Source organism: Vulpes vulpes, chromosome 16 (genome assembly GCF_048418805.1).
Source record: "Vulpes vulpes isolate BD-2025 chromosome 16, VulVul3, whole genome shotgun sequence".
In the NCBI taxonomy this organism is placed as follows: Eukaryota; Metazoa; Chordata; class Mammalia; order Carnivora; family Canidae; genus Vulpes; species Vulpes vulpes.
Window position 1 is genome coordinate 32146595 of NC_132795.1, and position 71194 is coordinate 32217788.

Sequence of the window (71194 nt, forward strand, 5' to 3'; positions counted from 1 at the left end):
GCCATACGAGAGAAGCTAGCTGAACGCCTTGTCCAAAAGCAACTTACTTCGGAGAGTTGAGCTAACCCTCAGTCCCTCGCAGTTGCACACTGCCTGCAGAAAGATTTTCCAACATCTGCATCACAGCCGTTTGTCAGAGTCTTGTGAGACGCAGGTGGAATAAGCAGAGCTGGAGGGTGTCTCCAGCTGCAGTGGAGGGGTATTCTGGGTACCTCCTGGCTTAGAGTACTGCGACGTTCTCAGTGCCCTAAGAACGCAGCTAGTTGAAAGCTTGCTTGGAGGCATGCTTCGTTCTGCGAGCTGATGTCAGGGCAGGACCCACCCGCATCCTGACTGCCCGTAGACATAGGACCTAGCATCCTTATGTTTGGTGCTGGAAGAGGTTTTGTGCATAGCATGTGGAAGTGACAGGATTCTCCTCAAGTGTATCTGATCTCAATACAGACATTGCAAACGTCCTTGTTCAATGGGAGTGTAGCTCCGTCCTAGCTCCCATCAAAGTGTCTAGCAGACATCTGCCTGCAAAGCATACACACTTCCGAGAGTTGAGCTTATGGACTGTCCCTCCCTCATCCTGCCTGCAGTTACACCACGCTCCTAAGAGGCCTAGCCCCGATGCGAGCCTGAGTGTTGTGAGAGCTAAGTGGAAAGTCCCGGCCCACGAGACTAGTGCATCCAAGCTCAATCCAGCGATTTCCTAGTATTCCCTGTATGAACCAGGTGCTACATCCTAAGTGCCATACGAGAGAAGCTAGCTGAACGCCTAGTCCAAAAGCAACATACTTCGGAGAGTTGAGCTAACCCTCAGTCCCTCGCAGTTGCACACTACCTGCAGAAAGATTTTCCAACATCTGCATCTGAGCCGTTTGTCAGAGGCTTGTGAGACGCAAGTGGAATAAGCAGACCTGGAGGGTGTCTCCAGCTGCAGTGGAGTTGTATTCTAGGTACCTCCTGGCTTAGAACACTGTTACGTTCTCAGTGCCCGAGGAACGCAGCTAGTTGAAAGCTGGCTTTTAGGCGAGCTTACTTGTGCGAGCTGAGATCAGGGCAGGACCCGCCCCCATCCTGACTGCCCGTAGATGTAGGTCCCAGCATCCTTATTTTAGGTCCCGAAGAGGTTGTGTGAAAATCTTGTGGAAGTGACAGGATTCTCCTCAAGTGTATCTGATCTCAATACAGACATTGCAAACGTCCTTGTTCAATGAGAGTGTAGCTCGGTCCAAGCTCCCATCAAAGTGTCTAGCAGACATCTGCTACAAACCATACAGACGTCTCAGAGTTGAGCTTATGGACTGTCCCTCTCACATCCTGCCTGCAGGAACACCGCGCTCCTAACAGGCCTAGCCCCGATGCGTGCCTGAAGTGTTGTGAGAGTTAAGTGGAAATTCACGGCCCACAAGACTAGTGCATCCAAGCTCAAACCAGCGATTTCCTAGTATTCCCTGTATGAACCACGTGCTACATCCTAAGTGCCATACGAGAGAAGCTAGCTGAACGCCTTGTCCAAAAGCAACTTACTTCGGAGAGTTGAGCTAACCCTCAGTCCCTCGCAGTTGCACACTGCCTGCAGAAAGATTTTCCAACATCTGCATCACAGCCATTTGTCAGAGTCTTGTGAGACGCAGGTGGAATAAGCAGAGCTAGAGGGTGTCTCTAGCTGCAGTGGAGGGGTATTCTGGGTACCTCCTGGCTTAGAGTACTGCGACGTTCTCAGTGCCCTAAGAACGCAGCTAGTTGAAAGCTTGCTTGGAGGCATGCTTCGTTCTGCGAGCTGATGTCAGGGCAGGACCCACCCGCATCCTGACTGCCCGTAGACATAGGACCTAGCATCCTTATGTTTGGTGCTGGAAGAGGTTTTGTGCATAGCATGTGGAAGTGACAGGATTCTCCTCAAGTGTATCTGATCTCAATACAGACATTGCAAACGTCCTTGTTCAATGGGAGTGTAGCTCCGTCCTAGCTCCCATCAAAGTGTCTAGCAGACATCTGCATGGAAAGCATACACACTTCCGAGAGTTGAGCTTATGGACTGTCCCTCCCTCATCCTGCCTGCAGTTACACCACGCTCCTAACAGGCCTAGCCCCGATGCGTGCCTGAGTGTTGTGAGAGCTAAGTGGAAAGTCCCGGCCCACAAGTCTAGTGCATCCAAGCTCAATCCACCGATTTCCTAGTATTCCCTGTATGAACCAGGTGCTACATCCTAAGTGCCATACGAGAGAAGCTAGCTGAACGCCTAGTCCAAAAGCAACATACTTCGGAGAGTTGAGCTAACACTCAGTCCCTCGCAGTTGCACACTACCTGCAGAAAGATTTTCCAACATCTGCATCTGAGCCGTTTGTCAGAGGCTTGTGAGACGCAAGTGGAATAAGCAGACCTGGAGGGTGTCTCCAGCTGCAGTGGAGTTGTATTCTAGGTACCTCCTGGCTTAGAACACTGTTACGTTCTCAGTGCCCGAGGAACGCAGCTAGTTGAAAGCTGGCTTTTAGGCGAGCTTACTTGTGCGAGCTGAGATCAGGGCAGGAACCGCCCCCATCCTGACTGCCCGTAGATGTAGGTCCCAGCATCCTTATTTTAGGTCCCGAAGAGGTTGTGTGAAAATCTTGTGGAAGTGACAGGATTCTCCTCAAGTGTATCTGATCTCAATACAGACATTGCAAACGTCCTTGTTCAATGAGAGTGTAGCTCGGTCCTAGCTCCCATCAAAGTGTCTAGCAGACATCTGCCTGCAAACCATACAGACGTCTCAGAGTTGAGCTTATGGACTGTCCCTCTCACATCCTGCCTGCAGGTACACCGCGCACCTAACAGGCCTAGCTCCGATGCGTGCCTGAAGTGTTGTGAGAGATAAGTGGAAATTCCCGGCCCACAAGACTAGTGCATCCAAGCTCAACAAGCGTTTTCCTAGTATTCCCTGTATGAACCAGTTGCTACATCCTAACCGCCATTGGAGAGAAGCTAGCTGAACGCCTTGTCCAAAATCAACTTTGTTCCGAGAGTGGAGATCACCCTCAGTCCCTCACAGTTGCACACTGCCTGCAGAAAGAGTTTCCATTATCTGACCCAGAGCCGTTTGTCAGAGGCTTGTGAGACGCAAGTGGAATAAGCAGACCTGGAGGGTGTCTCCAGCTGCCTTGCAGTTGTATTCTGGGTACCTCCTGGCTTAGAACACTGTTACGTTCTCAGTGCCCGAGGAACGCAGCTACTTGAAAGCTGGCTTGTAGGCGAGCTTCCTTCTGCGAGCTGAGATAAGGGCAGGACCCTCCCGCATCATGACTGCCCGTGGACGTAGTTCCCAGCATCCTTATGTTAGGTGCCGAAGAGGTTGTGTGAAAAGCTTGTGGAAGTGACAGGATTCTCCTCAAGTGTATCTGATCTCAATACAGACATTGCAAACGTCCTTGTTCAATGAGAGTGTAGCTCGGTCCTAGCTCCCATCAAAGTGTCTAGCAGACATCTGCCTGCAAAGCATACACACTTCCGAGAGTTGAGCTTATGGACTGTCCCTCCCACATCCTGCCTGGAGATACACCGCGTTCCTAACAGGCCTAGCCCTGATGCGTGCCTGAAGTGTTGTGAAAGCTAAGTGGAAAGTCCCGGCCCACAAGACTAGGCATCCAAGCTCAATCCATCGATTTTCTAGTGTTCCCTGCATGAGCCAGGTGCTACATCCTAAGTGCCATACGAGAGAAGCTAGCTGAACGCCTTGTCCAAAAGCAACTTACTTCGGAGAGTTGAGCTAACCCTCAGTCCCTCGCAGTTGCACACTGCCTGCAGAAAGATTTTCCAACATCTGCATCACAGCCGTTTGTCAGAGTCTTGTGAGACGCAGGTGGAATAAGCAGAGCTGGAGGGTGTCTCCAGCTGCAGTGGAGTTGTATTCTAGGTACCTCCTGGCTTAGAACACTGTTACGTTCTCAGTGCCCGAGGAACGCAGCTAGTTGAAAGCTGGCTTTTAGGCGAGCTTACTTGTGCGAGCTGAGATCAGGGCAGGACCCGCCCCCATCCTGACTGCCCGTAGATGTAGGTCCCAGCATCCTTATTTTAGGTCCCGAAGAGGTTGTGTGAAAGTCTTGTGGAAGTGACAGGATTCTCCTCAAGTGTATCTGATCTCAATACAGACATTGCAAACGTCCTTGTTCAATGAGAGTGTAGCTCGGTCCAAGCTCCCATCAAAGTGTCTAGCAGACATCTGCTACAAACCATACAGACGTCTCAGAGTTGAGCTTATGGACTGTCCCTCTCACATCCTGCCTGCAGGAACACCGCGCTCCTAACAGGCCTAGCCCCGATGCGTGCCTGAAGTGTTGTGAGAGTTAAGTGGAAATTCACGGCCCACAAGACTAGTGCATCCAAGCTCAAACCAGCGATTTCCTAGTATTCCCTGTATGAACCACGTGCTAAATCCTAAGTGCCATACGAGAGAAGCTAGCTGAACGCCTTGTCCAAAAGCAACTTACTTCGGAGAGTTGAGCTAACCGTCAGTCCCTCGCAGTTGCACACTGCCTGCAGAAAGATTTTCCAACATCTGCATCACAGCCATTTGTCAGAGTCTTGTGAGACGCAGGTGGAATAAGCAGAGCTGGAGGGTGTCTCTAGCTGCAGTGGAGGGGTATTCTGGGTACCTCCTGGCTTAGAGTACTGCGACGTTCTCAGTGCCCTAAGAACGCAGCTAGTTGAAAGCTTGCTTGGAGGCATGCTTCGTTCTGCGAGCTGATGTCAGGGCAGGACCCACCCGCATCCTGACTGCCCGTAGACATAGGACCTAGCATCCTTATGTTTGGTGCTGGAAGAGGTTTTGTGCATAGCATGTGGAAGTGACAGGATTCTCCTCAAGTGTATCTGATCTCAATACAGACATTGCAAACGTCCTTGTTCAATGGGAGTGTAGCTCCGTCCTAGCTCCCATCAAAGTGTCTAGCAGACATCTGCATGGAAAGCATACACACTTCCGAGAGTTGAGCTTATGGACTGTCCCTCCCTCATCCTGCCTGCAGTTACACCACGCTCCTAACAGGCCTAGCCCCGATGCGTGCCTGAGTGTTGTGAGAGCTAAGTGGAAAGTCCCGGCCCACAAGTCTAGTGCATCCAAGCTCAATCCACCGATTTCCTAGTATTCCCTGTATGAACCAGGTGCTACATCCTAAGTGCCATACGAGAGAAGCTAGCTGAACGCCTAGTCTAAAAGCAACATACTTCGGAGAGTTGAGCTAACCCTCAGTCCCTCGCAGTTGCACACTACCTGCAGAAAGATTTTCCAACATCTGCATCTGAGCCGTTTGTCAGAGGCTTGTGAGACGCAAGTGGAATAAGCAGACCTGGAGGGTGTCTCCAGCTGCAGTGGAGTTGTATTCTAGGTACCTCCTGGCTTAGAACACTGTTACCTTCTCAGTGCCCGAGGAACGCAGCTAGTTGAAAGCTGGCTTTTAGGCGAGCTTACTTGTGCGAGCTGAGATGAGGGCAGGACCCTCCCCCATCCTGACTGCCCGTAGATGTAGGTCCCAGCATCCTTATTTTAGGTCCCGAAGAGGTTGTGTGAAAATCTTGTGGAAGTGACAGGATTCTCCTCAAGTGTATCTGATCTCAATACACACATTGCAAACGTCCTTGTTCAATGAGAGTGTAGCTCGGTCCTAGCTCCCATCAAAGTGTCTAGCAGACATCTGTTACAAACCATACAGACGTCTCAGAGTTGAGCTTATGGACTGTCCCTTTCACATCCTGCCTGCAGGAACACCGCGCTCCTAACAGGCCTAGCCCCGATGCGTGCCTGAAGTGTTGTGAGAGGTAAGTGGAAATTCACGGCCCACAAGACTAGTGCATCCAAGCTCAAACCAGCGATTTCCTAGTATTCCCTGTATGAACCACGTGCTACATCCTAAGTGCCATACGAGAGAAGCTAGCTGAACGCCTTGTCCAAAATCAACGTACTTTGGAGAGTTGAGCTAACCCTCAGTCCCTCACAGTTGCACACTGCCCGCAGACAGTTTCCAACATCTGCACCACAGCCGTTTGTCAGAGTCTGGTGAGACGCAGGTGGAATAAGCAGACCTGGAGGGTGTCTCCAGCTGCAGTGGAGTTGTATTCTAGGTACCTCCTGGCTTAGAACACTGTTACGTTCCCAGTGCCCGAGGAACGCAGCTAGTTGAAAGCTGGATTTTAGGCGAGCTTACTTGTGCGAGGTGAGATCAGGGCAGGACGCGCCCCCATCCTGACTGCCCGTAGATGTAGGTCCCAGCATCCTTATTTTAGGTCCCGAAGAGGTTGTGTGAAAACCTTGTGGAAGTGACAGGATTCTCCTCAAGTGTATCTGATCTCAATACAGACATTGCAAACGTCCTTGTTCAATGAGAGTGTAGCTCGGTCCTAGCTCCCATCAAAGTGTCTAGCAGACATCTACAAACCATACAGACGTCTCAGAGTTGAACTTATGGACTGTCCCTCTCACATCCTGCCTGCAGGAACACCACGCTCCTAACAGGCCTAGCCCCGATGCGTGCCTGAAGTGTTGTCAGAGCTAAGTGGAAAGTCCCGGCCCACAAGACTAGTGCATCCAAGCTCAATGCAGCGATTTCCAGGTATTCCCTGCATGAGCCAGGTGCTACATCCTAAGTGCCATACGAGAGAAGCTAGCTGAACGCCTTGTCCAAAAGCAACTTACTTCGGAGAGTTGAGCTAACCCTCAGTCCCTCGCAGTTGCACACTGCCTGCAGAAAGATTTTCCAACATCTGCATCACAGCCGTTTGTCAGAGTCTTGTGAGACGCAGGTGGAATAAGCAGAGCTGGAGGGTGTCTCCAGCTGCAGTGGAGGGGTATTCTGGGTACCTCCTGGCTTAGAGTACTGCGACGTTCTCAGTGCCCTAAGAACGCAGCTAGTTGAAAGCTTGCTTGGAGGCATGCTTCGTTCTGCGAGCTGATGTCAGGGCAGGACCCACCCGCATCCTGACTGCCCGTAGACATAGGACCTAGCATCCTTATGTTTGGTGCTGGAAGAGGTTTTGTGCATAGCATGTGGAAGTGACAGGATTCTCCTCAAGTGTATCTGATCTCAATACAGACATTGCAAACGTCCTTGTTCAATGGGAGTGTAGCTCCGTCCTAGCTCCCATCAAAGTGTCTAGCAGACATCTGCATGGAAAGCATACACACTTCCGAGAGTTGAGCTTATGGACTGTCCCTCCCTCATCCTGCCTGCAGTTACACCACGCTCCTAACAGGCCTAGCCCCGATGCGAGCCTGAGTGTTGTGAGAGCTAAGTGGAAAGTCCCGGCCCACGAGACTAGTGCATCCAAGCTCAATCCAGCGATTTCCTAGTATTCCCTGTATGAACCAGGTGCTACATCCTAAGTGCCATACGAGAGAAGCTAGCTGAACGCCTAGTCCAAAAGCAACATACTTCGGAGAGTTGAGCTAACACTCAGTCCCTCGCAGTTGCACACTACCTGCAGAATGATTTTCCAACATCTGCATCTGAGCCGTTTGTCAGAGGCTTGTGAGACGCAAGTGGAATAAGCAGACCTGGAGGGTGTCTCCAGCTGCAGTGGAGTTGTATTCTAGGTACCTCCTGGCTTAGAACACTGTTACGTTCTCAGTGCCCGAGGAACGCAGCTAGTTGAAAGCTGGCTTTTAGGCGAGCTTACTTGTGCGAGCTGAGATCAGGGCAGGAACCGCCCCCATCCTGACTGCCCGTAGATGTAGGTCCCAGCATCCTTATTTTAGGTCCCGAAGAGGTTGTGTGAAAATCTTGTGGAAGTGACAGGATTCTCCTCAAGTGTATCTGATCTCAATACAGACATTGCAAACGTCCTTGTTCAATGAGAGTGTAGCTCGGTCCTAGCTCCCATCAAAGTGTCTAGCAGACATCTGCCTGCAAACCATACAGACGTCTCAGAGTTGAGCTTATGGACTGTCCCTCTCACATCCTGCCTGCAGGTACACCGCGCACCTAACAGGCCTAGCTCCGATGCGTGCCTGAAGTGTTGTGAGAGATAAGTGGAAATTCCCGGCCCACAAGACTAGTGCATCCAAGCTCAACAAGCGTTTTCCTAGTATTCCCTGTATGAACCAGTTGCTACATCCTAACCGCCATTCGAGAGAAGCTAGCTGAACGCCTTGTCCAAAATCAACTTTGTTCCGAGAGTGGAGATCACCCTCAGTCCCTCACAGTTGCACACTGCCTGCAGAAAGAGTTTCCATTATCTGACCCAGAGCCGTTTGTCAGAGGCTTGTGAGACGCAAGTGGAATAAGCAGACCTGGAGGGTGTCTCCAGCTGCCTTGGAGTTGTATTCTGGGTACCTCCTGGCTTAGAACACTGTTACGTTCTCAGTGCCCGAGGAACGCAGCTACTTGAAAGCTGGCTTGTAGGCGAGCTTCCTTCTGCGAGCTGAGATAAGGGCAGGACCCTCCCGCATCATGACTGCCCGTGGACGTAGTTCCCAGCATCCTTATGTTAGGTGCCGAAGAGGTTGTGTGAAAAGCTTGTGGAAGTGACAGGATTCTCCTCAAGTGTATCTGATCTCAATACAGACATTGCAAACGTCCTTGTTCAATGAGAGTGTAGCTCGGTCCTAGCTCCCATCAAAGTGTCTAGCAGACATCTGCCTGCAAAGCATACACACTTCCGAGAGTTGAGCTTATGGACTGTCCCTCCCACATCCTGCCTGGAGATACACCGCGTTCCTAACAGGCCTAGCCCTGATGCGTGCCTGAAGTGTTGTGAAAGCTAAGTGGAAAGTCCCGGCCCACAAGACTAGGCATCAAAGCTCAATCCATCGATTTTCTAGTGTTCCCTGCATGAGCCAGGTGCTCCATCCTAAGTGCCATACGAGAGAAGCTAGCTGAACGCCTTGTCCAAAAGCAACTTATTTCGGAGAGTTGAGCTAACCCTCAGTCCCTCGCAGTTGCACACTGCCTGCAGAAAGATTTTCCAACATCTGCATCACAGCCGTTTGTCAGAGTCTTGTGAGACGCAGGTGGAATAAGCAGAGCTGGAGGGTGTCTCCAGCTGCAGTGGAGGGGTATTCTGGGTACCTCCTGGCTTAGAGTACTGCGACGTTCTCAGTGCCCTAAGAACGCAGCTAGTTGAAAGCTTGCTTGTAGGCATGCTTCGTTCTGCGAGCTGATGTCAGGGCAGGACCCACCCGCATCCTGACTGCCCGTAGACATAGGACCTAGCATCCTTATGTTTGGTGCTGGAAGAGGTTTTGTGCATAGCATGTGGAAGTGACAGGATTCTCCTCAAGTGTATCTGATCTCAATACAGACATTGCAAACGTCCTTGTTCAATGGGAGTGTAGCTCCGTCCTAGCTCCCATCAAAGTGTCTAGCAGACATCTGCCTGCAAAGCATACACACTTCCGAGAGTTGAGCTTATGGACTGTCCCTCCCTCATCCTGCCTGCAGTTACACCACGCTCCTAAGAGGCCTAGCCCCGATGCGAGCCTGAGTGTTGTGAGAGCTAAGTGGAAAGTCCCGGCCCACGAGACTAGTGCATCCAAGCTCAATCCAGCGATTTCCTAGTATTCCCTGTATGAACCAGGTGCTACATCCTAAGTGCCATACGAGAGAAGCTAGCTGAACGCCTAGTCCAAAAGCAACATACTTCGGAGAGTTGAGCTAACACTCAGTCCCTCGCAGTTGCACACTACCTGCAGAAAGATTTTCCAACATCTGCATCACAGCCGTTTGTCAGAGGCTTGTGAGACGCAAGTGGAATAAGCAGACCTGGAGGGTGTCTCCAGCTGCAGTGGAGTTGTATTCTAGGTACCTCCTGGCTTAGAACACTGTTACGTTCTCAGTGCCCGAGGAACGCAGCTAGTTGAAAGCTGGCTTTTAGGCGAGCTTACTTGTGCGAGCTGAGATCAGGGCAGGACCCGCCCCCATCCTGACTGCCCGTAGATGTAGGTCCCAGCATCCTTATTTTAGGTCCCGAAGAGGTTGTGTGAAAATCTTGTGGAAGTGACAGGATTCTCCTCAAGTGTATCTGATCTCAATACAGACATTGCAAACGTCCTTGTTCAATGAGAGTGTAGCTCGGTCCAAGCTCCCATCAAAGTGTCTAGCAGACATCTGCTACAAACCATACAGACGTCTCAGAGTTGAGCTTATGGACTGTCCCTCTCACATCCTGCCTGCAGGAACACCGCTCCTAACAGGCCTAGCCCCGATGCGTGCCTGAAGTGTTGTGAGAGTTAAGTGGAAATTCACGGCCCACAAGACTAGTGCATCCAAGCTCAAACCAGCGATTTCCTAGTATTCCCTGTATGAACCACGTGCTAAATCCTAAGTGCCATACGAGAGAAGCTAGCTGAACGCCTTGTCCAAAAGCAACTTACTTCGGAGAGTTGAGCTAACCCTCAGTCCCTCGCAGTTGCACACTGCCTGCAGAAAGATTTTCCAACATCTGCATCACAGCCATTTGTCAGAGTCTTGTGAGACGCAGGTGGAATAAGCAGAGCTGGAGGGTGTCTCTAGCTGCAGTGGAGGGGTATTCTGGGTACCTCCTGGCTTAGAGTACTGCGACGTTCTCAGTGCCCTAAGAACGCAGCTAGTTGAAAGCTTGCTTGGAGGCATGCTTCGTTCTGCGAGCTGATGTCAGGGCAGGACCCACCCGCATCCTGACTGCCCGTAGACATAGGACCTAGCATCCTTATGTTTGGTGCTGGAAGAGGTTTTGTGCATAGCATGTGGAAGTGACAGGATTCTCCTCAAGTGTATCTGATCTCAATACAGACATTGCAAACGTCCTTGTTCAATGGGAGTGTAGCTCCGTCCTAGCTCCCATCAAAGTGTCTAGCAGACATCTGCATGGAAAGCATACACACTTCCGAGAGTTGAGCTTATGGACTGTCCCTCCCTCATCCTGCCTGCAGTTACACCACGCTCCTAACAGGCCTAGCCCCGATGCGTGCCTGAGTGTTGTGAGAGCTAAGTGGAAAGTCCCGGCCCACAAGTCTAGTGCATCCAAGCTCAATCCACCGATTTCCTAGTATTCCCTGTATGAACCAGGTGCTACATCCTAAGTGCCATACGAGAGAAGCTAGCTGAACGCCTAGTCCAAAAGCAACATACTTCGGAGAGTTGAGCTAACAGTCCCTCGCAGTTGCACACTACCTGCAGAAAGATTTTCCAACATCTGCATCTGAGCCGTTTGTCAGAGGCTTGTGAGACGCAAGTGGAATAAGCAGACCTGGAGGGTGTCTCCAGCTGCAGTGGAGTTGTATTCTAGGTACCTCCTGGCTTAGAACACTGTTACGTTCTCAGTGCCCGTTGAACGCAGCTAGTTGAAAGCTGGCTTTTAGGCGAGCTTACTTGTGCGAGCTGAGATCAGGGCAGGAACCGCCCCCATCCTGACTGCCCGTAGATGTAGGTCCCAGCATCCTTATTTTAGGTCCCGAAGAGGTTGTGTGAAAATCTTGTGGAAGTGACAGGATTCTCCTCAAGTGTATCTGATCTCAATACAGACATTGCAAACGTCCTTGTTCAATGAGAGTGTAGCTCGGTCCTAGCTCCCATCAAAGTGTCTAGCAGACATCTGCCTGCAAACCATACAGACGTCTCAGAGTTGAGCTTATGGACTGTCCCTCTCACATCCTGCCTGCAGGTACACCGCGCACCTAACAGGCCTAGCTCCGATGCGTGCCTGAAGTGTTGTGAGAGATAAGTGGAAATTCCCGGCCCACAAGACTAGTGCATCCAAGCTCAACAAGCGTTTTCCTAGTATTCCCTGTATGAACCAGTTGCTACATCCTAACCGCCATTGGAGAGAAGCTAGCTGAACGCCTTGTCCAAAATCAACTTTGTTCCGAGAGTGGAGATCACCCTCAGTCCCTCACAGTTGCACACTGCCTGCAGAAAGAGTTTCCATTATCTGACCCAGAGCCGTTTGTCAGAGGCTTGTGAGACGCAAGTGGAATAAGCAGACCTGGAGGGTGTCTCCAGCTGCCTTGGAGTTGTATTCTGGGTACCTCCTGGCTTAGAACACTGTTACGTTCTCAGTGCCCGAGGAACGCAGCTACTTGAAAGCTGGCTTGTAGGCGAGCTTCCTTCTGCGAGCTGAGATAAGGGCAGGACCCTCCCGCATCATGACTGCCCGTGGACGTAGTTCCCAGCATCCTTATGTTAGGTGCCGAAGAGGTTGTGTGAAAAGCTTGTGGAAGTGACAGGATTCTCCTCAAGTGTATCTGATCTCAATACAGACATTGCAAACGTCCTTGTTCAATGAGAGTGTAGCTCGGTCCTAGCTCCCATCAAAGTGTCTAGCAGACATCTGCCTGCAAAGCATACACACTTCCGAGAGTTGAGCTTATGGACTGTCCCTCCCACATCCTGCCTGGAGATACACCGCGTTCCTAACAGGCCTAGCCCTGATGCGTGCCTGAAGTGTTGTGAAAGCTAAGTGGAAAGTCCCGGCCCACAAGACTAGGCATCCAAGCTCAATCCATCGATTTTCTAGTGTTCCCTGCATGAGCCAGGTGCTCCATCCTAAGTGCCATACGAGAGAAGCTAGCTGAACGCCTTGTCCAAAAGCAACTTACTTCGGAGAGTTGAGCTAACCCTCAGTCCCTCGCAGTTGCACACTGCCTGCAGAAAGATTTTCCAACATCTGCATCACAGCCGTTTGTCAGAGTCTTGTGAGACGCAGGTGGAATAAGCAGAGCTGGAGGGTGTCTCCAGCTGCAGTGGAGGGGTATTCTGGGTACCTCCTGGCTTAGAGTACTGCGACGTTCTCAGTGCCCTAAGAACGCAGCTAGTTGAAAGCTTGCTTGGAGGCATGCTTCGTTCTGCGAGCTGATGTCAGGGCAGGACCCACCCGCATCCTGACTGCCCGTAGACATAGGACCTAGCATCCTTATGTTTGGTGCTGGAAGAGGTTTTGTGCATAGCATGTGGAAGTGACAGGATTCTCCTCAAGTGTATCTGATCTCAATACAGACATTGCAAACGTCCTTGTTCAATGGGAGTGTAGCTCCGTCCTAGCTCCCATCAAAGTGTCTAGCAGACATCTGCCTGCAAAGCATACACACTTCCGAGAGTTGAGCTTATGGACTGTCCCTCCCTCATCCTGCCTGCAGTTACACCACGCTCCTAAGAGGCCTAGCCCCGATGCGAGCCTGAGTGTTGTGAGAGCTAAGTGGAAAGTCCCGGCCCACGAGACTAGTGCATCCAAGCTCAATCCAGCGATTTCCTAGTATTCCCTGTATGAACCAGGTGCTACATCCTAAGTGCCATACGAGAGAAGCTAGCTGAACGCCTAGTCCAAAAGCAACATACTTCGGAGAGTTGAGCTAACACTCAGTCCCTCGCAGTTGCACACTACCTGCAGAAAGATTTTCCAACATCTGCATCTGAGCCGTTTGTCAGAGGCTTGTGAGACGCAAGTGGAATAAGCAGACCTGGAGGGTGTCTCCAGCTGCAGTGGAGTTGTATTCTAGGTACCTCCTGGCTTAGAACACTGTTACGTTCTCAGTGCCCGAGGAACGCAGCTAGTTGAAAGCTGGCTTTTAGGCGAGCTTACTTGTGCGAGCTGAGATGAGGGCAGGACCCGCCCCCATCCTGACTGCCCGTAGATGTAGGTCCCAGCATCCTTATTTTAGGTCCCGAAGAGGTTGTGTGAAAATCTTGTGGAAGTGACAGGATTCTCCTCAAGTGTATCTGATCTCAATACAGACATTGCAAACGTCCTTGTTCAATGAGAGTGTAGCTCGGTCCAAGCTCCCATCAAAGTGTCTAGCAGACATCTGCTACAAACCATACAGACGTCTCAGAGTTGAGCTTATGGACTGTCCCTCTCACATCCTGCCTGCAGGAACACCGCGCTCCTAACAGGCCTAGCCCCGATGCGTGCCTGAAGTGTTGTGAGAGTTAAGTGGAAATTCACGGCCCACAAGACTAGTGCATCCAAGCTCAAACCAGCGATTTCCTAGTATTCCCTGTATGAACCACGTGCTAAATCCTAAGTGCCATACGAGAGAAGCTAGCTGAACGCCTTGTCCAAAAGCAACTTACTTCGGAGAGTTGAGCTAACCCTCAGTCCCTCGCAGTTGCACACTGCCTGCAGAAAGATTTTCCAACATCTGCATCACAGCCATTTGTCAGAGTCTTGTGAGACGCAGGTGGAATAAGCAGAGCTGGAGGGTGTCTCTAGCTGCAGTGGAGGGGTATTCTGGGTACCTCCTGGCTTAGAGTACTGCGACGTTCTCAGTGCCCTAAGAACGCAGCTAGTTGAAAGCTTGCTTGGAGGCATGCTTCGTTCTGCGAGCTGATGTCAGGGCAGGACCCACCCGCATCCTGACTGCCCGTAGACATAGGACCTAGCATCCTTATGTTTGGTGCTGGAAGAGGTTTTGTGCATAGCATGTGGAAGTGACAGGATTCTCCTCAAGTGTATCTGATCTCAATACAGACATTGCAAACGTCCTTGTTCAATGAGAGTGTAGCTCGGTCCAAGCTCCCATCAAAGTGTCTAGCAGACATCTGCTACAAACCATACAGACGTCTCAGAGTTGAGCTTATGGACTGTCCCTCTCACATCCTGCCTGCAGGAACACCGCGCTCCTAACAGGCCTAGCCCCGATGCGTGCCTGAAGTGTTGTGAGAGTTAAGTGGAAATTCACGGCCCACAAGACTAGTGCATCCAAGCTCAAACCAGCGATTTCCTAGTATTCCCTGTATGAACCACGTGCTACATCCTAAGTGCCATACGAGAGAAGCTAGCTGAACGCCTTGTCCAAAAGCAACTTACTTCGGAGAGTTGAGCTAACCCTCAGTCCCTCGCAGTTGCACACTGCCTGCAGAAAGATTTTCCAACATCTGCATCACAGCCATTTGTCAGAGTCTTGTGAGACGCAGGTGGAATAAGCAGAGCTGGAGGGTGTCTCTAGCTGCAGTGGAGGGGTATTCTGGGTACCTCCTGGCTTAGAGTACTGCGACGTTCTCAGTGCCCTAAGAACGCAGCTAGTTGAAAGCTTGCTTGGAGGCATGCTTCGTTCTGCGAGCTGATGTCAGGGCAGGACCCACCCGCATCCTGACTGCCCGTAGACATAGGACCTAGCATCCTTATGTTTGGTGCTGGAAGAGGTTTTGTGCATAGCATGTGGAAGTGACAGGATTCTCCTCAAGTGTATCTGATCTCAATACAGACATTGCAAACGTCCTTGTTCAATGGGAGTGTAGCTCCGTCCTAGCTCCCATCAAAGTGTCTAGCAGACATCTGCATGGAAAGCATACACACTTCCGAGAGTTGAGCTTATGGACTGTCCCTCCCTCATCCTGCCTGCAGTTACACCACGCTCCTAAGAGGCCTAGCCCCGATGCGAGCCTGAGTGTTGTGAGAGCTAAGTGGAAAGTCCCGGCCCACGAGACTAGTGCATCCAAGCTCAATCCAGCGATTTCCTAGTATTCCCTGTATGAACCAGGTGCTACATCCTAAGTGCCATACGAGAGAAGCTAGCTGAACGCCTAGTCCAAAAGCAACATACTTCGGAGAGTTGAGCTAACACTCAGTCCCTCGCAGTTGCACACTACCTGCAGAAAGATTTTCCAACATCTGCATCTGAGCCGTTTGTCAGAGGCTTGTGAGACGCAAGTGGAATAAGCAGACCTGGAGGGTGTCTCCAGCTGCAGTGGAGTTGTATTCTAGGTACCTCCTGGCTTAGAACACTGTTACGTTCTCAGTGCCCGAGGAACGCAGCTAGTTGAAAGCTGGCTTTTAGGCGAGCTTACTTGTGCGAGCTGAGATCAGGGCAGGACCCGCCCCCATCCTGACTGCCCGTAGATGTAGGTCCCAGCATCCTTATTTTAGGTCCCGAAGAGGTTGTGTGAAAATCTTGTGGAAGTGACAGGATTCTCCTCAAGTGTATCTGATCTCAATACAGACATTGCAAACGTCCTTGTTCAATGAGAGTGTAGCTCGGTCCAAGCTCCCATCAAAGTGTCTAGCAGACATCTGCTACAAACCATACAGACGTCTCAGAGTTGAGCTTATGGACTGTCCCTCTCACATCCTGCCTGCAGGAACACCGCTCCTAACAGGCCTAGCCCCGATGCGTGCCTGAAGTGTTGTGAGAGTTAAGTGGAAATTCACGGCCCACAAGACTAGTGCATCCAAGCTCAAACCAGCGATTTCCTAGTATTCCCTGTATGAACCACGTGCTAAATCCTAAGTGCCATACGAGAGAAGCTAGCTGAACGCCTTGTCCAAAAGCAACTTACTTCGGAGAGTTGAGCTAACCCTCAGTCCCTCGCAGTTGCACACTGCCTGCAGAAAGATTTTCCAACATCTGCATCACAGCCATTTGTCAGAGTCTTGTGAGACGCAGGTGGAATAAGCAGAGCTGGAGGGTGTCTCTAGCTGCAGTGGAGGGGTATTCTGGGTACCTCCTGGCTTAGAGTACTGCGACGTTCTCAGTGCCCTAAGAACGCAGCTAGTTGAAAGCTTGCTTGGAGGCATGCTTCGTTCTGCGAGCTGATGTCAGGGCAGGACCCACCCGCATCCTGACTGCCCGTAGACATAGGACCTAGCATCCTTATGTTTGGTGCTGGAAGAGGTTTTGTGCATAGCATGTGGAAGTGACAGGATTCTCCTCAAGTGTATCTGATCTCAATACAGACATTGCAAACGTCCTTGTTCAATGAGAGTGTAGCTCGGTCCAAGCTCCCATCAAAGTGTCTAGCAGACATCTGCTACAAACCATACAGACGTCTCAGAGTTGAGCTTATGGACTGTCCCTCTCACATCCTGCCTGCAGGAACACCGCGCTCCTAACAGGCCTAGCCCCGATGCGTGCCTGAAGTGTTGTGAGCGTTAAGTGGAAATTCACGGCCCACAAGACTAGTGCATCCAAGCTCAAACCAGCGATTTCCTAGTATTCCCTGTATGAACCACGTGCTACATCCTAAGTGCCATACGAGAGAAGCTAGCTGAACGCCTTGTCCAAAAGCAACTTACTTCGGAGAGTTGAGCTAACCCTCAGTCCCTCGCAGTTGCACACTGCCTGCAGAAAGATTTTCCAACATCTGCATCACAGCCATTTGTCAGAGTCTTGTGAGACGCAGGTGGAATAAGCAGAGCTGGAGGGTGTCTCTAGCTGCAGTGGAGGGGTATTCTGGGTACCTCCTGGCTTAGAGTACTGCGACGTTCTCAGTGCCCTAAGAACGCAGCTAGTTGAAAGCTTGCTTGGAGGCATGCTTCGTTCTGCGAGCTGATGTCAGGGCAGGACCCACCCGCATCCTGACTGCCCGTAGACATAGGACCTAGCATCCTTATGTTTGGTGCTGGAAGAGGTTTTGTGCATAGCATGCGGAAGTGACAGGATTCTCCTCAAGTGTATCTGATCTCAATACAGACATTGCAAACGTCCTTGTTCAATGGGAGTGTAGCTCCGTCCTAGCTCCCATCAAAGTGTCTAGCAGACATCTGCATGGAAAGCATACACACTTCCGAGAGTTGAGCTTATGGACTGTCCCTCCCTCATCCTGCCTGCAGTTACACCACGCTCCTAACAGGCCTAGCCCCGATGCGTGCCTGAGTGTTGTGAGAGCTAAGTGGAAAGTCCCGGCCCACAAGTCTAGTGCATCCAAGCTCAATCCACTGATTTCCTAGTATTCCCTGTATGAACCAGGTGCTACATCCTAAGTGCCATACGAGAGAAGCTAGCTGAACGCCTAGTCCAAAAGCAACATACTTCGGAGAGTTGAGCTAACAGTCCCTCGCAGTTGCACACTACCTGCAGAAAGATTTTCCAACATCTGCATCTGAGCCGTTTGTCAGAGGCTTGTGAGACGCAAGTGGAATAAGCAGACCTGGAGGGTGTCTCCAGCTGCAGTGGAGTTGTATTCTAGGTACCTCCTGGCTTAGAACACTGTTACGTTCTCAGTGCCCGTTGAACGCAGCTAGTTGAAAGCTGGCTTTTAGGCGAGCTTACTTGTGCGAGCTGAGATCAGGGCAGGAACCGCCCCCATCCTGACTGCCCGTAGATGTAGGTCCCAGCATCCTTATTTTAGGTCCCGAAGAGGTTGTGTGAAAATCTTGTGGAAGTGACAGGATTCTCCTCAAGTGTATCTGATCTCAATACAGACATTGCAAACGTCCTTGTTCAATGAGAGTGTAGCTCGGTCCTAGCTCCCATCAAAGTGTCTAGCAGACATCTGCCTGCAAACCATACAGACGTCTCAGAGTTGAGCTTATGGACTGTCCCTCTCACATCCTGCCTGCAGGTACACCGCGCACCTAACAGGCCTAGCTCCGATGCGTGCCTGAAGTGTTGTGAGAGATAAGTGGAAATTCCCGGCCCACAAGACTAGTGCATCCAAGCTCAACAAGCGTTTTCCTAGTATTCCCTGTATGAACCAGTTGCTACATCCTAACCGCCATTGGAGAGAAGCTAGCTGAACGCCTTGTCCAAAATCAACTTTGTTCCGAGAGTGGAGATCACCCTCAGTCCCTCACAGTTGCACACTGCCTGCAGAAAGAGTTTCCATTATCTGACCCAGAGCCGTTTGTCAGAGGCTTGTGAGACGCAAGTGGAATAAGCAGACCTGGAGGGTGTCTCCAGCTGCCTTGGAGTTGTATTCTGGGTACCTCCTGGCTTAGAACACTGTTACGTTCTCAGTGCCCGAGGAACGCAGCTACTTGAAAGCTGGCTTGTAGGCGAGCTTCCTTCTGCGAGCTGAGATAAGGGCAGGACCCTCCCGCATCATGACTGCCCGTGGACGTAGTTCCCAGCATCCTTATGTTAGGTGCCGAAGAGGTTGTGTGAAAAGCTTGTGGAAGTGACAGGATTCTCCTCAAGTGTATCTGATCTCAATACAGACATTGCAAACGTCCTTGTTCAATGAGAGTGTAGCTCGGTCCTAGCTCCCATCAAAGTGTCTAGCAGACATCTGCCTGCAAAGCATACACACTTCCGAGAGTTGAGCTTATGGACTGTCCCTCCCACATCCTGCCTGGAGATACACCGCGTTCCTAACAGGCCTAGCCCTGATGCGTGCCTGAAGTGTTGTGAAAGCTAAGTGGAAAGTCCCGGCCCACAAGACTAGGCATCCAAGCTCAATCCATCGATTTTCTAGTGTTCCCTGCATGAGCCAGGTGCTCCATCCTAAGTGCCATACGAGAGAAGCTAGCTGAACGCCTTGTCCAAAAGCAACTTACTTCGGAGAGTTGAGCTAACCCTCAGTCCCTCGCAGTTGCACACTGCCTGCAGAAAGATTTTCCAACATCTGCATCACAGCCGTTTGTCAGAGTCTTGTGAGACGCAGGTGGAATAAGCAGAGCTGGAGGGTGTCTCCAGCTGCAGTGGAGGGGTATTCTGGGTACCTCCTGGCTTAGAGTACTGCGACGTTCTCAGTGCCCTAAGAACGCAGCTAGTTGAAAGCTTGCTTGGAGGCATGCTTCGTTCTGCGAGCTGATGTCAGGGCAGGACCCACCCGCATCCTGACTGCCCGTAGACATAGGACCTAGCATCCTTATGTTTGGTGCTGGAAGAGGTTTTGTGCATAGCATGTGGAAGTGACAGGATTCTCCTCAAGTGTATCTGATCTCAATACAGACATTGCAAACGTCCTTGTTCAATGGGAGTGTAGCTCCGTCCTAGCTCCCATCAAAGTGTCTAGCAGACATCTGCCTGCAAAGCATACACACTTCCGAGAGTTGAGCTTATGGACTGTCCCTCCCTCATCCTGCCTGCAGTTACACCACGCTCCTAAGAGGCCTAGCCCCGATGCGAGCCTGAGTGTTGTGAGAGCTAAGTGGAAAGTCCCGGCCCACGAGACTAGTGCATCCAAGCTCAATCCAGCGATTTCCTAGTATTCCCTGTATGAACCAGGTGCTACATCCTAAGTGCCATACGAGAGAAGCTAGCTGAACGCCTAGTCCAAAAGCAACATACTTCGGAGAGTTGAGCTAACACTCAGTCCCTCGCAGTTGCACACTACCTGCAGAAAGATTTTCCAACATCTGCATCTGAGCCGTTTGTCAGAGGCTTGTGAGACGCAAGTGGAATAAGCAGACCTGGAGGGTGTCTCCAGCTGCAGTGGAGTTGTATTCTAGGTACCGCCTGGCTTAGAACACTGTTACGTTCTCAGTGCCCGAGGAACGCAGCTAGTTGAAAGCTGGCTTTTAGGCGAGCTTACTTGTGCGAGCTGAGATGAGGGCAGGACCCGCCCCCATCCTGACTGCCCGTAGATGTAGGTCCCAGCATCCTTATTTTAGGTCCCGAAGAGGTTGTGTGAAAATCTTGTGGAAGTGACAGGATTCTCCTCAAGTGTATCTGATCTCAATACAGACATTGCAAACGTCCTTGTTCAATGAGAGTGTAGCTCGGTCCAAGCTCCCATCAAAGTGTCTAGCAGACATCTGCTACAAACCATACAGACGTCTCAGAGTTGAGCTTATGGACTGTCCCTCTCACATCCTGCCTGCAGGAACACCGCGCTCCTAACAGGCCTAGCCCCGATGCGTGCCTGAAGTGTTGTGAGAGTTAAGTGGAAATTCACGGCCCACAAGACTAGTGCATCCAAGCTCAAACCAGCGATTTCCTAGTATTCCCTGTATGAACCACGTGCTAAATCCTAAGTGCCATACGAGAGAAGCTAGCTGAACGCCTTGTCCAAAAGCAACTTACTTCGGAGAGTTGAGCTAACCCTCAGTCCCTCGCAGTTGCACACTGCCTGCAGAAAGATTTTCCAACATCTGCATCACAGCCATTTGTCAGAGTCTTGTGAGACGCAGGTGGAATAAGCAGAGCTGGAGGGTGTCTCTAGCTGCAGTGGAGGGGTATTCTGGGTACCTCCTGGCTTAGAGTACTGCGACGTTCTCAGTGCCCTAAGAACGCAGCTAGTTGAAAGCTTGCTTGGAGGCATGCTTCGTTCTGCGAGCTGATGTCAGGGCAGGACCCACCCGCATCCTGACTGCCCGTAGACATAGGACCTAGCATCCTTATGTTTGGTGCTGGAAGAGGTTTTGTGCATAGCATGTGGAAGTGACAGGATTCTCCTCAAGTGTATCTGATCTCAATACAGACATTGCAAACGTCCTTGTTCAATGAGAGTGTAGCTCGGTCCAAGCTCCCATCAAAGTGTCTAGCAGACATCTGCTACAAACCATACAGACGTCTCAGAGTTGAGCTTATGGACTGTCCCTCTCACATCCTGCCTGCAGGAACACCGCGCTCCTAACAGGCCTAGCCCCGATGCGTGCCTGAAGTGTTGTGAGAGTTAAGTGGAAATTCACGGCCCACAAGACTAGTGCATCCAAGCTCAAACCAGCGATTTCCTAGTATTCCCTGTATGAACCACGTGCTACATCCTAAGTGCCATACGAGAGAAGCTAGCTGAACGCCTTGTCCAAAAGCAACTTACTTCGGAGAGTTGAGCTAACCCTCAGTCCCTCGCAGTTGCACACTGCCTGCAGAAAGATTTTCCAACATCTGCATCACAGCCATTTGTCAGAGTCTTGTGAGACGCAGGTGGAATAAGCAGAGCTGGAGGGTGTCTCTAGCTGCAGTGGAGGGGTATTCTGGGTACCTCCTGGCTTAGAGTACTGCGACGTTCTCAGTGCCCTAAGAACGCAGCTAGTTGAAAGCTTGCTTGGAGGCATGCTTCGTTCTGCGAGCTGATGTCAGGGCAGGACCCACCCGCATCCTGACTGCCCGTAGACATAGGACCTAGCATCCTTATGTTTGGTGCTGGAAGAGGTTTTGTGCATAGCATGTGGAAGTGACAGGATTCTCCTCAAGTGTATCTGATCTCAATACAGACATTGCAAACGTCCTTGTTCAATGGGAGTGTAGCTCCGTCCTAGCTCCCATCAAAGTGTCTAGCAGACATCTGCATGGAAAGCATACACACTTCCGAGAGTTGAGCTTATGGACTGTCCCTCCCTCATCCTGCCTGCAGTTACACCACGCTCCTAACAGGCCTAGCCCCGATGCGTGCCTGAGTGTTGTGAGAGCTAAGTGGAAAGTCCCGGCCCACAAGTCTAGTGCATCCAAGCTCAATCCACCGATTTCCTAGTATTCCCTGTATGAACCAGGTGCTACATCCTAAGTGCCATACGAGAGAAGCTAGCTGAACGCCTAGTCCAAAAGCAACATACTTCGGAGAGTTGAGCTAACAGTCCCTCGCAGTTGCACACTACCTGCAGAAAGATTTTCCAACATCTGCATCTGAGCCGTTTGTCAGAGGCTTGTGAGACGCAAGTGGAATAAGCAGACCTGGAGGGTGTCTCCAGCTGCAGTGGAGTTGTATTCTAGGTACCTCCTGGCTTAGAACACTGTTACGTTCTCAGTGCCCGTTGAACGCAGCTAGTTGAAAGCTGGCTTTTAGGCGAGCTTACTTGTGCGAGCTGAGATCAGGGCAGGAACCGCCCCCATCCTGACTGCCCGTAGATGTAGGTCCCAGCATCCTTATTTTAGGTCCCGAAGAGGTTGTGTGAAAATCTTGTGGAAGTGACAGGATTCTCCTCAAGTGTATCTGATCTCAATACAGACATTGCAAACGTCCTTGTTCAATGAGAGTGTAGCTCGGTCCTAGCTCCCATCAAAGTGTCTAGCAGACATCTGCCTGCAAACCATACAGACGTCTCAGAGTTGAGCTTATGGACTGTCCCTCTCACATCCTGCCTGCAGGTACACCGCGCACCTAACAGGCCTAGCTCCGATGCGTGCCTGAAGTGTTGTGAGAGATAAGTGGAAATTCCCGGCCCACAAGACTAGTGCATCCAAGCTCAACAAGCGTTTTCCTAGTATTCCCTGTATGAACCAGTTGCTACATCCTAACCGCCATTGGAGAGAAGCTAGCTGAACGCCTTGTCCAAAATCAACTTTGTTCCGAGAGTGGAGATCACCCTCAGTCCCTCACAGTTGCACACTGCCTGCAGAAAGAGTTTCCATTATCTGACCCAGAGCCGTTTGTCAGAGGCTTGTGAGACGCAAGTGGAATAAGCAGACCTGGAGGGTGTCTCCAGCTGCCTTGGAGTTGTATTCTGGGTACCTCCTGGCTTAGAACACTGTTACGTTCTCAGTGCCCGAGGAACGCAGCTACTTGAAAGCTGGCTTGTAGGCGAGCTTCCTTCTGCGAGCTGAGATAAGGGCAGGACCCTCCCGCATCATGACTGCCCGTGGACGTAGTTCCCAGCATCCTTATGTTAGGTGCCGAAGAGGTTGTGTGAAAAGCTTGTGGAAGTGACAGGATTCTCCTCAAGTGTATCTGATCTCAATACAGACATTGCAAACGTCCTTGTTCAATGAGAGTGTAGCTCGGTCCTAGCTCCCATCAAAGTGTCTAGCAGACATCTGCCTGCAAAGCATACACACTTCCGAGAGTTGAGCTTATGGACTGTCCCTCCCACATCCTGCCTGGAGATACACCGCGTTCCTAACAGGCCTAGCCCTGATGCGTGCCTGAAGTGTTGTGAAAGCTAAGTGGAAAGTCCCGGCCCACAAGACTAGGCATCCAAGCTCAATCCATCGATTTTCTAGTGTTCCCTGCATGAGCCAGGTGCTCCATCCTAAGTGCCATACGAGAGAAGCTAGCTGAACGCCTTGTCCAAAAGCAACTTACTTCGGAGAGTTGAGCTAACCCTCAGTCCCTCGCAGTTGCACACTGCCTGCAGAAAGATTTTCCAACATCTGCATCACAGCCGTTTGTCAGAGTCTTGTGAGACGCAGGTGGAATAAGCAGAGCTGGAGGGTGTCTCCAGCTGCAGTGGAGGGGTATTCTGGGTACCTCCTGGCTTAGAGTACTGCGACGTTCTCAGTGCCCTAAGAACGCAGCTAGTTGAAAGCTTGCTTGGAGGCATGCTTCGTTCTGCGAGCTGATGTCAGGGCAGGACCCACCCGCATCCTGACTGCCCGTAGACATAGGACCTAGCATCCTTATGTTTGGTGCTGGAAGAGGTTTTGTGCATAGCATGTGGAAGTGACAGGATTCTCCTCAAGTGTATCTGATCTCAATACAGACATTGCAAACGTCCTTGTTCAATGGGAGTGTAGCTCCGTCCTAGCTCCCATCAAAGTGTCTAGCAGACATCTGCCTGCAAAGCATACACACTTCCGAGAGTTGAGCTTATGGACTGTCCCTCCCTCATCCTGCCTGCAGTTACACCACGCTCCTAAGAGGCCTAGCCCCGATGCGAGCCTGAGTGTTGTGAGAGCTAAGTGGAAAGTCCCGGCCCACGAGACTAGTGCATCCAAGCTCAATCCAGCGATTTCCTAGTATTCCCTGTATGAACCAGGTGCTACATCCTAAGTGCCATACGAGAGAAGCTAGCTGAACGCCTAGTCCAAAAGCAACATACTTCGGAGAGTTGAGCTAACACTCAGTCCCTCGCAGTTGCACACTACCTGCAGAAAGATTTTCCAACATCTGCATCTGAGCCGTTTGTCAGAGGCTTGTGAGACGCAAGTGGAATAAGCAGACCTGGAGGGTGTCTCCAGCTGCAGTGGAGTTGTATTCTAGGTACCTCCTGGCTTAGAACACTGTTACGTTCTCAGTGCCCGAGGAACGCAGCTAGTTGAAAGCTGGCTTTTAGGCGAGCTTACTTGTGCGAGCTGAGATGAGGGCAGGACCCGCCCCCATCCTGACTGCCCGTAGATGTAGGTCCCAGCATCCTTATTTTAGGTCCCGAAGAGGTTGTGTGAAAATCTTGTGGAAGTGACAGGATTCTCCTCAAGTGTATCTGATCTCAATACAGACATTGCAAACGTCCTTGTTCAATGAGAGTGTAGCTCGGTCCAAGCTCCCATCAAAGTGTCTAGCAGACATCTGCTACAAACCATACAGACGTCTCAGAGTTGAGCTTATGGACTGTCCCTCTCACATCCTGCCTGCAGGAACACCGCGCTCCTAACAGGCCTAGCCCCGATGCGTGCCTGAAGTGTTGTGAGAGTTAAGTGGAAATTCACGGCCCACAAGACTAGTGCATCCAAGCTCAAACCAGCGATTTCCTAGTATTCCCTGTATGAACCACGTGCTAAATCCTAAGTGCCATACGAGAGAAGCTAGCTGAACGCCTTGTCCAAAAGCAACTTACTTCGGAGAGTTGAGCTAACCCTCAGTCCCTCGCAGTTGCACACTGCCTGCAGAAAGATTTTCCAACATCTGCATCACAGCCATTTGTCAGAGTCTTGTGAGACGCAGGTGGAATAAGCAGAGCTGGAGGGTGTCTCTAGCTGCAGTGGAGGGGTATTCTGGGTACCTCCTGGCTTAGAGTACTGCGACGTTCTCAGTGCCCTAAGAACGCAGCTAGTTGAAAGCTTGCTTGGAGGCATGCTTCGTTCTGCGAGCTGATGTCAGGGCAGGACCCACCCGCATCCTGACTGCCCGTAGACATAGGACCTAGCATCCTTATGTTTGGTGCTGGAAGAGGTTTTGTGCATAGCATGTGGAAGTGACAGGATTCTCCTCAAGTGTATCTGATCTCAATACAGACATTGCAAACGTCCTTGTTCAATGAGAGTGTAGCTCGGTCCAAGCTCCCATCAAAGTGTCTAGCAGACATCTGCTACAAACCATACAGACGTCTCAGAGTTGAGCTTATGGACTGTCCCTCTCACATCCTGCCTGCAGGAACACCGCGCTCCTAACAGGCCTAGCCCCGATGCGTGCCTGAAGTGTTGTGAGAGTTAAGTGGAAATTCACGGCCCACAAGACTAGTGCATCCAAGCTCAAACCAGCGATTTCCTAGTATTCCCTGTATGAACCACGTGCTACATCCTAAGTGCCATACGAGAGAAGCTAGCTGAACGCCTTGTCCAAAAGCAACTTACTTCGGAGAGTTGAGCTAACCCTCAGTCCCTCGCAGTTGCACACTGCCTGCAGAAAGATTTTCCAACATCTGCATCACAGCCATTTGTCAGAGTCTTGTGAGACGCAGGTGGAATAAGCAGAGCTGGAGGGTGTCTCTAGCTGCAGTGGAGGGGTATTCTGGGTACCTCCTGGCTTAGAGTACTGCGACGTTCTCAGTGCCCTAAGAACGCAGCTAGTTGAAAGCTTGCTTGGAGGCATGCTTCGTTCTGCGAGCTGATGTCAGGGCAGGACCCACCCGCATCCTGACTGCCCGTAGACATAGGACCTAGCATCCTTATGTTTGGTGCTGGAAGAGGTTTTGTGCATAGCATGTGGAAGTGACAGGATTCTCCTCAAGTGTATCTGATCTCAATACAGACATTGCAAACGTCCTTGTTCAATGGGAGTGTAGCTCCGTCCTAGCTCCCATCAAAGTGTCTAGCAGACATCTGCATGGAAAGCATACACACTTCCGAGAGTTGAGCTTATGGACTGTCCCTCCCTCATCCTGCCTGCAGTTACACCACGCTCCTAACAGGCCTAGCCCCGATGCGTGCCTGAGTGTTGTGAGAGCTAAGTGGAAAGTCCCGGCCCACAAGTCTAGTGCATCCAAGCTCAATCCACCGATTTCCTAGTATTCCCTGTATGAACCAGGTGCTACATCCTAAGTGCCATACGAGAGAAGCTAGCTGAACGCCTAGTCCAAAAGCAACATACTTCGGAGAGTTGAGCTAACACTCAGTCCCTCGCAGTTGCACACTACCTGCAGAAAGATTTTCCAACATCTGCATCTGAGCCGTTTGTCAGAGGCTTGTGAGACGCAAGTGGAATAAGCAGACCTGGAGGGTGTCTCCAGCTGCAGTGGAGTTGTATTCTAGGTACCTCCTGGCTTAGAACACTGTTACGTTCTCAGTGCCCGAGGAACGCAGCTAGTTGAAAGCTGGCTTTTAGGCGAGCTTACTTGTGCGAGCTGAGATCAGGGCAGGAACCGCCCCCATCCTGACTGCCCGTAGATGTAGGTCCCAGCATCCTTATTTTAGGTCCCGAAGAGGTTGTGTGAAAATCTTGTGGAAGTGACAGGATTCTCCTCAAGTGTATCTGATCTCAATACAGACATTGCAAACGTCCTTGTTCAATGAGAGTGTAGCTCGGTCCTAGCTCCCATCAAAGTGTCTAGCAGACATCTGCCTGCAAACCATACAGACGTCTCAGAGTTGAGCTTATGGACTGTCCCTCTCACATCCTGCCTGCAGGTACACCGCGCACCTAACAGGCCTAGCTCCGATGCGTGCCTGAAGTGTTGTGAGAGATAAGTGGAAATTCCCGGCCCACAAGACTAGTGCATCCAAGCTCAACAAGCGTTTTCCTAGTATTCCCTGTATGAACCAGTTGCTACATCCTAACCGCCATTCGAGAGAAGCTAGCTGAACGCCTTGTCCAAAATCAACTTTGTTCCGAGAGTGGAGATCACCCTCAGTCCCTCACAGTTGCACACTGCCTGCAGAAAGAGTTTCCATTATCTGACCCAGAGCCGTTTGTCAGAGGCTTGTGAGACGCAAGTGGAATAAGCAGACCTGGAGGGTGTCTCCAGCTGCCTTGGAGTTGTATTCTGGGTACCTCCTGGCTTAGAACACTGTTACGTTCTCAGTGCCCGAGGAACGCAGCTACTTGAAAGCTGGCTTGTAGGCGAGCTTCCTTCTGCGAGCTGAGATAAGGGCAGGACCCTCCCGCATCATGACTGCCCGTGGACGTAGTTCCCAGCATCCTTATGTTAGGTGCCGAAGAGGTTGTGTGAAAAGCTTGTGGAAGTGACAGGATTCTCCTCAAGTGTATCTGATCTCAATACAGACATTGCAAACGTCCTTGTTCAATGAGAGTGTAGCTCGGTCCTAGCTCCCATCAAAGTGTCTAGCAGACATCTGCCTGCAAAGCATACACACTTCCGAGAGTTGAGCTTATGGACTGTCCCTCCCACATCCTGCCTGGAGATACACCGCGTTCCTAACAGGCCTAGCCCTGATGCGTGCCTGAAGTGTTGTGAAAGCTAAGTGGAAAGTCCCGGCCCACAAGACTAGGCATCCAAGCTCAATCCATCGATTTTCTAGTGTTCCCTGCATGAGCCAGGTGCTACATCCTAAGTGCCATACGAGAGAAGCTAGCTGAACGCCTTGTCCAAAAGCAACTTACTTCGGAGAGTTGAGCTAACCCTCAGTCCCTCGCAGTTGCACACTGCCTGCAGAAAGATTTTCCAACATCTGCATCACAGCCGTTTGTCAGAGTCTTGTGAGACGCAGGTGGAATAAGCAGAGCTGGAGGGTGTCTCCAGCTGCAGTGGAGTTGTATTCTAGGTACCTCCTGGCTTAGAACACTGTTACGTTCTCAGTGCCCGAGGAACGCAGCTAGTTGAAAGCTGGCTTTTAGGCGAGCTTACTTGTGCGAGCTGAGATCAGGGCAGGACCCGCCCCCATCCTGACTGCCCGTAGATGTAGGTCCCAGCATCCTTATTTTAGGTCCCGAAGAGGTTGTGTGAAAATCTTGTGGAAGTGACAGGATTCTCCTCAAGTGTATCTGATCTCAATACAGACATTGCAAACGTCCTTGTTCAATGAGAGTGTAGCTCGGTCCAAGCTCCCATCAAAGTGTCTAGCAGACATCTGCTACAAACCATACAGACGTCTCAGAGTTGAGCTTATGGACTGTCCCTCTCACATCCTGCCTGCAGGAACACCGCGCTCCTAACAGGCCTAGCCCCGATGCGTGCCTGAAGTGTTGTGAGAGTTAAGTGGAAATTCACGGCCCACAAGACTAGTGCATCCAAGCTCAAACCAGCGATTTCCTAGTATTCCCTGTATGAACCACGTGCTAAATCCTAAGTGCCATACGAGAGAAGCTAGCTGAACGCCTTGTCCAAAAGCAACTTACTTCGGAGAGTTGAGCTAACCGTCAGTCCCTCGCAGTTGCACACTGCCTGCAGAAAGATTTTCCAACATCTGCATCACAGCCATTTGTCAGAGTCTTGTGAGACGCAGGTGGAATAAGCAGAGCTGGAGGGTGTCTCTAGCTGCAGTGGAGGGGTATTCTGGGTACCTCCTGGCTTAGAGTACTGCGACGTTCTCAGTGCCCTAAGAACGCAGCTAGTTGAAAGCTTGCTTGGAGGCATGCTTCGTTCTGCGAGCTGATGTCAGGGCAGGACCCACCCGCATCCTGACTGCCCGTAGACATAGGACCTAGCATCCTTATGTTTGGTGCTGGAAGAGGTTTTGTGCATAGCATGTGGAAGTGACAGGATTCTCCTCAAGTGTATCTGATCTCAATACAGACATTGCAAACGTCCTTGTTCAATGGGAGTGTAGCTCCGTCCTAGCTCCCATCAAAGTGTCTAGCAGACATCTGCATGGAAAGCATACACACTTCCGAGAGTTGAGCTTATGGACTGTCCCTCCCTCATCCTGCCTGCAGTTACACCACGTTCCTAACAGGCCTAGCCCCGATGCGTGCCTGAGTGTTGTGAGAGCTAAGTGGAAAGTCCCGGCCCACAAGTCTAGTGCATCCAAGCTCAATCCACCGATTTCCTAGTATTCCCTGTATGAACCAGGTGCTACATCCTAAGTGCCATACGAGAGAAGCTAGCTGAACGCCTAGTCTAAAAGCAACATACTTCGGAGAGTTGAGCTAACCCTCAGTCCCTCGCAGTTGCACACTACCTGCAGAAAGATTTTCCAACATCTGCATCTGAGCCGTTTGTCAGAGGCTTGTGAGACGCAAGTGGAATAAGCAGACCTGGAGGGTGTCTCCAGCTGCAGTGGAGTTGTATTCTAGGTACCTCCTGGCTTAGAACACTGTTACCTTCTCAGTGCCCGAGGAACGCAGCTAGTTGAAAGCTGGCTTTTAGGCGAGCTTACTTGTGCGAGCTGAGATGAGGGCAGGACCCTCCCCCATCCTGACTGCCCGTAGATGTAGGTCCCAGCATCCTTATTTTAGGTCCCGAAGAGGTTGTGTGAAAATCTTGTGGAAGTGACTGGATTCTCCTCAAGTGTATCTGATCTCAATACACACATTGCAAACGTCCTTGTTCAATGAGAGTGTAGCTCGGTCCTAGCTCCCATCAAAGTGTCTAGCAGACATCTGTTACAAACCATACAGACGTCTCAGAGTTGAGCTTATGGACTGTCCCTTTCACATCCTGCCTGCAGGAACACCGCGCTCCTAACAGGCCTAGCCCCGATGCGTGCCTGAAGTGTTGTGAGAGGTAAGTGGAAATTCACGGCCCACAAGACTAGTGCATCCAAGCTCAAACCAGCGATTTCCTAGTATTCCCTGTATGAACCACGTGCTACATCCTAAGTGCCATACGAGAGAAGCTAGCTGAACGCCTTGTCCAAAATCAACGTACTTTGGAGAGTTGAGCTAACCCTCAGTCCCTCACAGTTGCACACTGCCCGCAGACAGTTTCCAACATCTGCACCACAGCCGTTTGTCAGAGTGTGGTGAGACGCAGGTGGAATAAGCAGACCTGGAGGGTGTCTCCAGCTGCAGTGGAGTTGTATTCTAGGTACCTCCTGGCTTAGAACACTGTTACGTTCCCAGTGCCCGAGGAACGCAGCTAGTTGAAAGCTGGATTTTAGGCGAGCTTACTTGTGCGAGGTGAGATCAGGGCAGGACGCGCCCCCATCCTGACTGCCCGTAGATGTAGGTCCCAGCATCCTTATTTTAGGTCCCGAAGAGGTTGTGTGAAAACCTTGTGGAAGTGACAGGATTCTCCTCAAGTGTATCTGATCTCAATACAGACATTGCAAACGTCCTTGTTCAATGAGAGTGTAGCTCGGTCCTAGCTCCCATCAAAGTGTCTAGCAGACATCTACAAACCATACAGACGTCTCAGAGTTGAACTTATGGACTGTCCCTCTCACATCCTGCCTGCAGGAACACCACGCTCCTAACAGGCCTAGCCCCGATGCGTGCCTGAAGTGTTGTCAGAGCTAAGTGGAAAGTCCCGGCCCACAAGACTAGTGCATCCAAGCTCAATGCAGCGATTTCCAGGTATTCCCTGCATGAGCCAGGTGCTACATCCTAAGTGCCATACGAGAGAAGCTAGCTGAACGCCTTGTCCAAAAGCAACTTACTTCGGAGAGTTGAGCTAACCCTCAGTCCCTCGCAGTTGCACACTGCCTGCAGAAAGATTTTCCAACATCTGCATCACAGCCGTTTGTCAGAGTCTTGTGAGACGCAGGTGGAATAAGCAGAGCTGGAGGGTGTCTCCAGCTGCAGTGGAGGGGTATTCTGGGTACCTCCTGGCTTAGAGTACTGCGACGTTCTCAGTGCCCTAAGAACGCAGCTAGTTGAAAGCTTGCTTGGAGGCATGCTTCGTTCTGCGAGCTGATGTCAGGGCAGGACCCACCCGCATCCTGACTGCCCGTAGACATAGGACCTAGCATCCTTATGTTTGGTGCTGGAAGAGGTTTTGTGCATAGCATGTGGAAGTGACAGGATTCTCCTCAAGTGTATCTGATCTCAATACAGACATTGCAAACGTCCTTGTTCAATGGGAGTGTAGCTCCGTCCTAGCTCCCATCAAAGTGTCTAGCAGACATCTGCATGGAAAGCATACACACTTCCGAGAGTTGAGCTTATGGACTGTCCCTCCCTCATCCTGCCTGCAGTTACACCACGCTCCTAACAGGCCTAGCCCCGATGCGAGCCTGAGTGTTGTGAGAGCTAAGTGGAAAGTCCCGGCCCACGAGACTAGTGCATCCAAGCTCAATCCAGCGATTTCCTAGTATTCCCTGTATGAACCAGGTGCTACATCCTAAGTGCCATACGAGAGAAGCTAGCTGAACGCCTAGTCCAAAAGCAACATACTTCGGAGAGTTGAGCTAACACTCAGTCCCTCGCAGTTGCACACTACCTGCAGAATGATTTTCCAACATCTGCATCTGAGCCGTTTGTCAGAGGCTTGTGAGACGCAAGTGGAATAAGCAGACCTGGAGGGTGTCTCCAGCTGCAGTGGAGTTGTATTCTAGGTACCTCCTGGCTTAGAACACTGTTACATTCTCAGTGCCCGAGGAACGCAGCTAGTTGAAAGCTGGCTTTTAGGCGAGCTTACTTGTGCGAGCTGAGATCAGGGCAGGACCCGCCCCCATCCTGACTGCCCGTAGATGTAGGTCCCAGCATCCTTATTTTAGGTCCCGAAGAGGTTGCGTGAAAATCTTGTGGAAGTGACAGGATTCTCCTCAAGTGTATCTGATCTCAATACAGACATTGCAAACGTCCTTGTTCAATGAGAGTGTAGCTCGGTCCAAGCTCCCATCAAAGTGTCTAGCAGACATCTGCCTGCAAACCATACAGACGTCTCAGAGTTGAGCTTATGGACTGTCCCTCTCACATCCTGCCTGCAGGTACACCGCGCACCTAACAGGCCTAGCTCCGATGCGTGCCTGAAGTGTTGTGAGAGATAAGTGGAAATTCCCGGCCCACAAGACTAGTGCATCCAAGCTCAACAAGCGTTTTCCTAGTATTCCCTGTATGAACCAGTTGCTACATCCTAACCGCCATTCGAGAGAAGCTAGCTGAACGCCTTGTCCAAAATCAACTTTGTTCCGAGAGTGGAGATCACCCTCAGTCCCTCACAGTTGCACACTGCCTGCAGAAAGAGTTTCCATTATCTGACCCAGAGCCGTTTGTCAGAGGCTTGTGAGACGCAAGTGGAATAAGCAGACCTGGAGGGTGTCTCCAGCTGCCTTGGAGTTGTATTCTGGGTACCTCCTGGCTTAGAACACTGTTACGTTCTCAGTGCCCGAGGAACGCAGCTACTTGAAAGCTGGCTTGTAGGCGAGCTTCCTTCTGCGAGCTGAGATAAGGGCAGGACCCTCCCGCATCATGACTGCCCGTAGACGTAGTTCCCAGCATCCTTATGTTAGGTGCCGAAGAGGTTGTGTGAAAAGCTTGTGGAAGTGACAGGATTCTCCTCAAGTGTATCTGATCTCAATACAGACATTGCAAACGTCCTTGTTCAATGAGAGTGTAGCTCGGTCCTAGCTCCCATCAAAGTGTCTAGCAGACATCTGCCTGCAAAGCATACACACTTCCGAGAGTTGAGCTTATGGACTGTCCCTCCCACATCCTGCCTGGAGATACACCGCGTTCCTAACAGGCCTAGCCCCGATGCGTGCCTGAAGTGTTGTGAAAGCTAAGTGGAAAGTCCCGGCCCACAAGACTAGGCATCCAAGCTCAATCCATCGATTTTCTAGTGTTCCCTGCATGAGCCAGGTGCTCCATCCTAAGTGCCATACGAGAGAAGCTAGCTGAACGCCTTGTCCAAAAGCAACTTACTTCGGAGAGTTGAGCTAACCCTCAGTCCCTCGCAGTTGCACACTGCCTGCAGAAAGATTTTCCAACATCTGCATCACAGCCGTTTGTCAGAGTCTTGTGAGACGCAGGTGGAATAAGCAGAGCTGGAGGGTGTCTCCAGCTGCAGTGGAGGGGTATTCTGGGTACCTCCTGGCTTAGAGTACTGCGACGTTCTCAGTGCCCTAAGAACGCAGCTAGTTGAAAGCTTGCTTGTAGGCATGCTTCGTTCTGCGAGCTGATGTCAGGGCAGGACCCACCCGCATCCTGACTGCCCGTAGACATAGGACCTAGCATCCTTATGTTTGGTGCTGGAAGAGGTTTTGTGCATAGCATGTGGAAGTGACAGGATTCTCCTCAAGTGTATCTGATCTCAATACAGACATTGCAAACGTCCTTGTTCAATGGGAGTGTAGCTCCGTCCGAGCTCCCATCAAAGTGTCTAGCAGACATCTGCATGGAAAGCTTACACACTTCCGAGAGTTGAGCTTATGGACTGTCCCTCCCTCATCCTGCCTGCAGTTACACCACGCTCCTAAGAGGCCTAGCCCCGATGCGAGCCTGAGTGTTGTGAGAGCTAAGTGGAAAGTCCCGGCCCACGAGACTAGTGCATCCAAGCTCAATCCAGCGATTTCCTAGTATTCCCTGTATGAACCAGGTGCTACATCCTAAGTGCCATACGAGAGTAGCTAGCTGAACGCCTTGTCCAAAAGCAACTTACTACGGAGAGTGGAGCTAACCCTCAGTCCCTCGCAGTTGCACACTACCTGCAGAAAGATTTTCCAACATCTGCATCTGAGCCGTTTGTCAGAGGCTTGTGAGACGCAGGTGGAATAAGCAGACCTGGAAGGTGTCTCCAGCTGCAGTGGAGTTGTATTCTAGGTACCTCCTGGCTTAGAACACTGTTACGTTCTCAGTGCCCGAGGAACGCAGCTAGTTGAAAGCTGGCTTTTAGGCGAGCTTACTTGTGCGAGGTGAGATCAGGGCAGGACCCGCCCCCATCCTGACTGCCCGTAGATGTAGGTCCCAGCATCCTTATTTTAGGTCCCGAAGAGGTTGTGTGAAAATCTTGTGGAAGTGACAGGATTCTCCTCAAGTGTATCTGATCTCAATACAGACATTGCAAACGTCCTTGTTCAATGAGAGTGTAGCTCGGTCCTAGCTCCCATCAAAGTGTCTAGCAGACATCTGCTACAAACCATACAGACGTCTCAGAGTTGAGCTTATGGACTGTCCCTCTCACATCCTGCCTGCAGGAACACCGCGCTCCTAACGGGCCTAGCCCCGATGCGTGCCTGAAGTGTTGTCAGAGCTAAGTGGAAAGTCCCGGCCCACAAGACTAGTGCATCCAAGCTCAATCCAGCGATTTCCTAGTATTCCCTGTATGAACCAGGTGCTACATCCTAAGTGCCATACGAGAGAAGCTAGCTGAACGCCTAGTCCAAAAGCAACATACTTCGGAGAGTTGAGCTAACCCTCAGTCCCTCGGAGATGCACACTACCTGCAGAAAGATTTTCCAACATCTGCATCTGAGCCGTTTGTCAGAGGCTTGTGAGACGCAAGTGGAATAAGCAGACCTGGAGGGTGTCTCCAGCTGCAGTGGAGTTGTATTCTAGGTACCTCCTGGCTTAGAACACTGTTACGTTCTCAGTGCCTGAGGAACGCAGCTAGTTGAAAGCTGGCTTTTAGGCGAGCTTACTTGTGCGAGCTGAGATAAGGGCAGGACCCTCCCGCATCATGACTGCCCGTAGACGTAGTTCCCAGCATCCTTAAGTTAGGTGCCGAAGAGGTTGTGTGAAAAGCTTGTGGAAGTGACAGGATTCTCCTCAAGTGTATCTGATCTCAATACAGACATTGCAAACGTCCTTGTTCAATGAGAGTGTAGCTCGGTCCTAGCTCCCATTAAAGTGTCTAGCAGACATCTGCCTGCAAAGCATACACACTTCCGAGAGTTGAGCTTATGGACTGTCCCTCCCACATCCTGCCTGGAGATACACCGCGTTCCTAACAGGCCTAGCCCTGATGCGTGCCTGAAGTGTTGTGAAAGCTAAGTGGAAAGTCACGGCCCACAAGACTAGGCATCCAAGCTCAATCCATCGATTTTCTAGTGTTCCCTGCATGAGCCAGGTGCTACATCCTAAGTGCCATACGAGAGAAGCTAGCTGAACGCCTTGTCCAAAAGCAACTTACTTCGGAGAGTTGAGCTAACCCTCAGTCCCTCGCAGTTGCACACTGCCTGCAGAAAGATTTTCCAACATCTGCATCACAGCCGTTTGTCAGAGTCTTGTGAGACGCAGGTGGAATAAGCATACCTGCAGGGTGTCTCCAGCTGCAGTGGAGGGGTATTCTGGGTACCTCCTGGCTTAGAGTACTGCGACGTTCTCAGTGCCCTAAGAACGCAGCTAGTTGAAAGCTTGCTTGTAGGCATGCTTCGTTCTGCGAGCTGATGTCAGGGCAGGACCCACCCGCATCCTGACTGCCCGTAGACATAGGACCTAGCATCCTTATGTTTGGTGCTGGAAGAGGTTTTGTGCATAGCATGTGGAAGTGACAGGATTCTCCTCAAGTGTATCTGATCTCAATACAGACATTGCAAACGTCCTTGTTCAATGGGAGTGTAGCTCCGTCCTAGCTCCCATCAAAGTGTCTAGCAGACATCTGCATGGAAAGCATACACACTTCCGAGAGTTGAGCTTATGGACTGTCCCTCCCTCATCCTGCCTGCAGTTACACCACGCTCCTAACAGGCCTAGCCCCGATGCGAGCCTGAGTGTTGTGAGAGCTAAGTGGAAAGTCCCGGCCCACGAGACTAGTGCATCCAAGCTCAATCCAGCGATTTCCTAGTATTCCCTGTATGAACCAGGTGCTACATCCTGAGTGCCATACGAGAGAAGCTAGCTGAACGCCTAGTCCAAAAGCAACATACTTCGGAGAGTTGAGCTAACCCTCAGTCCCTCGCAGTTGCACACTACCTGCAGAAAGATTTTCCAACATCTGCATCTGAGCCGTTTGTCAGAGGCTTGTGAGACGCAAGTGGAATAAGCAGACCTGGAGGGTGTCTCCAGCTGCAGTGGAGTTGTATTCTAGGTACCTCCTGGCTTAGAACACTGTTACGTTCTCAGTGCCCGAGGAACGCAGCTAGTTGAAAGCTGGCTTTTAGGCGAGCTTACTTGTGCGAGCTGAGATGAGGGCAGGACCCGCCCCCATCCTGACTGCCCGTAGATGTAGGTCCCAGCATCCTTATTTTAGGTCCCGAAGAGGTTGTGTGAAAATCTTGTGGAAGTGACAGGATTCTCCTCAAGTGTATCTGATCTCAATACAGACATTGCAAACGTCCTTTTTCAATGAGAGTGTAGCTCGGTCCTAGCTCCCATCAAAGTGTCTAGCAGACATCTGCCTGCAAACCATACAGACGTCTCAGAGTTGAGCTTATGGACTGTCCCTCTCACATCCTGCCTGCAGGTACACCGCGCACCTAACAGGCCTAGCTCCGATGCGTGCCTGAAGTGTTGTGAGAGATAAGTGGAAATTCCCGGCCCACAAGACTAGTGCATCCAAGCTCAACAAGCGTTTTCCTAGTATTCCCTGTATGAACCAGGTGCTACATCCTAACCGCCATTCGAGAGAAGCTAGCTGAACGCCTTGTCCAAAATCAACTTTGTTCCGAGAGTGGAGATCACCCTCAGTCCCTCACAGTTGCACACTGCCTGCAGAAAGAGTTTCCATTATCTGACCCAGAGCCGTTTGTCAGAGGCTTGTGAGACGCAAGTGGAATAAGCAGACCTGGAGGGTGTCTCCAGCTGCCTTGGAGTTGTATTCTGGGTACCTCCTGGCTTAGAACACTGTTACGTTCTCAGTGCCCGAGGAACGCAGCTACTTGAAAGCTGGCTTGTAGGCGAGCTTCCTTCTGCGAGCTGAGATAAGGGCAGGACCCTCCCGCATCATGACTGCCCGTGGACGTAGTTCCCAGCATCCTTATGTTAGGTGCCGAAGAGGTTGTGTGAAAAGCTTGTGGAAGTGACAGGATTCTCCTCAAGTGTATCTGATCTCAATACAGACATTGCAAACGTCCTTGTTCAATGAGAGTGTAGCTCGGTCCTAGCTCCCATCAAAGTGTCTAGCAGACATCTGCCTGCAAAGCATACACACTTCCGAGAGTTGAGCTTATGGACTGTCCCTCCCACATCCTGCCTGGAGATACACCGCGTTCCTAACAGGCCTAGCCCTGATGCGTGCCTGAAGTGTTGTGAAAGCTAAGTGGAAAGTCCCGGCCCACAAGACTAGGCATCCAAGCTCAATCCATCGATTTTCTAGTGTTCCCTGCATGAGCCAGGTGCTCCATCCTAAGTGCCATACGAGAGAAGCTAGCTGAACGCCTTGTCCAAAAGCAACTTACTTCGGAGAGTTGAGCTAACCCTCAGTCCCTCGCAGTTGCACACTGCCTGCAGAAAGATTTTCCAACATCTGCATCACAGCCGTTTGTCAGAGTCTTGTGAGACGCAGGTGGAATAAGCAGAGCTGGAGGGTGTCTCCAGCTGCAGTGGAGTTGTATTCTGGGTACCTCCTGGCTTAGAACACTGTTACGTTCTCAGTGCCCGAGGAACGCAGCTAGTTGAAAGCTGGCTTTTAGGCGAGCTTACTTGTGCGAGCTGAGATCAGGGCAGGACCCGCCCCCATCCTGACTGCCCGTAGATGTAGGTCCCAGCATCCTTATTTTAGGTCCCGAAGAGGTTGTGTGAAAATCTTGTGGAAGTGACAGGATTCTCCTCAAGTGTATCTGATCTCAATACAGACATTGCAAACGTCCTTGTTCAATGAGAGTGTAGCTCGGTCCAAGCTCCCATCAAAGTGTCTAGCAGACATCTGCTACAAACCATACAGACGTCTCAGAGTTGAGCTTATGGACTGTCCCTCTCACATCCTGCCTGCAGGAACACCGCGCTCCTAACAGGCCTAGCCCCGATGCGTGCCTGAAGTGTTGTGAGAGTTAAGTGGAAATTCACGGCCCACAAGACTAGTGCATCCAAGCTCAAACCAGCGATTTCCTAGTATTCCCTGTATGAACCACGTGCTAAATCCTAAGTGCCATACGAGAGAAGCTAGCTGAACGCCTTGTCCAAAAGCAACTTACTTCGGAGAGTTGAGCTAACCGTCAGTCCCTCGCAGTTGCACACTGCCTGCAGAAAGATTTTCCAACATCTGCATCACAGCCATTTGTCAGAGTCTTGTGAGACGCAGGTGGAATAAGCAGAGCTGGAGGGTGTCTCTAGCTGCAGTGGAGGGGTATTCTGGGTACCTCCTGGCTTAGAGTACTGCGACGTTCTCAGTGCCCTAAGAACGCAGCTAGTTGAAAGCTTGCTTGGAGGCATGCTTCGTTCTGCGAGCTGATGTCAGGGCAGGACCCACCCGCATCCTGACTGCCCGTAGACATAGGACCTAGCATCCTTATGTTTGGTGCTGGAAGAGGTTTTGTGCATAGCATGTGGAAGTGACAGGATTCTCCTCAAGTGTATCTGATCTCAATACAGACATTGCAAACGTCCTTGTTCAATGGGAGTGTAGCTCCGTCCTAGCTCCCATCAAAGTGTCTAGCAGACATCTGCATGGAAAGCATACACACTTCCGAGAGTTGAGCTTATGGACTGTCCCTCCCTCATCCTGCCTGCAGTTACACCACGCTCCTAACAGGCCTAGCCCCGATGCGAGCCTGAGTGTTGTGAGAGCTAAGTGGAAAGTCCCGGCCCACGAGACTAGTGCATCCAAGCTCAATCCAGCGATTTCCTAGTATTCCCTGTATGAACCAGGTGCTACATCCTAAGTGCCATACGAGAGAAGCTAGCTGAACGCCTAGTCCAAAAGCAACATACTTCGGAGAGTTGAGCTAACACTCAGTCCCTCGCAGTTGCACACTACCTGCAGAAAGATTTTCCAACATCTGCATCTGAGCCGTTTGTCAGAGGCTTGTGAGACGCAAGTGGAATAAGCAGACCTGGAGGGTGTCTCCAGCTGCAGTGGAGTTGTATTCTAGGTACCTCCTGGCTTAGAACACTGTTACCTTCTCAGTGCCCGAGGAACGCAGCTAGTTGAAAGCTGGCTTTTAGGCGAGCTTACTTGTGCGAGCTGAGATGAGGGCAGGACCCGCCCCCATCCTGACTGCCCGTAGATGTAGGTCCCAGCATCCTTATTTTAGGTCCCGAAGAGGTTGTGTGAAAATCTTGTGGAAGTGACAGGATTCTCCTCAAGTGTATCTGATCTCAATACAGACATTGCAAACGTCCTTTTTCAATGAGAGTGTAGCTCGGTCCTAGCTCCCATCAAAGTGTCTAGCAGACATCTGCCTGCAAACCATACAGACGTCTCAGAGTTGAGCTTATGGACTGTCCCTCTCACATCCTGCCTGCAGGTACACCGCGCACCTAACAGGCCTAGCTCCGATGCGTGCCTGAAGTGTTGTGAGAGATAAGTGGAAATTCCCGGCCCACAAGACTAGTGCATCCAAGCTCAACAAGCGTTTTCCTAGTATTCCCTGTATGAACCAGGTGCTACATCCTAACCGCCATTCGAGAGAAGCTAGCTGAACGCCTTGTCCAAAATCAACTTTGTTCCGAGAGTGGAGATCACCCTCAGTCCCTCACAGTTGCACACTGCCTGCAGAAAGAGTTTCCATTATCTGACCCAGAGCCGTTTGTCAGAGGCTTGTGAGACGCAAGTGGAATAAGCAGACCTGGAGGGTGTCTCCAGCTGCCTTGGAGTTGTATTCTGGGTACCTCCTGGCTTAGAACACTGTTACGTTCTCAGTGCCCGAGGAACGCAGCTACTTGAAAGCTGGCTTGTAGGCGAGCTTCCTTCTGCGAGCTGAGATAAGGGCAGGACCCTCCCGCATCATGACTGCCCGTGGACGTAGTTCCCAGCATCCTTATGTTAGGTGCCGAAGAGGTTGTGTGAAAAGCTTGTGGAAGTGACAGGATTCTCCTCAAGTGTATCTGATCTCAATACAGACATTGCAAACGTCCTTGTTCAATGAGAGTGTAGCTCGGTCCTAGCTCCCATCAAAGTGTCTAGCAGACATCTGCCTGCAAAGCATACACACTTCCGAGAGTTGAGCTTATGGACTGTCCCTCCCACATCCTGCCTGGAGATACACCGCGTTCCTAACAGGCCTAGCCCTGATGCGTGCCTGAAGTGTTGTGAAAGCTAAGTGGAAAGTCCCGGCCCACAAGACTAGGCATCCAAGCTCAATCCATCGATTTTCTAGTGTTCCCTGCATGAGCCAGGTGCTCCATCCTAAGTGCCATACGAGAGAAGCTAGCTGAACGCCTTGTCCAAAAGCAACTTATTTCGGAGAGTTGAGCTAACCCTCAGTCCCTCGCAGTTGCACACTGCCTGCAGAAAGATTTTCCAACATCTGCATCACAGCCGTTTGTCAGAGTCTTGTGAGACGCAGGTGGAATAAGCAGAGCTGGAGGGTGTCTCCAGCTGCAGTGGAGGGGTATTCTGGGTACCTCCTGGCTTAGAGTACTGCGACGTTCTCAGTGCCCTAAGAACGCAGCTAGTTGAAAGCTTGCTTGTAGGCATGCTTCGTTCTGCGAGCTGATGTCAGGGCAGGACCCACCCGCATCCTGACTGCCCGTAGACATAGGACCTAGCATCCTTATGTTTGGTGCTGGAAGAGGTTTTGTGCATAGCATGTGGAAGTGACAGGATTCTCCTCAAGTGTATCTGATCTCAATACAGACATTGCAAACGTCCTTGTTCAATGGGAGTGTAGCTCCGTCCTAGCTCCCATCAAAGTGTCTAGCAGACATCTGCCTGCAAAGCATACACACTTCCGAGAGTTGAGCTTATGGACTGTCCCTCCCTCATCCTGCCTGCAGTTACACCACGCTCCTAAGAGGCCTAGCCCCGATGCGAGCCTGAGTGTTGTGAGAGCTAAGTGGAAAGTCCCGGCCCACGAGACTAGTGCATCCAAGCTCAATCCAGCGATTTCCTAGTATTCCCTGTATGAACCAGGTGCTACACCCTAAGTGCCATACGAGAGAAGCTAGCTGAACGCCTAGTCCAAAAGCAACATACTTCGGAGAGTTGAGCTAACACTCAGTCCCTCGCAGTTGCACACTACCTGCAGAAAGATTTTCCAACATCTGCATCTGAGCCGTTTGTCAGAGGCTTGTGAGACGCAAGTGGAATAAGCAGACCTGGAGGGTGTCTCCAGCTGCAGTGGAGTTGTATTCTAGGTACCTCCTGGCTTAGAACACTGTTACGTTCTCAGTGCCCGAGGAACGCAGCTAGTTGAAAGCTGGCTTTTAGGCGAGCTTACTTGTGCGAGCTGAGATCAGGGCAGGACCCGCCCCCATCCTGACTGCCCGTAGATGTAGGTCCCAGCATCCTTATTTTAGGTCCCGAAGAGGTTGTGTGAAAATCTTGTGGAAGTGACAGGATTCTCCTCAAGTGTATCTGATCTCAATACAGACATTGCAAACGTCCTTGTTCAATGAGAGTGTAGCTCGGTCCAAGCTCCCATCAAAGTGTCTAGCAGACATCTGCTACAAACCATACAGACGTCTCAGAGTTGAGCTTATGGACTGTCCCTCTCACATCCTGCCTGCAGGAACACCGCGCTCCTAACAGGCCTAGCCCCGATGCGTGCCTGAAGTGTTGTGAGAGTTAAGTGGAAATTCACGGCCCACAAGACTAGTGCATCCAAGCTCAAACCAGCGATTTCCTAGTATTCCCTGTATGAACCACGTGCTACATCCTAAGTGCCATACGAGAGAAGCTAGCTGAACGCCTTGTCCAAAAGCAACTTACTTCGGAGAGTTGAGCTAACCCTCAGTCCCTCGCAGTTGCACACTGCCTGCAGAAAGATTTTCCAACATCTGCATCACAGCCATTTGTCAGAGTCTTGTGAGACACAGGTGGAATAAGCAGAGCTGGAGGGTGTCTCTAGCTGCAGTGGAGGGGTATTCTGGGTACCTCCTGGCTTAGAGTACTGCGACGTTCTCAGTGCCCTAAGAACGCAGCTAGTTGAAAGCTTGCTTGGAGGCATGCTTCGTTCTGCGAGCTGATGTCAGGGCAGGACCCACCCGCATCCTGACTGCCCGTAGACATAGGACCTAGCATCCTTATGTTTGGTGCTGGAAGAGGTTTTGTGCATAGCATGTGGAAGTGACAGGATTCTCCTCAAGTGTATCTGATCTCAATACAGACATTGCAAACGTCCTTGTTCAATGGGAGTGTAGCTCCGTCCTAGCTCCCATCAAAGTGTCTAGCAGACATCTGCATGGAAAGCATACACACTTCCGAGAGTTGAGCTTATGGACTGTCCCTCCCTCATCCTGCCTGCAGTTACACCACGCTCCTAACAGGCCTAGCCCCGATGCGTGCCTGAGTGTTGTGAGAGCTAAGTGGAAAGTCCCGGCCCACAAGTCTAGTGCATCCAAGCTCAATCCACCGATTTCCTAGTATTCCCTGTATGAACCAGGTGCTACATCCTAAGTGCCATACGAGAGAAGCTAGCTGAACGCCTAGTCCAAAAGCAACATACTTCGGAGAGTTGAGCTAACACTCAGTCCCTCGCAGTTGCACACTACCTGCAGAAAGATTTTCCAACATCTGCATCTGAGCCGTTTGTCAGAGGCTTGTGAGACGCAAGTGGAATAAGCAGACCTGGAGGGTGTCTCCAGCTGCAGTGGAGTTGTATTCTAGGTACCTCCTGGCTTAGAACACTGTTACGTTCTCAGTGCCCGAGGAACGCAGCTAGTTGAAAGCTGGCTTTTAGGCGAGCTTACTTGTGCGAGCTGAGATCAGGGCAGGAACCGCCCCCATCCTGACTGCCCGTAGATGTAGGTCCCAGCATCCTTATTTTAGGTCCCGAAGAGGTTGTGTGAAAATCTTGTGGAAGTGACAGGATTCTCCTCAAGTGTATCTGATCTCAATACAGACATTGCAAACGTCCTTGTTCAATGAGAGTGTAGCTCGGTCCTAGCTCCCATCAAAGTGTCTAGCAGACATCTGCCTGCAAACCATACAGACGTCTCAGAGTTGAGCTTATGGACTGTCCCTCTCACATCCTGCCTGCAGGTACACCGCGCACCTAACAGGCCTAGCTCCGATGCGTGCCTGAAGTGTTGTGAGAGATAAGTGGAAATTCCCGGCCCACAAGACTAGTGCATCCAAGCTCAACAAGCGTTTTCCTAGTATTCCCTGTATGAACCAGTTGCTACATCCTAACCGCCATTCGAGAGAAGCTAGCTGAACGCCTTGTCCAAAATCAACTTTGTTCCGAGAGTGGAGATCACCCTCAGTCCCTCACAGTTGCACACTGCCTGCAGAAAGAGTTTCCATTATCTGACCCAGAGCCGTTTGTCAGAGGCTTGTGAGACGCAAGTGGAATAAGCAGACCTGGAGGGTGTCTCCAGCTGCCTTGGAGTTGTATTCTGGGTACCTCCTGGCTTAGAACACTGTTACGTTCTCAGTGCCCGAGGAACGCAGCTACTTGAAAGCTGGCTTGTAGGCGAGCTTCCTTCTGCGAGCTGAGATAAGGGCAGGACCCTCCCGCATCATGACTGCCCGTGGACGTAGTTCCCAGCATCCTTATGTTAGGTGCCGAAGAGGTTGTGTGAAAAGCTTGTGGAAGTGACAGGATTCTCCTCAAGTGTATCTGATCTCAATACAGACATTGCAAACGTCCTTGTTCAATGAGAGTGTAGCTCGGTCCTAGCTCCCATCAAAGTGTCTAGCAGACATCTGCCTGCAAAGCATACACACTTCCGAGAGTTGAGCTTATGGACTGTCCCTCCCACATCCTGCCTGGAGATACACCGCGTTCCTAACAGGCCTAGCCCTGATGCGTGCCTGAAGTGTTGTGAAAGCTAAGTGGAAAGTCCCGGCCCACAAGACTAGGCATCCAAGCTCAATCCATCGATTTTCTAGTGTTCCCTGCATGAGCCAGGTGCTCCATCCTAAGTGCCATACGAGAGAAGCTAGCTGAACGCCTTGTCCAAAAGCAACTTACTTCGGAGAGTTGAGCTAACCCTCAGTCCCTCGCAGTTGCACACTGCCTGCAGAAAGATTTTCCAACATCTGCATCACAGCCGTTTGTCAGAGTCTTGTGAGACGCAGGTGGAATAAGCAGAGCTGGAGGGTGTCTCCAGCTGCAGTGGAGGGGTATTCTGGGTACCTCCTGGCTTAGAGTACTGCGACGTTCTCAGTGCCCTAAGAACGCAGCTAGTTGAAAGCTTGCTTGGAGGCATGCTTCGTTCTGCGAGCTGATGTCAGGGCAGGACCCACCCGCATCCTGACTGCCCGTAGACATAGGACCTAGCATCCTTATGTTTGGTGCTGGAAGAGGTTTTGTGCATAGCATGTGGAAGTGACAGGATTCTCCTCAAGTGTATCTGATCTCAATACAGACATTGCAAACGTCCTTGTTCAATGGGAGTGTAGCTCCGTCCTAGCTCCCATCAAAGTGTCTAGCAGACATCTGCCTGCAAAGCATACACACTTCCGAGAGTTGAGCTTATGGACTGTCCCTCCCTCATCCTGCCTGCAGTTACACCACGCTCCTAAGAGGCCTAGCCCCGATGCGAGCCTGAGTGTTGTGAGAGCTAAGTGGAAAGTCCCGGCCCACGAGACTAGTGCATCCAAGCTCAATCCAGCGATTTCCTAGTATTCCCTGTATGAACCAGGTGCTACATCCTAAGTGCCATACGAGAGAAGCTAGCTGAACGCCTAGTCCAAAAGCAACATACTTCGGAGAGTTGAGCTAACACTCAGTCCCTCGCAGTTGCACACTACCTGCAGAAAGATTTTCCAACATCTGCATCTGAGCCGTTTGTCAGAGGCTTGTGAGACGCAAGTGGAATAAGCAGACCTGGAGGGTGTCTCCAGCTGCAGTGGAGTTGTATTCTAGGTACCTCCTGGCTTAGAACACTGTTACGTTCTCAGTGCCCGAGGAACGCAGCTAGTTGAAAGCTGGCTTTTAGGCGAGCTTACTTGTGCGAGCTGAGATGAGGGCAGGACCCGCCCCCATCCTGACTGCCCGTAGATGTAGGTCCCAGCATCCTTATTTTAGGTCCCGAAGAGGTTGTGTGAAAATCTTGTGGAAGTGACAGGATTCTCCTCAAGTGTATCTGATCTCAATACAGACATTGCAAACGTCCTTGTTCAATGAGAGTGTAGCTCGGTCCAAGCTCCCATCAAAGTGTCTAGCAGACATCTGCTACAAACCATACAGACGTCTCAGAGTTGAGCTTATGGACTGTCCCTCTCACATCCTGCCTGCAGGAACACCGCGCTCCTAACAGGCCTAGCCCCGATGCGTGCCTGAAGTGTTGTGAGAGTTAAGTGGAAATTCACGGCCCACAAGACTAGTGCATCCAAGCTCAAACCAGCGATTTCCTAGTATTCCCTGTATGAACCACGTGCTAAATCCTAAGTGCCATACGAGAGAAGCTAGCTGAACGCCTTGTCCAAAAGCAACATACTTCGGAGAGTTGAGCTAACCCTCAGTCCCTCGCAGTTGCACACTGCCTGCAGAAAGATTTTCCAACATCTGCATCACAGCCATTTGTCAGAGTCTTGTGAGACGCAGGTGGAATAAGCAGAGCTGGAGGGTGTCTCTAGCTGCAGTGGAGGGGTATTCTGGGTACCTCCTGGCTTAGAGTACTGCGACGTTCTCAGTGCCCTAAGAACGCAGCTAGTTGAAAGCTTGCTTGGAGGCATGCTTCGTTCTGCGAGCTGATGTCAGGGCAGGACCCACCCGCATCCTGACTGCCCGTAGACATAGGACCTAGCATCCTTATGTTTGGTGCTGGAAGAGGTTTTGTGCATAGCATGTGGAAGTGACAGGATTCTCCTCAAGTGTATCTGATCTCAATACAGACATTGCAAACGTCCTTGTTCAATGAGAGTGTAGCTCGGTCCAAGCTCCCATCAAAGTGTCTAGCAGACATCTGCTACAAACCATACAGACGTCTCAGAGTTGAGCTTATGGACTGTCCCTCTCACATCCTGCCTGCAGGAACACCGCGCTCCTAACAGGCCTAGCCCCGATGCGTGCCTGAAGTGTTGTGAGAGTTAAGTGGAAATTCACGGCCCACAAGACTAGTGCATCCAAGCTCAAACCAGCGATTTCCTAGTATTCCCTGTATGAACCACGTGCTACATCCTAAGTGCCATACGAGAGAAGCTAGCTGAACGCCTTGTCCAAAAGCAACTTACTTCGGAGAGTTGAGCTAACCCTCAGTCCCTCGCAGTTGCACACTGCCTGCAGAAAGATTTTCCAACATCTGCATCACAGCCATTTGTCAGAGTCTTGTGAGACCCAGGTGGAATAAGCAGAGCTGGAGGGTGTCTCTAGCTGCAGTGGAGGGGTATTCTGGGTACCTCCTGGCTTAGAGTACTGCGACGTTCTCAGTGCCCTAAGAACGCAGCTAGTTGAAAGCTTGCTTGGAGGCATGCTTCGTTCTGCGAGCTGATGTCAGGGCAGGACCCACCCGCATCCTGACTGCCCGTAGACATAGGACCTAGCATCCTTATGTTTGGTGCTGGAAGAGGTTTTGTGCATAGCATGTGGAAGTGACAGGATTCTCCTCAAGTGTATCTGATCTCAATACAGACATTGCAAACGTCCTTGTTCAATGGGAGTGTAGCTCCGTCCTAGCTCCCATCAAAGTGTCTAGCAGACATCTGCATGGAAAGCATACACACTTCCGAGAGTTGAGCTTATGGACTGTCCCTCCCTCATCCTGCCTGCAGTTACACCACGCTCCTAACAGGCCTAGCCCCGATGCGTGCCTGAGTGTTGTGAGAGCTAAGTGGAAAGTCCCGGCCCACAAGTCTAGTGCATCCAAGCTCAATCCACCGATTTCCTAGTATTCCCTGTATGAACCAGGTGCTACATCCTAAGTGCCATACGAGAGAAGCTAGCTGAACGCCTAGTCCAAAAGCAACATACTTCGGAGAGTTGAGCTAACACTCAGTCCCTCGCAGTTGCACACTACCTGCAGAAAGATTTTCCAACATCTGCATCTGAGCCGTTTGTCAGAGGCTTGTGAGACGCAAGTGGAATAAGCAGACCTGGAGGGTGTCTCCAGCTGCAGTGGAGTTGTATTCTAGGTACCTCCTGGCTTAGAACACTGTTACGTTCTCAGTGCCCGAGGAACGCAGCTAGTTGAAAGCTGGCTTTTAGGCGAGCTTACTTGTGCGAGCTGAGATCAGGGCAGGAACCGCCCCCATCCTGACTGCCCGTAGATGTAGGTCCCAGCATCCTTATTTTAGGTCCCGAAGAGGTTGTGTGAAAATCTTGTGGAAGTGACAGGATTCTCCTCAAGTGTATCTGATCTCAATACAGACATTGCAAACGTCCTTGTTCAATGAGAGTGTAGCTCGGTCCTAGCTCCCATCAAAGTGTCTAGCAGACATCTGCCTGCAAACCATACAGACGTCTCAGAGTTGAGCTTATGGACTGTCCCTCTCACATCCTGCCTGCAGGTACACCGCGCACCTAACAGGCCTAGCTCCGATGCGTGCCTGAAGTGTTGTGAGAGATAAGTGGAAATTCCCGGCCCACAAGACTAGTGCATCCAAGCTCAACAAGCGTTTTCCTAGTATTCCCTGTATGAACCAGTTGCTACATCCTAACCGCCATTCGAGAGAAGCTAGCTGAACGCCTTGTCCAAAATCAACTTTGTTCCGAGAGTGGAGATCACCCTCAGTCCCTCACAGTTGCACACTGCCTGCAGAAAGAGTTTCCATTATCTGACCCAGAGCCGTTTGTCAGAGGCTTGTGAGACGCAAGTGGAATAAGCAGACCTGGAGGGTGTCTCCAGCTGCCTTGGAGTTGTATTCTGGGTACCTCCTGGCTTAGAACACTGTTACGTTCTCAGTGCCCGAGGAACGCAGCTACTTGAAAGCTGGCTTGTAGGCGAGCTTCCTTCTGCGAGCTGAGATAAGGGCAGGACCCTCCCGCATCATGACTGCCCGTGGACGTAGTTCCCAGCATCCTTATGTTAGGTGCCGAAGAGGTTGTGTGAAAAGCTTGTGGAAGTGACAGGATTCTCCTCAAGTGTATCTGATCTCAATACAGACATTGCAAACGTCCTTGTTCAATGAGAGTGTAGCTCGGTCCTAGCTCCCATCAAAGTGTCTAGCAGACATCTGCCTGCAAAGCATACACACTTCCGAGAGTTGAGCTTATGGACTGTCCCTCCCACATCCTGCCTGGAGATACACCGCGTTCCTAACAGGCCTAGCCCTGATGCGTGCCTGAAGTGTTGTGAAAGCTAAGTGGAAAGTCCCGGCCCACAAGACTAGGCATCCAAGCTCAATCCATCGATTTTCTAGTGTTCCCTGCATGAGCCAGGTGCTACATCCTAAGTGCCATACGAGAGAAGCTAGCTGAACGCCTTGTCCAAAAGCAACTTACTTCGGAGAGTTGAGCTAACCCTCAGTCCCTCGCAGTTGCACACTGCCTGCAGAAAGATTTTCCAACATCTGCATCACAGCCGTTTGTCAGAGTCTTGTGAGACGCAGGTGGAATAAGCAGAGCTGGAGGGTGTCTCCAGCTGCAGTGGAGTTGTATTCTAGGTACCTCCTGGCTTAGAACACTGTTACGTTCTCAGTGCCCGAGGAACGCAGCTAGTTGAAAGCTGGCTTTTAGGCGAGCTTACTTGTGCGAGCTGAGATCAGGGCAGGACCCGCCCCCATCCTGACTGCCCGTAGATGTAGGTCCCAGCATCCTTATTTTAGGTCCCGAAGAGGTTGTGTGAAAATCTTGTGGAAGTGACAGGATTCTCCTCAAGTGTATCTGATCTCAATACAGACATTGCAAACGTCCTTGTTCAATGAGAGTGTAGCTCGGTCCAAGCTCCCATCAAAGTGTCTAGCAGACATCTGCTACAAACCATACAGACGTCTCAGAGTTGAGCTTATGGACTGTCCCTCTCACATCCTGCCTGCAGGAACACCACGCTCCTAACAGGCCTAGCCCCGATGCGTGCCTGAAGTGTTGTGAGAGTTAAGTGGAAATTCACGGCCCACAAGACTAGTGCATCCAAGCTCAAACCAGCGATTTCCTAGTATTCCCTGTATGAACCACGTGCTAAATCCTAAGTGCCATACGAGAGAAGCTAGCTGAACGCCTTGTCCAAAAGCAACTTACTTCGGAGAGTTGAGCTAACCGTCAGTCCCTCGCAGTTGCACACTGCCTGCAGAAAGATTTTCCAACATCTGCATCACAGCCATTTGTCAGAGTCTTGTGAGACGCAGGTGGAATAAGCAGAGCTGGAGGGTGTCTCTAGCTGCAGTGGAGGGGTATTCTGGGTACCTCCTGGCTTAGAGTACTGCGACGTTCTCAGTGCCCTAAGAACGCAGCTAGTTGAAAGCTTGCTTGGAGGCATGCTTCGTTCTGCGAGCTGATGTCAGGGCAGGACCCACCCGCATCCTGACTGCCCGTAGACATAGGACCTAGCATCCTTATGTTTGGTGCTGGAAGAGGTTTTGTGCATAGCATGTGGAAGTGACAGGATTCTCCTCAAGTGTATCTGATCTCAATACAGACATTGCAAACGTCCTTGTTCAATGGGAGTGTAGCTCCGTCCTAGCTCCCATCAAAGTGTCTAGCAGACATCTGCATGGAAAGCATACACACTTCCGAGAGTTGAGCTTATGGACTGTCCCTCCCTCATCCTGCCTGCAGTTACACCACGCTCCTAACAGGCCTAGCCCCGATGCGTGCCTGAGTGTTGTGAGAGCTAAGTGGAAAGTCCCGGCCCACAAGTCTAGTGCATCCAAGCTCAATCCACCGATTTCCTAGTATTCCCTGTATGAACCAGGTGCTACATCCTAAGTGCCATACGAGAGAAGCTAGCTGAACGCCTAGTCTAAAAGCAACATACTTCGGAGAGTTGAGCTAACCCTCAGTCCCTCGCAGTTGCACACTACCTGCAGAAAGATTTTCCAACATCTGCATCTGAGCCGTTTGTCAGAGGCTTGTGAGACGCAAGTGGAATAAGCAGACCTGGAGGGTGTCTCCAGCTGCAGTGGAGTTGTATTCTAGGTACCTCCTGGCTTAGAACACTGTTACCTTCTCAGTGCCCGAGGAACGCAGCTAGTTGAAAGCTGGCTTTTAGGCGAGCTTACTTGTGCAAGCTGAGATGAGGGCAGGACCCTCCCCCATCCTGACTGCCCGTAGATGTAGGTCCCAGCATCCTTATTTTAGGTCCCGAAGAGGTTGTGTGAAAATCTTGTGGAAGTGACTGGATTCTCCTCAAGTGTATCTGATCTCAATACACACATTGCAAACGTCCTTGTTCAATGAGAGTGTAGCTCGGTCCTAGCTCCCATCAAAGTGTCTAGCAGACATCTGTTACAAACCATACAGACGTCTCAGAGTTGAGCTTATGGACTGTCCCTTTCACATCCTGCCTGCAGGAACACCGCGCTCCTAACAGGCCTAGCCCCGATGCGTGCCTGAAGTGTTGTGAGAGGTAAGTGGAAATTCACGGCCCACAAGACTAGTGCATCCAAGCTCAAACCAGCGATTTCCTAGTATTCCCTGTATGAACCACGTGCTACATCCTAAGTGCCATACGAGAGAAGCTAGCTGAACGCCTTGTCCAAAATCAACGTACTTTGGAGAGTTGAGCTAACCCTCAGTCCCTCACAGTTGCACACTGCCCGCAGACAGTTTCCAACATCTGCACCACAGCCGTTTGTCAGAGTCTGGTGAGACGCAGGTGGAATAAGCAGACCTGGAGGGTGTCTCCAGCTGCAGTGGAGTTGTATTCTAGGTACCTCCTGGCTTAGAACACTGTTACGTTCCCAGTGCCCGAGGAACGCAGCTAGTTGAAAGCTGGATTTTAGGCGAGCTTACTTGTGCGAGGTGAGATCAGGGCAGGACGCGCCCCCATCCTGACTGCCCGTAGATGTAGGTCCCAGCATCCTTATTTTAGGTCCCGAAGAGGTTGTGTGAAAACCTTGTGGAAGTGACAGGATTCTCCTCAAGTGTATCTGATCTCAATACAGACATTGCAAACGTCCTTGTTCAATGAGAGTGTAGCTCGGTCCTAGCTCCCATCAAAGTGTCTAGCAGACATCTACAAACCATACAGACGTCTCAGAGTTGAACTTATGGACTGTCCCTATCACATCCTGCCTGCAGGAACACCACGCTCCTAACAGGCCTAGCCCCGATGCGTGCCTGAAGTGTTGTCAGAGCTAAGTGGAAAGTCCCGGCCCACAAGACTAGTGCATCCAAGCTCAATGCAGCGATTTCCAGGTATTCCCTGCATGAGCCAGGTGCTACATCCTAAGTGCCATACGAGAGAAGCTAGCTGAACGCCTTGTCCAAAAGCAACTTACTTCGGAGAGTTGAGCTAACCCTCAGTCCCTCGCAGTTGCACACTGCCTGCAGAAAGATTTTCCAACATCTGCATCACAGCCGTTTGTCAGAGTCTTGTGAGACGCAGGTGGAATAAGCAGAGCTGGAGGGTGTCTCCAGCTGCAGTGGAGGGGTATTCTGGGTACCTCCTGGCTTAGAGTACTGCGACGTTCTCAGTGCCCTAAGAACGCAGCTAGTTGAAAGCTTGCTTGGAGGCATGCTTCGTTCTGCGAGCTGATGTCAGGGCAGGACCCACCCGCATCCTGACTGCCCGTAGACATAGGACCTAGCATCCTTATGTTTGGTGCTGGAAGAGGTTTTGTGCATAGCATGTGGAAGTGACAGGATTCTCCTCAAGTGTATCTGATCTCAATACAGACATTGCAAACGTCCTTGTTCAATGGGAGTGTAGCTCCGTCCTAGCTCCCATCAAAGTGTCTAGCAGACATCTGCATGGAAAGCATACACACTTCCGAGAGTTGAGCTTATGGACTGTCCCTCCCTCATCCTGCCTGCAGTTACACCACGCTCCTAACAGGCCTAGCCCCGATGCGAGCCTGAGTGTTGTGAGAGCTAAGTGGAAAGTCCCGGCCCACGAGACTAGTGCATCCAAGCTCAATCCAGCGATTTCCTAGTATTCCCTGTATGAACCAGGTGCTACATCCTAAGTGCCATACGAGAGAAGCTAGCTGAACGCCTAGTCCAAAAGCAACATACTTCGGAGAGTTGAGCTAACACTCAGTCCCTCGCAGTTGCACACTACCTGCAGAATGATTTTCCAACATCTGCATCTGAGCCGTTTGTCAGAGGCTTGTGAGACGCAAGTGGAATAAGCAGACCTGGAGGGTGTCTCCAGCTGCAGTGGAGTTGTATTCTAGGTACCTCCTGGCTTAGAACACTGTTACGTTCTCAGTGCCCGAGGAACGCAGCTAGTTGAAAGCTGGCTTTTAGGCGAGCTTACTTGTGCGAGCTGAGATCAGGGCAGGACCCGCCCCCATCCTGACTGCCCGTAGATGTAGGTCCCAGCATCCTTATTTTAGGTCCCGAAGAGGTTGCGTGAAAATCTTGTGGAAGTGACAGGATTCTCCTCAAGTGTATCTGATCTCAATACAGACATTGCAAACGTCCTTGTTCAATGAGAGTGTAGCTCGGTCCAAGCTCCCATCAAAGTGTCTAGCAGACATCTGCCTGCAAACCATACAGACGTCTCAGAGTTGAGCTTATGGACTGTCCCTCTCACATCCTGCCTGCAGGTACACCGCGCACCTAACAGGCCTAGCTCCGATGCGTGCCTGAAGTGTTGTGAGAGATAAGTGGAAATTCCCGGCCCACAAGACTAGTGCATCCAAGCTCAACAAGCGTTTTCCTAGTATTCCCTGTATGAACCAGTTGCTACATCCTAACCGCCATTCGAGAGAAGCTAGCTGAACGCCTTGTCCAAAATCAACTTTGTTCCGAGAGTGGAGATCACCCTCAGTCCCTCACAGTTGCACACTGCCTGCAGAAAGAGTTTCCATTATCTGACCCAGAGCCGTTTGTCAGAGGCTTGTGAGACGCAAGTGGAATAAGCAGACCTGGAGGGTGTCTCCAGCTGCCTTGGAGTTGTATTCTGGGTACCTCCTGGCTTAGAACACTGTTACGTTCTCAGTGCCCGAGGAACGCAGCTACTTGAAAGCTGGCTTGTAGGCGAGCTTCCTTCTGCGAGCTGAGATAAGGGCAGGACCCTCCCGCATCATGACTGCCCGTGGACGTAGTTCCCAGCATCCTTATGTTAGGTGCCGAAGAGGTTGTGTGAAAAGCTTGTGGAAGTGACAGGATTCTCCTCAAGTGTATCTGATCTCAATACAGACATTGCAAACGTCCTTGTTCAATGAGAGTGTAGCTCGGTCCTAGCTCCCATCAAAGTGTCTAGCAGACATCTGCCTGCAAAGCATACACACTTCCGAGAGTTGAGCTTATGGACTGTCCCTCCCACATCCTGCCTGGAGATACACCGCGTTCCTAACAGGCCTAGCCCTGATGCGTGCCTGAAGTGTTGTGAAAGCTAAGTGGAAAGTCCCGGCCCACAAGACTAGGCATCCAAGCTCAATCCATCGATTTTCTAGTGTTCCCTGCATGAGCCAGGTGCTCCATCCTAAGTGCCATACGAGAGAAGCTAGCTGAACGCCTTGTCCAAAAGCAACTTATTTCGGAGAGTTGAGCTAACCCTCAGTCCCTCGCAGTTGCACACTGCCTGCAGAAAGATTTTCCAACATCTGCATCACAGCCGTTTGTCAGAGTCTTGTGAGACGCAGGTGGAATAAGCAGAGCTGGAGGGTGTCTCCAGCTGCAGTGGAGGGGTATTCTGGGTACCTCCTGGCTTAGAGTACTGCGACGTTCTCAGTGCCCTAAGAACGCAGCTAGTTGAAAGCTTGCTTGTAGGCATGCTTCGTTCTGCGAGCTGATGTCAGGGCAGGACCCACCCGCATCCTGACTGCCCGTAGACATAGGACCTAGCATCCTTATGTTTGGTGCTGGAAGAGGTTTTGTGCATAGCATGTGGAAGTGACAGGATTCTCCTCAAGTGTATCTGATCTCAATACAGACATTGCAAACGTCCTTGTTCAATGGGAGTGTAGCTCCGTCCTAGCTCCCATCAAAGTGTCTAGCAGACATCTGCCTGCAAAGCATACACACTTCCGAGAGTTGAGCTTATGGACTGTCCCTCCCTCATCCTGCCTGCAGTTACACCACGCTCCTAAGAGGCCTAGCCCCGATGCGAGCCTGAGTGTTGTGAGAGCTAAGTGGAAAGTCCCGGCCCACGAGACTAGTGCATCCAAGCTCAATCCAGCGATTTCCTAGTATTCCCTGTATGAACCAGGTGCTACATCCTAAGTGCCATACGAGAGAAGCTAGCTGAACGCCTAGTCCAAAAGCAACATACTTCGGAGAGTTGAGCTAACACTCAGTCCCTCGCAGTTGCACACTACCTGCAGAAAGATTTTCCAACATCTGCATCTGAGCCGTTTGTCAGAGGCTTGTGAGACGCAAGTGGAATAAGCAGACCTGGAGGGTGTCTCCAGCTGCAGTGGAGTTGTATTCTAGGTACCTCCTGGCTTAGAACACTGTTACGTTCTCAGTGCCCGAGGAACGCAGCTAGTTGAAAGCTGGCTTTTAGGCGAGCTTACTTGTGCGAGCTGAGATCAGGGCAGGACCCGCCCCCATCCTGACTGCCCGTAGATGTTGGTCCCAGCATCCTTATTTTAGGTCCCGAAGAGGTTGTGTGAAAATCTTGTGGAAGTGACAGGATTCTCCTCAAGTGTATCTGATCTCAATACAGACATTGCAAACGTCCTTGTTCAATGAGAGTGTAGCTCGGTCCAAGCTCCCATCAAAGTGTCTAGCAGACATCTGCTACAAACCATACAGACGTCTCAGAGTTGAGCTTATGGACTGTCCCTCTCACATCCTGCCTGCAGGAACACCGCGCTCCTAACAGGCCTAGCCCCGATGCGTGCCTGAAGTGTTGTGAGAGTTAAGTGGAAATTCACGGCCCACAAGACTAGTGCATCCAAGCTCAAACCAGCGATTTCCTAGTATTCCCTGTATTAACCACGTGCTACATCCTAAGTGCCATACGAGAGAAGCTAGCTGAACGCCTTGTCCAAAAGCAACTTACTTCGGAGAGTTGAGCTAACCCTCAGTCCCTCGCAGTTGCACACTGCCTGCAGAAAGATTTTCCAACATCTGCATCACAGCCATTTGTCAGAGTCTTGTTAGTCGCAGGTGGAATAAGCAGAGCTGGAGGGTGTCTCTAGCTGCAGTGGAGGGGTATTCTGGGTACCTCCTGGCTTAGAGTACTGCGACGTTCTCAGTGCCCTAAGAACGCAGCTAGTTGAAAGCTTGCTTGGAGGCATGCTTCGTTCTGCGAGCTGATGTCAGGGCAGGACCCACCCGCATCCTGACTGCCCGTAGATGTAGGTCCCAGCATCCTTATTTTAGGTCCCGAAGAGGTTGTGTGAAAATCTTGTGGAAGTGACAGGATTCTCCTCAAGTGTATCTGATCTCAATACAGACATTGCAAACGTCCTTGTTCAATGAGAGTGTAGCTCGGTCCTAGCTCCCATCAAAGTGTCTAGCAGACATCTGCCTGCAAACCATACAGACGTCTCAGAGTTGAGCTTATGGACTGTCCCTCTCACATCCTGCCTGCAGGTACACCGCGCACCTAACAGGCCTAGCTCCGATGCGTGCCTGAAGTGTTGTGAGAGATAAGTGGAAATTCCCGGCCCACAAGACTAGTGCATCCAAGCTCAACAAGCGTTTTCCTAGTATTCCCTGTATGAACCAGTTGCTACATCCTAACCGCCATTCGAGAGAAGCTAGCTGAACGCCTTGTCCAAAATCAACTTTGTTCCGAGAGTGGAGATCACCCTCAGTCCCTCACAGTTGCACACTGCCTGCAGAAAGAGTTTCCATTATCTGACCCAGAGCCGTTTGTCAGAGGCTTGTGAGACGCAAGTGGAATAAGCAGACCTGGAGGGTGTCTCCAGCTGCCTTGGAGTTGTATTCTGGGTACCTCCTGGCTTAGAACACTGTTACGTTCTCAGTGCCCGAGGAACGCAGCTACTTGAAAGCTGGCTTGTAGGCGAGCTTCCTTCTGCGAGCTGAGATAAGGGCAGGACCCTCCCGCATCATGACTGCCCGTGGACGTAGTTCCCAGCATCCTTATGTTAGGTGCCGAAGAGGTTGTGTGAAAAGCTTGTGGAAGTGACAGGATTCTCCTCAAGTGTATCTGATCTCAATACAGACATTGCAAACGTCCTTGTTCAATGAGAGTGTAGCTCGGTCCTAGCTCCCATCAAAGTGTCTAGCAGACATCTGCCTGCAAAGCATACACACTTCCGAGAGTTGAGCTTATGGACTGTCCCTCCCACATCCTGCCTGGAGATACACCGCGTTCCTAACAGGCCTAGCCCTGATGCGTGCCTGAAGTGTTGTGAAAGCTAAGTGGAAAGTCCCGGCCCACAAGACTAGGCATCCAAGCTCAATCCATCGAATTTCTAGTGTTCCCTGCATGAGCCAGGTGCTCCATCCTAAGTGCCATACGAGAGAAGCTAGCTGAACGCCTTGTCCAAAAGCAACTTACTTCGGAGAGTTGAGCTAACCCTCAGTCCCTCGCAGTTGCACACTGCCTGCAGAAAGATTTTCCAACATCTGCATCACAGCCGTTTGTCAGAGTCTTGTGAGACGCAGGTGGAATAAGCAGAGCTGGAGGGTGTCTCCAGCTGCAGTGGAGGGGTATTCTGGGTACCTCCTGGCTTAGAGTACTGCGACGTTCTCAGTGCCCTAAGAACGCAGCTAGTTGAAAGCTTGCTTGGAGGCATGCTTCGTTCTGCGAGCTGATGTCAGGGCAGGACCCACCCGCATCCTGACTGCCCGTAGACATAGGACCTAGCATCCTTATGTTTGGTGCTGGAAGAGGTTTTGTGCATAGCATGTGGAAGTGACAGGATTCTCCTCAAGTGTATCTGATCTCAATACAGACATTGCAAACGTCCTTGTTCAATGGGAGTGTAGCTCCGTCCTAGCTCCCATCAAAGTGTCTAGCAGACATCTGCCTGCAAAGCATACACACTTCCGAGAGTTGAGCTTATGGACTGTCCCTCCCTCATCCTGCCTGCAGTTACACCACGCTCCTAAGAGGCCTAGCCCCGATGCGAGCCTGAGTGTTGTGAGAGCTAAGTGGAAAGTCCCGGCCCACGAGACTAGTGCATCCAAGCTCAATCCAGCGATTTCCTAGTATTCCCTGTATGAACCAGGTGCTACATCCTAAGTGCCATACGAGAGAAGCTAGCTGAACGCCTAGTCCAAAAGCAACATACTTCGGAGAGTTGAGCTAACACTCAGTCCCTCGCAGTTGCACACTACCTGCAGAAAGATTTTCCAACATCTGCATCTGAGCCGTTTGTCAGAGGCTTGTGAGACGCAAGTGGAATAAGCAGACCTGGAGGGTGTCTCCAGCTGCAGTGGAGTTGTATTCTAGGTACCTCCTGGCTTAGAACACTGTTACGTTCTCAGTGCCCGAGGAACGCAGCTAGTTGAAAGCTGGCTTTTAGGCGAGCTTACTTGTGCGAGCTGAGATCAGGGCAGGACCCGCCCCCATCCTGACTGCCCGTAGATGTAGGTCCCAGCATCCTTATTTTAGGTCCCGAAGAGGTTGTGTGAAAATCTTGTGGAAGTGACAGGATTCTCCTCAAGTGTATCTGATCTCAATACAGACATTGCAAACGTCCTTGTTCAATGAGAGTGTAGCTCGGTCCAAGCTCCCATCAAAGTGTCTAGCAGACATCTGCTACAAACCATACAGACGTCTCAGAGTTGAGCTTATGGACTGTCCCTCTCACATCCTGCCTGCAGGAACACCGCGCTCCTAACAGGCCTAGCCCCGATGCGTGCCTGAAGTGTTGTGAGAGTTAAGTGGAAATTCACGGCCCACAAGACTAGTGCATCCAAGCTCAAACCAGCGATTTCCTAGTATTCCCTGTATGAACCACGTGCTAAATCCTAAGTGCCATACGAGAGAAGCTAGCTGAACGCCTTGTCCAAAAGCAACTTACTTCGGAGAGTTGAGCTAACCCTCAGTCCCTCGCAGTTGCACACTGCCTGCAGAAAGATTTTCCAACATCTGCATCACAGCCATTTGTCAGAGTCTTGTTAGTCGCAGGTGGAATAAGCAGAGCTGGAGGGTGTCTCTAGCTGCAGTGGAGGGGTATTCTGGGTACCTCCTGGCTTAGAGTACTGCGACGTTCTCAGTGCCCTAAGAACGCAGCTAGTTGAAAGCTTGCTTGGAGGCATGCTTCGTTCTGCGAGCTGATGTCAGGGCAGGACCCACCCGCATCCTGACTGCCCGTAGACATAGGACCTAGCATCCTTATGTTTGGTGCTGGAAGAGGTTTTGTGCATAGCATGTGGAAGTGACAGGATTCTCCTCAAGTGTATCTGATCTCAATACAGACATTGCAAACGTCCTTGTTCAATGAGAGTGTAGCTCGGTCCAAGCTCCCATCAAAGTGTCTAGCAGACATCTGCTACAAACCATACAGACGTCTCAGAGTTGAGCTTATGGACTGTCCCTCTCACATCCTGCCTGCAGGAACACCGCGCTCCTAACAGGCCTAGCCCCGATGCGTGCCTGAAGTGTTGTGAGAGTTAAGTGGAAATTCACGGCCCACAAGACTAGTGCATCCAAGCTCAAACCAGCGATTTCCTAGTATTCCCTGTATGAACCACGTGCTACATCCTAAGTGCCATACGAGAGAAGCTAGCTGAACGCCTTGTCCAAAAGCAACTTACTTCGGAGAGTTGAGCTAACCCTCAGTCCCTCGCAGTTGCACACTGCCTGCAGAAAGATTTTCCAACATCTGCATCACAGCCATTTGTCAGAGTCTTGTGAGACGCAGGTGGAATAAGCAGAGCTGGAGGGTGTCTCTAGCTGCAGTGGAGGGGTATTCTGGGTACCTCCTGGCTTAGAGTACTGCGACGTTCTCAGTGCCCTAAGAACGCAGCTAGTTGAAAGCTTGCTTGGAGGCATGCTTCGTTCTGCGAGCTGATGTCAGGGCAGGACCCACCCGCATCCTGACTGCCCGTAGACATAGGACCTAGCATCCTTATGTTTGGTGCTGGAAGAGGTTTTGTGCATAGCATGTGGAAGTGACAGGATTCTCCTCAAGTGTATCTGATCTCAATACAGACATTGCAAACGTCCTTGTTCAATGGGAGTGTAGCTCCGTCCTAGCTCCCATCAAAGTGTCTAGCAGACATCTGCATGGAAAGCATACACACTTCCGAGAGTTGAGCTTATGGACTGTCCCTCCCTCATCCTGCCTGCAGTTACACCACGCTCCTAACAGGCCTAGCCCCGATGCGTGCCTGAGTGTTGTGAGAGCTAAGTGGAAAGTCCCGGCCCACAAGTCTAGTGCATCCAAGCTCAATCCACCGATTTCCTAGTATTCCCTGTATGAACCAGGTGCTACATCCTAAGTGCCATACGAGAGAAGCTAGCTGAACGCCTAGTCCAAAAGCAACATACTTCGGAGAGTTGAGCTAACACTCAGTCCCTCGCAGTTGCACACTACCTGCAGAAAGATTTTCCAACATCTGCATCTGAGCCGTTTGTCAGAGGCTTGTGAGACGCAAGTGGAATAAGCAGACCTGGAGGGTGTCTCCAGCTGCAGTGGAGTTGTATTCTAGGTACCTCCTGGCTTAGAACACTGTTACGTTCTCAGTGCCCGAGGAACGCAGCTAGTTGAAAGCTGGCTTTTAGGCGAGCTTACTTGTGCGAGCTGAGATCAGGGCAGGAACCGCCCCCATCCTGACTGCCCGTAGATGTAGGTCCCAGCATCCTTATTTTAGGTCCCGAAGAGGTTGTGTGAAAATCTTGTGGAAGTGACAGGATTCTCCTCAAGTGTATCTGATCTCAATACAGACATTGCAAACGTCCTTGTTCAATGAGAGTGTAGCTCGGTCCTAGCTCCCATCAAAGTGTCTAGCAGACATCTGCCTGCAAACCATACAGACGTCTCAGAGTTGAGCTTATGGACTGTCCCTCTCACATCCTGCCTGCAGGTACACCGCGCACCTAACAGGCCTAGCTCCGATGCGTGCCTGAAGTGTTGTGAGAGATAAGTGGAAATTCCCGGCCCACAAGACTAGTGCATCCAAGCTCAACAAGCGTTTTCCTAGTATTCCCTGTATGAACCAGTTGCTACATCCTAACCGCCATTCGAGAGAAGCTAGCTGAACGCCTTGTCCAAAATCAACTTTGTTCCGAGAGTGGAGATCACCCTCAGTCCCTCACAGTTGCACACTGCCTGCAGAAAGAGTTTCCATTATCTGACCCAGAGCCGTTTGTCAGAGGCTTGTGAGACGCAAGTGGAATAAGCAGACCTGGAGGGTGTCTCCAGCTGCCTTGGAGTTGTATTCTGGGTACCTCCTGGCTTAGAACACTGTTACGTTCTCAGTGCCCGAGGAACGCAGCTACTTGAAAGCTGGCTTGTAGGCGAGCTTCCTTCTGCGAGCTGAGATAAGGGCAGGACCCTCCCGCATCATGACTGCCCGTGGACGTAGTTCCCAGCATCCTTATGTTAGGTGCCGAAGAGGTTGTGTGAAAAGCTTGTGGAAGTGACAGGATTCTCCTCAAGTGTATCTGATCTCAATACAGACATTGCAAACGTCCTTGTTCAATGAGAGTGTAGCTCGGTCCTAGCTCCCATCAAAGTGTCTAGCAGACATCTGCCTGCAAAGCATACACACTTCCGAGAGTTGAGCTTATGGACTGTCCCTCCCACATCCTGCCTGGAGATACACCGCGTTCCTAACAGGCCTAGCCCTGATGCGTGCCTGAAGTGTTGTGAAAGCTAAGTGGAAAGTCCCGGCCCACAAGACTAGGCATCCAAGCTCAATCCATCGATTTTCTAGTGTTCCCTGCATGAGCCAGGTGCTACATCCTAAGTGCCATACGAGAGAAGCTAGCTGAACGCCTTGTCCAAAAGCAACTTACTTCGGAGAGTTGAGCTAACCCTCAGTCCCTCGCAGTTGCACACTGCCTGCAGAAAGATTTTCCAACATCTGCATCACAGCCGTTTGTCAGAGTCTTGTGAGACGCAGGTGGAATAAGCAGAGCTGGAGGGTGTCTCCAGCTGCAGTGGAGTTGTATTCTAGGTACCTCCTGGCTTAGAACACTGTTACGTTCTCAGTGCCCGAGGAACGCAGCTAGTTGAAAGCTGGCTTTTAGGCGAGCTTACTTGTGCGAGCTGAGATCAGGGCAGGACCCGCCCCCATCCTGACTGCCCGTAGATGTAGGTCCCAGCATCCTTATTTTAGGTCCCGAAGAGGTTGTGTGAAAATCTTGTGGAAGTGACAGGATTCTCCTCAAGTGTATCTGATCTCAATACAGACATTGCAAACGTCCTTGTTCAATGAGAGTGTAGCTCGGTCCAAGCTCCCATCAAAGTGTCTAGCAGACATCTGCTACAAACCATACAGACGTCTCAGAGTTGAGCTTATGGACTGTCCCTCTCACATCCTGCCTGCAGGAACACCGCGCTCCTAACAGGCCTAGCCCCGATGCGTGCCTGAAGTGTTGTGAGAGTTAAGTGGAAATTCACGGCCCACAAGACTAGTGCATCCAAGCTCAAACCAGCGATTTCCTAGTATTCCCTGTATGAACCACGTGCTAAATCCTAAGTGCCATACGAGAGAAGCTAGCTGAACGCCTTGTCCAAAAGCAACTTACTTCGGAGAGTTGAGCTAACCGTCAGTCCCTCGCAGTTGCACACTGCCTGCAGAAAGATTTTCCAACATCTGCATCACAGCCATTTGTCAGAGTCTTGTGAGACGCAGGTGGAATAAGCAGAGCTGGAGGGTGTCTCTAGCTGCAGTGGAGGGGTATTCTGGGTACCTCCTGGCTTAGAGTACTGCGACGTTCTCAGTGCCCTAAGAACGCAGCTAGTTGAAAGCTTGCTTGGAGGCATGCTTCGTTCTGCGAGCTGATGTCAGGGCAGGACCCACCCGCATCCTGACTGCCCGTAGACATAGGACCTAGCATCCTTATGTTTGGTGCTGGAAGAGGTTTTGTGCATAGCATGTGGAAGTGACAGGATTCTCCTCAAGTGTATCTGATCTCAATACAGACATTGCAAACGTCCTTGTTCAATGGGAGTGTAGCTCCGTCCTAGCTCCCATCAAAGTGTCTAGCAGACATCTGCATGGAAAGCATACACACTTCCGAGAGTTGAGCTTATGGACTGTCCCTCCCTCATCCTGCCTGCAGTTACACCACGCTCCTAAGAGGCCTAGCCCCGATGCGAGCCTGAGTGTTGTGAGAGCTAAGTGGAAAGTCCCGGCCCACGAGACTAGTGCATCCAAGCTCAATCCAGCGATTTCCTAGTATTCCCTGTATGAACCAGGTGCTACATCCTAAGTGCCATACGAGAGAAGCTAGCTGAACGCCTAGTCCAAAAGCAACATACTTCGGAGAGTTGAGCTAACACTCAGTCCCTCGCAGTTGCACACTACCTGCAGAAAGATTTTCCAACATCTGCATCTGAGCCGTTTGTCAGAGGCTTGTGAGACGCAAGTGGAATAAGCAGACCTGGAGGGTGTCTCCAGCTGCAGTGGAGTTGTATTCTAGGTACCTCCTGGCTTAGAACACTGTTACCTTCTCAGTGCCCGAGGAACGCAGCTAGTTGAAAGCTGGCTTTTAGGCGAGCTTACTTGTGCGAGCTGAGATCAGGGCAGGACCCGCCCCCATCCTGACTGCCCGTAGATGTAGGTCCCAGCATCCTTATTTTAGGTCCCGAAGAGGTTGTGTGAAAATCTTGTGGAAGTGACAGGATTCTCCTCAAGTGTATCTGATCTCAATACAGACATTGCAAACGTCCTTGTTCAATGAGAGTGTAGCTCGGTCCAAGCTCCCATCAAAGTGTCTAGCAGACATCTGCTACAAACCATACAGACGTCTCAGAGTTGAGCTTATGGACTGTCCCTCTCACATCCTGCCTGCAGGAACACCGCGCTCCTAACAGGCCTAGCCCCGATGCGTGCCTGAAGTGTTGTGAGAGTTAAGTGGAAATTCACGGCCCACAAGACTAGTGCATCCAAGCTCAAACCAGCGATTTCCTAGTATTCCCTGTATGAACCACGTGCTACATCCTAAGTGCCATACGAGAGAAGCTAGCTGAACGCCTTGTCCAAAAGCAACTTACTTCGGAGAGTTGAGCTAACCCTCAGTCCCTCGCAGTTGCACACTGCCTGCAGAAAGATTTTCCAACATCTGCATCACAGCCATTTGTCAGAGTCTTGTTAGTCGCAGGTGGAATAAGCAGAGCTGGAGGGTGTCTCTAGCTGCAGTGGAGGGGTATTCTGGGTACCTCCTGGCTTAGAGTACTGCGACGTTCTCAGTGCCCTAAGAACGCAGCTAGTTGAAAGCTTGCTTGGAGGCATGCTTCGTTCTGCGAGCTGATGTCAGGGCAGGACCCACCCGCATCCTGACTGCCCGTAGACATAGGACCTAGCATCCTTATGTTTGGTGCTGGAAGAGGTTTTGTGCATAGCATGTGGAAGTGACAGGATTCTCCTCAAGTGTATCTGATCTCAATACAGACATTGCAAACGTCCTTGTTCAATGAGAGTGTAGCTCGGTCCAAGCTCCCATCAAAGTGTCTAGCAGACATCTGCTACAAACCATACAGACGTCTCAGAGTTGAGCTTATGGACTGTCCCTCTCACATCCTGCCTGCAGGAACACCGCGCTCCTAACAGGCCTAGCCCCGATGCGTGCCTGAAGTGTTGTGAGAGTTAAGTGGAAATTCACGGCCCACAAGACTAGTGCATCCAAGCTCAAACCAGCGATTTCCTAGTATTCCCTGTATGAACCACGTGCTACATCCTAAGTGCCATACGAGAGAAGCTAGCTGAACGCCTTGTCCAAAAGCAACTTACTTCGGAGAGTTGAGCTAACCCTCAGTCCCTCGCAGTTGCACACTGCCTGCAGAAAGATTTTCCAACATCTGCATCACAGCCATTTGTCAGAGTCTTGTGAGACGCAGGTGGAATAAGCAGAGCTGGAGGGTGTCTCTAGCTGCAGTGGAGGGGTATTCTGGGTACCTCCTGGCTTAGAGTACTGCGACGTTCTCAGTGCCCTAAGAACGCAGCTAGTTGAAAGCTTGCTTGGAGGCATGCTTCGTTCTGCGAGCTGATGTCAGGGCAGGACCCACCCGCATCCTGACTGCCCGTAGACATAGGACCTAGCATCCTTATGTTTGGTGCTGGAAGAGGTTTTGTGCATAGCATGTGGAAGTGACAGGATTCTCCTCAAGTGTATCTGATCTCAATACAGACATTGCAAACGTCCTTGTTCAATGGGAGTGTAGCTCCGTCCTAGCTCCCATCAAAGTGTCTAGCAGACATCTGCATGGAAAGCATACACACTTCCGAGAGTTGAGCTTATGGACTGTCCCTCCCTCATCCTGCCTGCAGTTACACCACGCTCCTAACAGGCCTAGCCCCGATGCGTGCCTGAGTGTTGTGAGAGCTAAGTGGAAAGTCCCGGCCCACAAGTCTAGTGCATCCAAGCTCAATCCACCGATTTCCTAGTATTCCCTGTATGAACCAGGTGCTACATCCTAAGTGCCATACGAGAGAAGCTAGCTGAACGCCTAGTCCAAAAGCAACATACTTCGGAGAGTTGAGCTAACACTCAGTCCCTCGCAGTTGCACACTACCTGCAGAAAGATTTTCCAACATCTGCATCTGAGCCGTTTGTCAGAGGCTTGTGAGACGCAAGTGGAATAAGCAGACCTGGAGGGTGTCTCCAGCTGCAGTGGAGTTGTATTCTAGGTACCTCCTGGCTTAGAACACTGTTACGTTCTCAGTGCCCGAGGAACGCAGCTAGTTGAAAGCTGGCTTTTAGGCGAGCTTACTTGTGCGAGCTGAGATCAGGGCAGGAACCGCCCCCATCCTGACTGCCCGTAGATGTAGGTCCCAGCATCCTTATTTTAGGTCCCGAAGAGGTTGTGTGAAAATCTTGTGGAAGTGACAGGATTCTCCTCAAGTGTATCTGATCTCAATACAGACATTGCAAACGTCCTTGTTCAATGAGAGTGTAGCTCGGTCCTAGCTCCCATCAAAGTGTCTAGCAGACATCTGCCTGCAAACCATACAGACGTCTCAGAGTTGAGCTTATGGACTGTCCCTCTCACATCCTGCCTGCAGGTACACCGCGCACCTAACAGGCCTAGCTCCGATGCGTGCCTGAAGTGTTGTGAGAGATAAGTGGAAATTCCCGGCCCACAAGACTAGTGCATCCAAGCTCAACAAGCGTTTTCCTAGTATTCCCTGTATGAACCAGTTGCTACATCCTAACCGCCATTCGAGAGAAGCTAGCTGAACGCCTTGTCCAAAATCAACTTTGTTCCGAGAGTGGAGATCACCCTCAGTCCCTCACAGTTGCACACTGCCTGCAGAAAGAGTTTCCATTATCTGACCCAGAGCCGTTTGTCAGAGGCTTGTGAGACGCAAGTGGAATAAGCAGACCTGGAGGGTGTCTCCAGCTGCCTTGGAGTTGTATTCTGGGTACCTCCTGGCTTAGAACACTGTTACGTTCTCAGTGCCCGAGGAACGCAGCTACTTGAAAGCTGGCTTGTAGGCGAGCTTCCTTCTGCGAGCTGAGATAAGGGCAGGACCCTCCCGCATCATGACTGCCCGTGGACGTAGTTCCCAGCATCCTTATGTTAGGTGCCGAAGAGGTTGTGTGAAAAGCTTGTGGAAGTGACAGGATTCTCCTCAAGTGTATCTGATCTCAATACAGACATTGCAAACGTCCTTGTTCAATGAGAGTGTAGCTCGGTCCTAGCTCCCATCAAAGTGTCTAGCAGACATCTGCCTGCAAAGCATACACACTTCCGAGAGTTGAGCTTATGGACTGTCCCTCCCACATCCTGCCTGGAGATACACCGCGTTCCTAACAGGCCTAGCCCTGATGCGTGCCTGAAGTGTTGTGAAAGCTAAGTGGAAAGTCCCGGCCCACAAGACTAGGCATCCAAGCTCAATCCATCGATTTTCTAGTGTTCCCTGCATGAGCCAGGTGCTACATCCTAAGTGCCATACGAGAGAAGCTAGCTGAACGCCTTGTCCAAAAGCAACTTACTTCGGAGAGTTGAGCTAACCCTCAGTCCCTCGCAGTTGCACACTGCCTGCAGAAAGATTTTCCAACATCTGCATCACAGCCGTTTGTCAGAGTCTTGTGAGACGCAGGTGGAATAAGCAGAGCTGGAGGGTGTCTCCAGCTGCAGTGGAGTTGTATTCTAGGTACCTCCTGGCTTAGAACACTGTTACGTTCTCAGTGCCCGAGGAACGCAGCTAGTTGAAAGCTGGCTTTTAGGCGAGCTTACTTGTGCGAGCTGAGATCAGGGCAGGACCCGCCCCCATCCTGACTGCCCGTAGATGTAGGTCCCAGCATCCTTATTTTAGGTCCCGAAGAGGTTGTGTGAAAATCTTGTGGAAGTGACAGGATTCTCCTCAAGTGTATCTGATCTCAATACAGACATTGCAAACGTCCTTGTTCAATGAGAGTGTAGCTCGGTCCAAGCTCCCATCAAAGTGTCTAGCAGACATCTGCTACAAACCATACAGACGTCTCAGAGTTGAGCTTATGGACTGTCCCTCTCACATCCTGCCTGCAGGAACACCGCGCTCCTAACAGGCCTAGCCCCGATGCGTGCCTGAAGTGTTGTGAGAGTTAAGTGGAAATTCACGGCCCACAAGACTAGTGCATCCAAGCTCAAACCAGCGATTTCCTAGTATTCCCTGTATGAACCACGTGCTAAATCCTAAGTGCCATACGAGAGAAGCTAGCTGAACGCCTTGTCCAAAAGCAACTTACTTCGGAGAGTTGAGCTAACCCTCAGTCCCTCGCAGTTGCACACTGCCTGCAGAAAGATTTTCCAACATCTGCATCACAGCCATTTGTCAGAGTCTTGTGAGACGCAGGTGGAATAAGCAGAGCTGGAGGGTGTCTCTAGCTGCAGTGGAGGGGTATTCTGGGTACCTCCTGGCTTAGAGTACTGCGACGTTCTCAGTGCCCTAAGAACGCAGCTAGTTGAAAGCTTGCTTGGAGGCATGCTTCGTTCTGCGAGCTGATGTCAGGGCAGGACCCACCCGCATCCTGACTGCCCGTAGACATAGGACCTAGCATCCTTATGTTTGGTGCTGGAAGAGGTTTTGTGCATAGCATGTGGAAGTGACAGGATTCTCCTCAAGTGTATCTGATCTCAATACAGACATTGCAAACGTCCTTGTTCAATGGGAGTGTAGCTCCGTCCTAGCTCCCATCAAAGTGTCTAGCAGACATCTGCATGGAAAGCATACACACTTCCGAGAGTTGAGCTTATGGACTGTCCCTCCCTCATCCTGCCTGCAGTTACACCACGCTCCTAACAGGCCTAGCCCCGATGCGTGCCTGAGTGTTGTGAGAGCTAAGTGGAAAGTCCCGGCCCACAAGTCTAGTGCATCCAAGCTCAATCCACCGATTTCCTAGTATTCCCTGTATGAACCAGGTGCTACATCCTAAGTGCCATACGAGAGAAGCTAGCTGAACGCCTAGTCTAAAAGCAACATACTTCGGAGAGTTGAGCTAACCCTCAGTCCCTCGCAGTTGCACACTACCTGCAGAAAGATTTTCCAACATCTGCATCTGAGCCGTTTGTCAGAGGCTTGTGAGACGCAAGTGGAATAAGCAGACCTGGAGGGTGTCTCCAGCTGCAGTGGAGTTGTATTCTAGGTACCTCCTGGCTTAGAACACTGTTACCTTCTCAGTGCCCGAGGAACGCAGCTAGTTGAAAGCTGGCTTTTAGGCGAGCTTACTTGTGCGAGCTGAGATGAGGGCAGGACCCTCCCCCATCCTGACTGCCCGTAGATGTAGGTCCCAGCATCCTTATTTTAGGTCCCGAAGAGGTTGTGTGAAAATCTTGTGGAAGTGACTGGATTCTCCTCAAGTGTATCTGATCTCAATACACACATTGCAAACGTCCTTGTTCAATGAGAGTGTAGCTCGGTCCTAGCTCCCATCAAAGTGTCTAGCAGACATCTGTTACAAACCATACAGACGTCTCAGAGTTGAGCTTATGGACTGTCCCTTTCACATCCTGCCTGCAGGAACACCGCGCTCCTAACAGGCCTAGCCCCGATGCGTGCCTGAAGTGTTGTGAGAGGTAAGTGGAAATTCACGGCCCACAAGACTAGTGCATCCAAGCTCAAACCAGCGATTTCCTAGTATTCCCTGTATGAACCACGTGCTACATCCTAAGTGCCATACGAGAGAAGCTAGCTGAACGCCTTGTCCAAAATCAACGTACTTTGGAGAGTTGAGCTAACCCTCAGTCCCTCACAGTTGCACACTGCCCGCAGACAGTTTCCAACATCTGCACCACAGCCGTTTGTCAGAGTCTGGTGAGACGCAGGTGGAATAAGCAGACCTGGAGGGTGTCTCCAGCTGCAGTGGAGTTGTATTCTAGGTACCTCCTGGCTTAGAACACTGTTACGTTCCCAGTGCCCGAGGAACGCAGCTAGTTGAAAGCTGGATTTTAGGCGAGCTTACTTGTGCGAGGTGAGATCAGGGCAGGACGCGCCCCCATCCTGACTGCCCGTAGATGTAGGTCTCAGCATCCTTATTTTAGGTCCCGAAGAGGTTGTGTGAAAACCTTGTGGAAGTGACAGGATTCTCCTCAAGTGTATCTGATCTCAATACAGACATTGCAAACGTCCTTGTTCAATGAGAGTGTAGCTCGGTCCTAGCTCCCATCAAAGTGTCTAGCAGACATCTACAAACCATACAGACGTCTCAGAGTTGAACTTATGGACTGTCCCTCTCACATCCTGCCTGCAGGAACACCACGCTCCTAACAGGCCTAGCCCCGATGCGTGCCTGAAGTGTTGTCAGAGCTAAGTGGAAAGTCCCGGCCCACAAGACTAGTGCATCCAAGCTCAATGCAGCGATTTCCAGGTATTCCCTGCATGAGCCAGGTGCTACATCCTAAGTGCCATACGAGAGAAGCTAGCTGAACGCCTTGTCCAAAAGCAACTTACTTCGGAGAGTTGAGCTAACCCTCAGTCCCTCGCAGTTGCACACTGCCTGCAGAAAGATTTTCCAACATCTGCATCACAGCCGTTTGTCAGAGTCTTGTGAGACGCAGGTGGAATAAGCAGAGCTGGAGGGTGTCTCCAGCTGCAGTGGAGGGGTATTCTGGGTACCTCCTGGCTTAGAGTACTGCGACGTTCTCAGTGCCCTAAGAACGCAGCTAGTTGAAAGCTTGCTTGTAGGCATGCTTCGTTCTGCGAGCTGATGTCAGGGCAGGACCCACCCGCATCCTGACTGCCCGTAGACATAGGACCTAGCATCCTTATGTTTGGTGCTGGAAGAGGTTTTGTGCATAGCATGTGGAAGTGACAGGATTCTCCTCAAGTGTATCTGATCTCAATACAGACATTGCAAACGTCCTTGTTCAATGGGAGTGTAGCTCCGTCCTAGCTCCCATCAAAGTGTCTAGCAGACATCTGCATGGAAAGCATACACACTTCCGAGAGTTGAGCTTATGGACTGTCCCTCCCTCATCCTGCCTGCAGTTACACCACGCTCCTAACAGGCCTAGCCCCGATGCGAGCCTGAGTGTTGTGAGAGCTAAGTGGAAAGTCCCGGCCCACGAGACTAGTGCATCCAAGCTCAATCCAGCGATTTCCTAGTATTCCCTGTATGAACCAGGTGCTACATCCTAAGTGCCATACGAGAGAAGCTAGCTGAACGCCTAGTCCAAAAGCAACATACTTCGGAGAGTTGAGCTAACACTCAGTCCCTCGCAGTTGCACACTACCTGCAGAATGATTTTCCAACATCTGCATCTGAGCCGTTTGTCAGAGGCTTGTGAGACGCAAGTGGAATAAGCAGACCTGGAGGGTGTCTCCAGCTGCAGTGGAGTTGTATTCTAGGTACCTCCTGGCTTAGAACACTGTTACGTTCTCAGTGCCCGAGGAACGCAGCTAGTTGAAAGCTGGCTTTTAGGCGAGCTTACTTGTGCGAGCTGAGATCAGGGCAGGACCCGCCCCCATCCTGACTGCCCATAGATGTAGGTCCCAGCATCCTTATTTTAGGTCCCGAAGAGGTTGCGTGAAAATCTTGTGGAAGTGACAGGATTCTCCTCAAGTGTATCTGATCTCAATACAGACATTGCAAACGTCCTTGTTCAATGAGAGTGTAGCTCGGTCCAAGCTCCCATCAAAGTGTCTAGCAGACATCTGCCTGCAAACCATACAGACGTCTCAGAGTTGAGCTTATGGACTGTCCCTCTCACATCCTGCCTGCAGGTACACCGCGCACCTAACAGGCCTAGCTCCGATGCGTGCCTGAAGTGTTGTGAGAGATAAGTGGAAATTCCCGGCCCACAAGACTAGTGCATCCAAGCTCAACAAGCGTTTTCCTAGTATTCCCTGTATGAACCAGTTGCTACATCCTAACCGCCATTCGAGAGAAGCTAGCTGAACGCCTTGTCCAAAATCAACTTTGTTCCGAGAGTGGAGATCACCCTCAGTCCCTCACAGTTGCACACTGCCTGCAGAAAGAGTTTCCATTATCTGACCCAGAGCCGTTTGTCAGAGGCTTGTGAGACGCAAGTGGAATAAGCAGACCTGGAGGGTGTCTCCAGCTGCCTTGGAGTTGTATTCTGGGTACCTCCTGGCTTAGAACACTGTTACGTTCTCAGTGCCCGAGGAACGCAGCTACTTGAAAGCTGGCTTGTAGGCGAGCTTCCTTCTGCGAGCTGAGATAAGGGCAGGACCCTCCCGCATCATGACTGCCCGTGGACGTAGTTCCCAGCATCCTTATGTTAGGTGCCGAAGAGGTTGTGTGAAAAGCTTGTGGAAGTGACAGGATTCTCCTCAAGTGTATCTGATCTCAATACAGACATTGCAAACGTCCTTGTTCAATGAGAGTGTAGCTCGGTCCTAGCTCCCATCAAAGTGTCTAGCAGACATCTGCCTGCAAAGCATACACACTTCCGAGAGTTGAGCTTATGGACTGTCCCTCCCACATCCTGCCTGGAGATACACCGCGTTCCTAACAGGCCTAGCCCTGATGCGTGCCTGAAGTGTT